The 72,089-nt window shown below is 44.7% G+C and overlaps 2 protein-coding genes across 2 annotated transcripts; one reads left to right on the forward strand and one right to left on the reverse strand.

The window, feature by feature from the left end:
- Positions 1-14,205: 14,205 nt before the first annotated feature.
- PSMA2 (proteasome 20S subunit alpha 2) lies at positions 14,206-31,410 on the reverse strand. The gene is made up of 8 exons (XM_077491689.1): positions 31,262-31,410; positions 25,409-25,485; positions 24,349-24,481; positions 23,552-23,674; positions 21,123-21,204; positions 19,721-19,794; positions 14,854-14,911; positions 14,206-14,487 (listed from the first exon to the last, which is right to left on the reverse strand). The coding sequence occupies exons 1-8, from the start codon at positions 31,300-31,302 to the stop codon at positions 14,371-14,373; spliced, it is 705 nt and encodes a 234-aa protein (XP_077347815.1). The 5' UTR covers positions 31,303-31,410; the 3' UTR covers positions 14,206-14,370.
- Positions 31,411-31,596: 186 nt separating this feature from the next.
- MRPL32 (mitochondrial ribosomal protein L32) lies at positions 31,597-58,640 on the forward strand. The gene is made up of 3 exons (XM_077491688.1): positions 31,597-31,763; positions 51,514-51,686; positions 58,242-58,640. Exons 1-3 carry the CDS (start codon positions 31,652-31,654, stop codon positions 58,503-58,505), a joined length of 549 nt encoding a protein of 182 aa, XP_077347814.1. The 5' UTR covers positions 31,597-31,651; the 3' UTR covers positions 58,506-58,640.
- Positions 58,641-72,089: the final 13,449 nt, after the last annotated feature.

The raw sequence follows: 72,089 nt of genomic DNA on the forward strand, positions 1-72,089 counted from the left end.
ATGCTGTGAGGCTGGTATGAATTTTTTTCCAGGGCTGGTTTTTGAAAGCATGGCCGTCCGCAAGGTTACTCAGGTGGCTGCATACCATGCCCATATAGCCTAGAGAATGTACATCTTTTTACATTGCAATACATCTGTTGTTGCCATATTTTTATCTTTATGAAAACAGCCTATACAGTGACAGTATAAGATCAAAATATGGCCACAACAGATGTATTGCAATGTAAGAAGATGTACATTCTCTAGGCTATATGGGCATGGAACACAGCCGCCAGAGTAACTTCCAATACAAAGTGAAGATGAATTATCTGTTATATAACAGATATGTATTTCCAGTGGAAAGATTTTCATGAGATTGTCGAAAAGGGGCGGAGCGTGAGTGGCCTTAAAATTATGCCCCCCCCCCTTGGAAAAAGTTCTGCGGATGCCCATGCCTATATGTGGATAATTTTTACACGAGCTTGCCCCTTTTCTGCAACGGCTTGTTAATGAAAGGCAACGATGGGGGGAGACAGTATCTTTGAGGAACAATGAGATATTGGCTGTCAGGGGGAGGGACCCTCCAGCTGTTGCAAAATTACAAGTCCCATCATGCTCTGCCTGTCGGAGTCATGCTTGTAACTGTCAGCCTTGCAATGCTTCATGAGACTTGTAGTTTTGCAACAGCTGGAGGTCCGCCAGTTTGAGACCCCTGGTCTACATGCTCTTGATTCAAGACGTTACCTACGTGGAAATCCCCCCAAAAAACAGCTCAATCCAGAAACGAGCTTGTGTCCACAACTATAATTTGTTCATGGGGGGAGTCGACTTCAATCAACCAATGATCGAACCCTACCTTCCCACAAGGAAAAGCCGCCATTGGTATAATAAAAGTCTCTATTTATTTTTTCACTTTGGCCATGTATAATACTTATGTTATTCACCGTAAATCTACCGAGACTCCTGTATCCTATCTTCATTACTAAGAAGAAATTGCACCCTGAAGGCCCACCAGAAAACATTCATTCTTATTCAGTGAGCAGACTCCACGAACGCCACTTTCCAGGGAGAATCCCCACCCCCCGTGAAACAGGCTAAACACATCAAAAGAAATGCTGGGTGTGCTCCAGAGGAGGAGTTAGAAGAGACACCACGTATTATTGTCCCCAATGTCCTTCCCAACCAGGCCTCTGTATAGGTGACTGTTTCCGCCGTTACCATACTTCTCTACGTTATTAGTGAAGTATGGTAAATGTTATTCTCAATTCCTGTCATTTACCTCCACATTCCTTATGCATACCTCCCAACTTTTGAACTTCCAAATGAGGGACACTTAGACAAGGGACAATCTGTGGTGCGCGCAGTGGAAAAATATGGGTGTGGCCAAATTTACCAGGGAGGGGCTTATGGGGCGTGATTAAACAAAACCCAGGCTTCCTTGCATAAAATATGCTTTTATTGCTTTGTCTGAGCCTACCTTAAAGAAGAACTTAATTTAAATATGCAGGGACTGCTTAGTAACCAGCAACTGTTGAGACAATGAATACTTTGGTGAGAAGTATATAATGTACAGTGTTGTGTATATAGTGCAGGAGTGTGTAAGGCAGAACACAGGGATCACGGATGTCCAGTGCAGAGTGCTGCAGTCAGTGTAGGGTTGCAGGATCCATGAGTACATAATGCACAGAATGAGGGGGACAGGAGCATGTAATGCACAAAATGCAGGGGTTAGAAGTGTGTAATGCACAGAATATAGAGGTCAGGAGTACATAATGCACAGAATGCAGGGATTTGCATTCTTTTACTACATAAAGTGGGGTGCACTACATAAAGAGTGCAGGGTTGCGGGATGCGCTTTGCTCTACATAGTGCATGCAGGGTTGCAGGGTGTGCTACATATTGAGTGCAGGGTTGCAGAATGTGCTACGCACTGAGTGCAGGGTTGAGGGGTGTGTTGTGTAGTGAGTGCAGGTTTGAGGGGTGTGCTGTGTAGTGAGTGCAGGGTTGAGGGGTGCGCTATGTACAGAGTGCAGGGTTGAAGTGTGGGGTGTGTTACATAAAGAGTGCAGGGTTGAGGAATGTGCTGCGTGCAGGGTTGAGGGATGCGCTATGTACTGCATGCAGGGTTGAGGGGTACGCTATGCACTGTATGCAGGGTTGAGGGGTGTGCTATGCACTGCATGCAGGGTTGAGAGGTGCGCTATGTACTGCATGAAGGGTTGAAAGGTGCACTATATACTGCGTGCAGAGTTGAAGGGCGCTCTATGTACTGAGGGGATGAGAGTAGGGAGAACAGGGGGAAAAGAGGAGAAAGAGCAGGGGGGGGAGAGGGAAGTGAGAGAGACCCCAGCCCTGTCTGCAGTCCCCCCTGTGGCCCCATGTTCCAGTTTGCAGTTGCTGTCTGTGGGAAGGTGTGTGTGAGACACACAGTACAGTACCTTCCATGCAGTGGGCAGAATCTGTTCTCATACCTGGCTGGTCACATGAGGACACGGAGCTGCTCCATCCAGATTCAGATCTGTTTGCTTCTGTCCCTGGCTGCCTGCATCTCCTGCCTGCATCTCCTGCCCACCCGTCCGATGTTCTCCGGCCCAGGTCAGCTTGTCCATCGGTCCTGGGGAAGTCTTCTGAGCTCTTCTCCCTCAAGAGCAATTGGTCCCCGCCGCTTCCGGGAGCCGTGTGCTGTCTTGCTCCAAGCACAGTGCATCTGCTGCCACCTGACTCTTCATGCTCGCACAGGGCAGCACCCAATTGGTCAGTCTGCCCCTGGGCCACAGAGTGCCGGTGAGAGGAGGTGGAGTCACAAGTGCTGACAGGGAGGCAGGGAAAAGTGTGCAGTGGTAGGTGAAAGAAAGCCCCTCTGGTGCCGCGCCAGTGCGCCCCTGCCAGGAAATTTAATGGAGCCAAGTGCTGGAATTTGTTCCGGCACTTGGCTCCACTCCAGGACTTTGCTATGTTTCGCTGGGACTTTCGCCGGGAATTTCCAGGACGGTCCCGGTGAATCAGGGGCGGTTGGGAGGTATGCCACTGCTCTAAACTGTACATACCGCTGCCTTCTCCGGAACTAACCCTGGCTTGTTATACGACCTCGCTTCTGCCTAACGCTAAATATACCTCTGCCTGCTCTGGAGCTGGCCCTGGACTTTTTGCCTGCCTCTTGGACTGATCTTTTACTCTGCTACTGGAGTAGTGGGATTCATAACACAGGGGTCTCACATGTGAGGGGATTCAGAATTGTTTTTCTGGAAGTTTTCTCATTCTCGGATTAGGGTCTGGAGACCGGATGTTTTAAAGAGAAGCCCCTACCCCGTCCCCATTCTTTCCTGGCCTGCTACCTGTACTATGGACCATGTTTCTGCCTACTACCAGGACCAATATTTTGGCACTGCTGGTAATATCTCTACCTGCACTGACCCTGGACCGTATATGGACAGTATCCCTGTGTGTACTGACTATGGACATTATTCCTGCCTGCTGCCTGGACAATTCCGTTTGCTGTCACTGACCAGGTTCCTGCCTATTGCCTGGATCAGTGTTCTCCTCCTGTGGACAACTGCACTACTAAAACCACAGGTAATCTTGTTTACCCTTTGCTATGTGTTAGAAATATGAAGGGCCTTCAAAAATGTGATAGGTTGTCAGAAAATTAGATGCGTAATTTATGTCCCTAGAACACCTGATAGTGCTCCTTGGATGTTGGGCCTTTGTATGTGGCCAGGTTGTCTAAAAGCCTCACATATAGCCATACTCAGGAGGAGTAGCAGAATGTATTTTGGGGTGTCATTTTTTCTATGTACATGCTGTGTGTTGGAAATATCTTATAAATGGACAACTTTGTGTAAAAAAATAAAAATGAAAAATGTGTTTTCATTTTTTTCCCACATTTTCCCAAAAATTTTTGAAAAAAAAATGAACCGTTCAAAACACGCAATATGACTTATGGATTATACATTGGGGTGTTTGCTGTCCAAAATGGGGTCATTTTTTGGGCATTTCACTTGTTCTGGTGCTCCAGGGCCTTCAAAAGTGTAATAGGTGGTTGAGAAATTAGATGTGTATTTTATGCTCCTAGAACGCCTGAAGGTGCTACTTCAATGTTGGGTCTCTGTGTGTGGCCAGGCTGTGCAAAAGTTTAAAACATGTGGTATCACCATACACAGGAGTATCAGAATGTATTTTGGCGTGTCATATTTGCTATGTACATGCTGTGTGTTTGAAATATCTTATAAATGGACAACTTTGTGTAAAAAAAAAAATGCATTTATTTTTCCAGGTTTTCCAAAAACTTCTAGGAAAAAAATTGACTGTTCAAAACTCATTATACTTCATAGATTTTACATTCGGGTGTTTGCTTTCCAAAATGGGGCCATTTTGTTGGCGTTTCCATTGTCCTGGTGCTCCAGGGCCTTCAAAAGTGTAATAGGCAGTTGAGAAATTAAATGTGTAATTAATGCTTGTAGGTGCTACTTCCATTCTTCGGATCAATTAATTGAGAGATTTTGGTAGTAAGTTGTCTATGCTTGATGCATCTCTCCAAGTACCTGATCGTTAAGGGGCATAAGAGTTAGCTTTGAGTATTCAAATATGTTTCTCATACTGATACAATAACACATTTCTAAGAGCTAGCCTGGTTCAATTGATTTTTGTGTGAAGTTAGGTCCCTTTAAAGTGGTTGTAAACCCTTACAAACCACTTTGACCTACAGGTAAGCCTAGATTAAGGCTTACCTGTAGGTCCAAGAAATATCTCCTAAACCTATACGGTTTAGGAGATATTTGCCCGAAGACAGGCACCGCTGTCTACGGCGCATGCGCCGTAGACAGCGGCGCGCAGGCGCACTGAGCGCGGCATTTCCAACAATGGAGCTGCCGCGCGTGTCGGCTCCCGTGCGCATGCGCGGGAGTGACGTCATCGCGGCTCCGCCGAATGACAGCGGCGGAGCTGCGAGACCCCACCGAAAAGATGGATGCGCCGGACTACAGGGGACAGCGGTGACATCGCTGGCTCCTGTGTCAGGTAAGTGACACATAATGGGCTACTATGCGATGCATAGTAGTCCATTATGCTTTGCCTTTGCAGGGAATGAAAGAGGAAGTAAACCCATCAGGGTTTACTTCCTCTTTAATGAACCGCTTCAAGTGATCTAACATCTCGAATCAGTTAAACTGTTGTGATCTACGTTTTTTAGCATGGGAGCTTAACTTTAGGAAGATACTCCTCAAAAATGCCTAATGGCATTCCACAGCATAAAGTGGTTAATGACTGCAGTATCGTTTATGGAGAATGGATCATGAGCATCTGTGATTTGTTGAGTATAGTCAGAGAGCGACAAGGTAAGTGTTTAGTTTCCACAATGGGACCGAGCCGTTATGGGATTCATAGACATCAATCGTTACCAGGATTTGGTCTGACCAGGAGATAATTTCAACACTTAAAGAGGTAATAGAAGAGACCGTTCACCTATTCATGATAAATAGGTCTATTCTGGATTAGGTGCGGTGGGCCACAGAGAAATAGGTATAATCACGCTCCGCACAGTCCTGACATCCCCAGCTATCATACAGATCCTGGTTGTGAAGGAAAGTATTTAGGGGGCAGGATCTTTTCTTGTTAAAGTATAACTAAAGGCAAAACATTTTTTTTTGTTTTGGATAGAGTGGAGAGAAATTAGACCTTGCCAGTTTTTATTGCTGTCTGTACCCCGGTTAAGGAGATTTTTCCTCTGATTTGCTCTGTTTACTATTATGATTGAAAGTAAAAGAAAACCCCAAATGTTGTGATGTCCCCACAAAAGTAATAGAGGGGAAATCTTCCAATGGGGACACTAGTTTTGAAGACCTGGGGATCCCCAAGGAACTGGTCTGAAGTGGTTTAGAAAGTTGATCTGTCTGATATTAGAGATGTAATATAATGACCAGAGTGAACAATACACCATTAGGTTTACATACCACAACAATGTATCGATCATTATCATCTTCCAAAGAAGAAATATGTTGGAAAGTGAGTGAGGCTTCCACAGCAATGATATCTCCCACTTTCTTCTTTTCAAAATTTGCAGGAAAAATATGGGAAATTTCTTAGAGTATTGATAGGGAGCCTTACATTTCATAAAATGTGTTTCTTGTAGGAAAAATAGGATTTTTTTGTACTTACCGTAAAATCCTTTTCTCTGTAGTTCACTGACTGACACAGCTCCTTTACTTAGACCATCCGGTTGTTACACCACCTTCAGGAGAGGACTAGGCAGAACATGTTCACATGTACAACAAAACCAGAACTTTCTAGTTCTGCCCAACGGGCAGTGCCTTCAGTAACAACCCCCCAGCCTGCATACTGCAGCCTCGGTACATCAACAAGCAGTATAATGTAAAAAAATAGGAGGGGAGGGTGCTGTGTCAGTCAGTGAACTACAGAGAAAAGGATTTTACAGTGAGTACAAAAAATCCTATTTTCTCTTGCATTCACTGACTGACACAGCTCCTTTACTTAGACCATCGGGATGTCCCCAAGCAATGCCAAAACGAGGAGTGGGAAACAGCATAAAAACTTCACCCAAAGGGCATGTGGGAAACAGCATAAAGCTTCACCCACGAAAACAGAATGTGGGAAACACATAAAAATTTTACCCACAAAAACAGAGTGCTCCTTAATCTGGGAGTCACTACCTTATCTAACTGCCTCGGAACATGTGGTAACAATGAAACACTTAAAGGTAACTGTGTTTCTTGTAAAAAAAAAAAAAAGAAAAAAATTAGTGCAATTGCAAATTACACGGCCGCCTGCATAACAGGCATCAGACAATGCACTGACATCTACTTTGTAGAATTTTGTAAAGATGTGAACAGACGACCAAGTCGCCGCTTTACACACTTGAGCGTCAGACGCTTGATGTCGGAAGGCCCCAGACGTTCCAATTGCCCTGGTGGAATAGGCCATGACCGGAAAGGGGGGCACTTGCCCCTTCAAGGCGTAGGCCTGTACTACAATCTGCCTGATCCACCTGGAAATGGTGGGCGACGAGACCACCATGCCTTTTTTCGTACCAGCCACCGAAACAAACAAGGAGTCGGACTTCCGAAAGGGAGCCGTAACAGACAATACACCCTCAGAGCCCAGACCACATTCAGGGAATGGAGGGCCACCTCCTTAGGATGTGTCGGTTTAGGACACAAAGATGGTAACACGTCTTCATTGATGTGGAACGCCGAAACCACCTTCGGCAGAAAAGAAGGTTGCGGATGCAACACCACTTTATCCTTGTGGATAACCAGATAGGGCGACTTGCAAGAAAAGGCCGCCAGTTCTGAAACCCTCCTGGCCAATGTAATGGCCACTAGGAAGACCACTTTCTGGGAAAGAGTCAACAGAGGAATCTCTCTGATATTCTCAAATGGCGGTTTCTGAAGTGCCGATAACACCAGGTTTAGATCCCACGGGGGTAGCGGTGGTCGCACCGGAGGAACTACATGTCGGTGTCGGACCCCCTGTACAGATGTGTTCACTAAGGAGTGAGACGCCAGGGGTCGCTGAAAAAAGACAGCCACAGCTGATATTTGTAATTTAATAGTGATTAAAACCAATTTCTGGTCTACTCCTCGCTGTAAAAACAGCAGGATCCTGGATATAGAATAGGAACGTGGACGCCATCCTTTCTCCTTACACATGGAGATGTAGGCCTTCCAGCTACGATGATATATCCTCTGAGAAGAAGATTTCTGTGCTCTCAACGTAGTTGGAATCACAGAGTCCGATAGGCCCCCGCTTCCTTAGCACCTGGCTCTCAGTGATGGTAAAGCAGGATGGAGAATTGGACCTTGAGACATAAGGTCCTCTTGTAACGGCAGTCACCAGGGGGCTAGGTCTGTGTACCAGGGACGCTGAGGCCAATATGGGGCAATCAAGATTACTGGAATCCCCTCGGTCTCCACTCTGTGAAGCAGACGTGGTAGCAGCTTTAGTGGAGGAAAGGCATAGATCAGTTGGTACTGACCTCACGGGCTACCGACACGTCTGGCGCGTCTGCCCAAAGATCTCTTGTCCTGGACACAAATCTCGGCACCTTCTGATTGAGACGGGAGGCCAGAAGATCCACGTCTGGTGTGCCCCAACGTAGGCACAGCAGCCTGAACACCTCCGGATGTAGTGCGCATTCTCCTGGGTCCAGCATCTGGTGACTTAGGTAGTCCGCCTGCCAGTTTTCCACTCCCGGGATGTAAATGGCCGATAGGGCTGGTACATGTCGCTCTGCCCACTGAATGATGTGAGCGACCTCCTGTGCGGCGGACGAGCTTCTTGTTCCTCCTTGATGATTGACATATGCCACTGCTATGGCATTGTCTGACTGGATCCTGATCTGACGCCCTTTGAAGTCTTATTGACCATGTGGAGAGACATACCCTGATCGCTCGTAGCACGAGGACATTGATTGGCAACTTGGATTCTTCCGACGACCAGAGGCCCTGGGTCGACTGTACTCCCAGTACTCCACCCCAGCCAATTAGGCTGGCATCCGTTGTGATCACTGTCCAATTCAGAGGTAGGAACGACTTCCCTCACCGAAGTGCCAGGGATCTGTCAGTCCCTGACTGACTGGCTCACCTGAATCTGCTGATCCAGTGATAACGGAGATTGGCCCACTTGGTCAAAATCTCCTTCTACAAGATTCTGGTGTGAAACCGGGCATACGGTACTGCCTCGAAGGAGGCCACCATGAGTCCTAGGACTCGCTGTAGAAGCGTAGCGACGACCACCTGCGGTTCATCAACAGTTTTACCGCGTCTCTGAGAGTATGCAGCTTGTCTAAAGGGAGAAACAGCAGTAGGCCTAGGTACTCCAAGCGCTGAGTTGGTACAATCACTGACTTTTTTAGGTTCAACAGCCACCCAAATTCCTGCAGAGTCTGCATGGTGATTGCCATATCCTCCTCTAATTCTAAGGCGGAAGATGCTCTTAGGAGGAGATCGCCTAGGTAACCTATGATTGCGATCCCGCGTTGTCTTAGCAATGCCAAAATTGGAGCCAATACCTTGGTAAAGACTCGGGGGGCTGATGCCAAGCCAAAAGGGAGAGCCATAAACTGGTAGTGGACTTCCCCAACTGCCAATCGCAGAAACTACAGCGACTACTGAGCGAACTGATTCCATTCTGAACCTCTGTACTTTTACAAAGCAATTGAGGGTTCTTTTTGTCCAAGATTGTAGTCCCCAAAAAGGAAGGGGTACGTCCAAACAGATTGGAGTAGAACCCCTGGAATCTTTCCGGCTCCGGGACAGGTACTATAACCCCGCGACTCAGCAGGTCCCTTACCGCCCCCATTTGGCGAGCCAGGAGTAAGGGTATACTGGAGAGGAAGAATCTGTTTGGTGGCCAAGAGATAAACTCTATCTTGTAGCCAGAGGAAATCAGATCGCAGACCCATTGGTCGGACAACCGAGATGCCCACCGGGCTGAAAACTCCCGAAGGCGACCCCCCCACCCGTGTTGGCAAACCTTCATGTGGTAGCACATTTGCTCGCAGGCTTGCGGTTCCAGGGGCGCTTTTGTCCTTCAGAGGTCATCCTGACGGGCTGGGGACGTTTAGCCGAAGCCCTGGGCAGACGAAAAAGCCATTTGTGAGTGGAAATTGAGTGCCTTTGCCTACGGCGTGGCTCCTTAGCCTTCCTGGCCTGTGGGAGTAAGGTACTCTTACCACCTGTGGCATTCTTAATAATGTCATCCAATGAGGCTCCAAAGAGCCGCTCACCAAGGAAGGGTCAATCCGTCAGGGCTTTCTTAGATGCCTGGTCAGCCGACCAGCATTTTAGCCAAATCAGGTGCCTCAGCACCACTGCTGACACTGAAGCCCTTGATAACAGAGGGAGGGTATCCAGGGCCACGTCACAAACGTACTTAAGGCCTTGCACTAACTGGTCTGCTAGTTCCACGCAGACAGGAGAAGCTTGTTGCTCCCCCAATTCACAGTGCAAACGTTTTGCCCACTCAGTAAGTGTCTGTGACACAAGTGCGGATGCCAGTGCTGGCCGCATTGCTGACCCCACAACCGTAAACAAGGAATGGGCCACTGCCTTGGCCTTCCTGTCCATGGGGTCCTTAGAGGGGACTCCTACCTTTATCGGTATTGTAGTTACTTTGCTTAACCTGGATACTGGGGGGTCCACGACCGGAGGAGCCAACCATATTTTGAGAAGGCTCTACTCAAAGGGGTAACGCACCGCCATGTATTTGGGGACCGAAAAGGTCAGTTGCGGTTGACCCCATTCCTTGTATATGAACTTATCAAAATAAGTCAGATACAGAAACACCATAGGTGTACGGGCTGGCTTATGGGACCCAAAATTGACAATTTCATCAGCAGAGGGATCTGCTGTATCCTGAATTTTCAGGGTATCATGCACAGCTGTGATAAGTGTTCCAACAAGCACTTTGTCACGTGCGGACCCGGAACGGGGACTCATCCTCACTGTCCAATCGGTCCTGGTCAGCATCATCTGAAATAACAGAGCAGGGGTCACCAGCCTCAGTGGGGCCAAGTCTGCGTCAGAGCTCTCCCCAGAGGACAGGGGCTGTTTTTTACCACCTTTGCGCCCACGCACAGCCTCCATCTTGGCATTGAACGCGTTAAGGAGCGCCGACAAAGCGTTCAGGGGCACTGCACTGTCTGCAGGCGAACCGATTGCAATTGCCTGGATTTCAGGGGAAGAAACACCAGTTTCTGAAGCCATGCTGACCCTACCCTGTCTGCCACCTGTTAGGGACTTAGGACAGTGATGGTCCCACCCTCCTAACTGCTGCAGGCTGAGGGGCCCCCCACCGCAGGACTCACCACCCTGACCGAGTTCTGCACTGTCCCTGTGTCAGCTCCCAGATGCCTGTGAGAGATAACCGCGCTGAGCATGAAAAACGTGTTTAGGCTTCAACAAAATGGCCTCAGAGCGTCCAGTACAAAGGACATAATCACAGGGAAAATGACCACCGGACTACAGAAAAATGGAGTCTGACCATGCTTCTCACTGGTCACACCAAAAATGGCCACTATACTAGAGCTGCACGATTCTGGCTAAAATGAGAATCACAAATTTGTTGCTTAGAAGATAGATCACGATTCTCGCGGCGTATCATCTTTCACGTTAAAACAAAAAAAAATGTGCTAACTTTACTGTTTCTTTTATTTATTTATTGAAGTGTATTTTTTCCCAAAAAATTGCATTTGAAAGACTGCTGGGCCAATACAGTGTGACATAAAATATTGCAGCAATTGCCATTTTATTCCCTAGGGTCTCTGATTATGTATATAAAATGTTTGGGGGTTCCAAGTAATTTTCTAGCAAAAAATATTGATTTTAACTTAAGAAAGAAGTGTCAGAAAAAGATTTAGACTTTAAGTGGTTAAACTTCCTGCATTTACAGTGGTTGAAAGCTTGGCAGACTGACCAGATTATTTGTTTACACAAGAAGTCCTATACCTTTGATCTAAGAATAGTTAGATATACAATGTTTCAAGTTCTACACTTGGAAGATTGCCCAGGATGCTTTCTTTTCACAGCTGAGTGAGCAGATAATCTCTCCACTTGTTTATATGAAAGAATTGCCTACTCTCAGCGGAAGAGATCCTCACGGGGGGGGTGAATCGAAATTGCGTTTTTTTTTTAACGATTAATCATGCAGCTCTACTGTATACATGAGACAGTGAAATACAGGCAGAGGAAATGGTGGCAAACAGCTCTGCAGCGATCAGCAGACACAGACCTCCAGGGGAGAGACATTACAGAAATCCAGGGCACAGCCCCCACCCAAGGTGAGAGCCCCCCTGTCTATGTGGCAAACACAGCGCTCAGCAGCATCCCCCACGGGGGGGGGGGGGGAGAGAGGAGAGGGACCCCCAAATCGACCTCCCAGGGAATGCCCAGCTGCTCAGCCCCACTGAGGCTGAACATTCTTTCATTCATAATCTTTGAACATTCGTGGAGCAGCATAACAGTTTTATTCCATCCATCGGTAATTTAGAAGCGATAATTTTGTCTGGCAGCAGGGACACAAGCGCCATCAACTTCCATTCTTTCAGTAGTTGCATACATTTGTCTAGGGAGTAAGTCGTGTAGGTCATGCCTTCTCTCAAGGATTTTATTATTCCTGAGCGCTCATGGTATAGTCAGGAACTGTTTCTTGGTTTGGATAGCAGCTACTGATGGGTCTGTGTATAAAGTGATCCCTGAGAATTTTTCATATCAGGCAGGGTTATTTTTGGCAGCTCGCATCCCTTTTTTTTATATGAAAGAAATGGATCCTTGCGAAAGCAACATAGGGTGTTTCAGATAGAAACTAAGGTTTTGGGATGTGGTATGCTCCAGCAATAAGCTCAGATAGCAGTTGACTTGAATAGTCAAGTAGAAGCGGTTGGGTGACCATTTTTTGAGATTTAATACTGTTGCGTCTTGACTTGTCTTCTAAATCTGCCAGTATAGTATTGATACCCTGTTAGTTCTGAGTCACGTGCCACATAAGAATCAATTAAATCATTGTGTGCATGGAGAATGTCACGGATCTTCTGCATGTGAAACTAATGTCGAGATCCTGCATTGCAGAGGTAATTCCAGTGAGCATAGTGGACATGTCTTTATGGAAATATTACCTCAGAGAGAGCAGCAAGTCTTTATAATCTGAGAGAAGCAGGCTGAGAGGAAGTGGAGAACTTCTCTAATAGTGGTAGTGAGGCAAAGAATGTAGGCTAGGTAGTGCAAGTATGCCTGGGTCCCCCTCCACTCACGCTATCATGGTTCAAGAAATTTTACTTGCTATACAGTCCTTTATAAAGAACAAATCATCTGGTTTGCATGGCATGAACCACACACTGAGGATTGCAACCACAGAGCTAAAATCTTTTCCAAGCTCTTGATACTTTAACCTGATACTATGTAAGAAGCACATGTGGTACTACTCCCCAAGCCTGGTAAAATACCTCATTGAATGTTCATCATATAGACCTACTGCACAAAACCATTTCTGCTTTGGTAAATATAGACAGGATTCATTCCGAAAAATCTACTAATTTGAAATAAACTTTTCTTTCATTTACAGCTTTCAGTTCTGTGGACTGGGGATATATATGGGAAAAAAATGTTATATCATACGAGTTTTGAGCCTAAACTAACACTGGATATTAATATACTTTAAAGGAATCCCAAAGCTGCCAGTAAAATAGGGTCTACCCTCTCCCTTTTTTGATATTGCCAGGGGAACCAGTCAAGGCTTTCCCTTTTCACCCTGCCTGTTTGCAATCATGATGGAACCCCTGGGGGGGGGGGGAGTGGAATAGGTTTTCTAAATTATTATTATTATAGCAGTTTATATATACGAGGTAGGCCCTGCAAAGCAATATTTGAAACTGTACACTTTTTGTACAATATTTGTACTTTTTGTAACTGGTTTTTGCCAGAACAAAAAGGCCAGTTACAAGGCTTCTCTCTTTGGATTTGTCTGCAGTAGTGCAGAAGCAACATACAGCATTCCTGAACAAATAAAAACACCAGATAGGTCCTCATGCACACTGGGCAGAAAAAAAAAAAGCAGTTTACCTTTTCTGACTGTAAATGCACCTGTATTTTAGCCTGTGTCTATGCACATACAGGCATTTAAAAAAAAAAAAAAAAAAAAAAAAAAAAAGGGGGGGGGGGGGGAGAAGAAGAAAGGAAACATCACCAGTACCTTCAAAAGTGTTTGGCGGAGAAAACGTGAATACGCGTAAAGGCTTGTTAATGCATTCTAGGAGGGGCTGAGCAAAGCCTAAAGTGTACGCAGAGGTCTGTCAGGCCCAGACAGTTTTACCAAAATTCACCCATTAAACAGACTGTTAAACCATTTACACTTGCAGGTTCTCTTGGCCAGTGGCATGTGTAAAAGTGACTGACACTAAATATTAATTATTTTAACCTATGCAACATATAACTCAGAAATTCATTTCAGGCACTCTTTAGCACCTGGTTTTAACACCCAATTTTAATAGAGACTAAATCAGCTTAGACATGATCTAACCCTGTGGACATGAAAGTTCCTACGACGGATCTAAATATTACCACTAGGGGGAGAATGTATCCACTTTTTGTCAAAGTCTCAATAGTATGACTACGTGCAGACTCCTAATATTGATTTCTTATGAAAATTACTGTGATAGTAACAATCACCCCCCAACATAAATAAATGAGAAATAGACAAATCAAGAAAAAAAAGTCCTTGTATTTGATATTATTTATTGTGATTAGAACCATGTCATTTTAAAAAGATCTGTCAGACAGGTAGAAATAAGAAAGTATGCAAAAAATCTGCAAAGAAACATTTTTTGAATCCTTTAGTGGCAGAAAAAAAACAAAAAAAACACTACACGGGACTGGAAGCCTTTTATGCTATAGCAGCTAAGTAATCTTTGACTTCAGCAGGAGTGAGTCGCTTAAATCCAGCTTCATTGCAAATACCAACTTCAATGTTGTCTTCCGTCATCTGACCCTCAAAACTTTCCTGCAGAGTAAAGAAAGCAGGACAATTAAAGGAATTGCATTATGAGAAAAATGGATAGTCTGGCATTGCTGACCTTCAGAAAATCCTAGTTGTATGGTTCTCTCATTGTGACCCAGCTGAAAAATGTTCTGCATCACAGACTGATATTACTAGGAAGATCACAGATGCCGACTTGGCATTTTACATATGTATTTAGTACCTTTGACTCAAAGTACTAAATTCAGATGTACATGGCAATTGGCAAACTTACCTTTTTAGGAAAGGATCAGTAATGAAAAATTACACTCATGATAGGTTTCCTTGAAATATCGGTTTACACTGGGGCACTTCAAACCCTGAAAAGTGTTACCTTAAGAGAGTAATTACCTTTAATGTTAAAATTGCTGTGTGTATAGCATCTTCAAGTTCAAGATCTTCATTGTATCTAGGAAACAAAGCAATATCAGATCACATTCCCATTCGCTAGATATTCCAACCAGGAAACTACAGATTTTCAGAAAAATATCCTCCCATTTCAAATGAATAATTCAGAAAGCAAGCATTTGAATGTCTGCAGACCTCTCAAAACCATGCTGTTCTGTCTTTTAAAGAGGAAGTAAACTCTCCCACTCTGATGCTTCTTTTCATTTAGTCCATTATAATAAGTAATTATCACACTATAGCCACTGTAATCCAGCCCAAATTGCATATTACTTACTGTTTAAAGAAATGTTAAAAAAAAAAAAAAAAAAAAAAAAAAAAAAAACTTGTTTCCAGGAGTTAGGCAGCACCATCTTAAGTATTGTTTTCTGAGTCCAGTGTAGTGTATTTCCGCCCTTACATTGAGCACTTCCTGTACTGTTAATCAAGCATCCTTCTCAATCCGTTTCTATGGCAACCCTGCTTCCCTGTTCATAGCCGACTTGTTTTATTTCATAGTATTTACTTGTGCCAATTGTCTAATGTTTGCCTTTGTCAGTCTTATCAGCTTCAGCTGATAAGACTGCAGTAATGGCCAGGTTTACACTGCATGCGATGTCACATGCTGTGTAGGAGGAAGCTCTGAATGATTCTGCAGTCTCCTGGGATTTCAGTGGTGTGCTGTAGGAAGTCCTGATAACAGATAGACAAGAGTGTGCCGTAAATCAAGGGAGATCTGGGCATGCTCAGTGACGTCATTCTAAAGAACAAAAAGGATAACCATACTAAGTAAGGAGATATCTACAAGCAGTTTTCATTAGGGTTTTTTTATGCTGATTTACATGGAACAAAGTTGTGGGGGGAGAGTTTACAACCACTTTAAGAGCCAATGAAAATGGAATAGTTAACCTTGGCAGCAAACAGCACAATTTCTAGCTCTTGCCCTACCAGTGTCACCAGCTGCTGTAGTGCCCAAAAAACCCTGAAAACCAGAGTTAGAGACTAATGCCCCATACACATGATCAAACAATCCGGTGGAAAAGTCCGGCGGACTCAAGTCCGGACAATCCCGCCGTGTGTGGGCTCGGCGGACTTTTTTTTACCAGAAAGTATTTTTGCACTCCAATCTGTCCACCGGACTCGCATTTCGGCAGACAATCCGGTCGTGTGTGTGCCAGTCTGCCGCACTTTTGAAATGAACGGACTTTTCCCGCCCGGAGAAAAGTCCGCTCATATTGAGCGCGTCTCCAGGTGGCCGGGGCCAATGAAGGAGGCCGTCACTGGCCCCCCTCACCTGGTTATGGACTTAAAGGGGAGGTCCATATCAGACCCTTATCCAAGCACGTTACCCGGCCGGCTAGGAAAGGGGGTGGTGAAAAGCGAGCCCCCCCCCCTGCTGAGCCGTACCAGGCTGCGTGCCCTCAACATGGGGGGGGGGGGGGTGCCTTGGGAAAGGGTACGCCCCTTTCCACAGAATCTACGCCCCTTTCCGAAGGACCCCCGCTGCCTGCTGGGAAACACACGGATCCCAGAGACACCGGGGACCATCCTTATTGCGCAGCGCGACTCGCGCAGTAGGGAACCGGGAAATGAAGCCCAAAAGGCTCCACTTCCTGATTCCCATACCCAAGATGGCGGCGGCAGCACCCGAGAGACCGGCTTCGGGTGCCGACATCGCGGGTGCGCTGGGTGGGTAAGTGTCATTATTTTAAAAGTCAGCAGCTGCAGTATTTGTAGCTGCTGGCTTTAAAAAAAAAAATAAAAAAATGGCGGACTCTCGCTTTAAGTCCAACTCTAGTGCTGACCTGGACAGACGTCTAGAGAAAAACAGAGAGGATCAACGTGAACTTAACAGTTTGGGGGGGGGGGGGGGTACGACTATTGCGTGGAGGGCTTTTCTCCCAAACGCTTGGTCTTGCTTCATGAAAGTCGAGTAGCTTGACCATGTTGCTGCTCAACAAATTTGTTCTGGTGTTGATCCGCCCAAAAAGTTGATAGCGCCTGTGTGGAGTCAGACAAGGCCGATGCCTGCACTTTTAATGTACTAATGGCCAGTCCTTGGTCCACACCGTCTTGTAAAAACTCCAAGATGGCTGCTGGAATGCTTGCAGACACCTTCTTGGTATCTATCCATCCATGAACAGAAAACTTTCCAAAATTTAACATAAATTGCTTGGGTTACCTTCTTTCTACTAGAAAGAATTGTGTTTACCACCCTGTCCGAGGGCCCCTTAGACTTCAGGAGGCTTTCCTCAGACACCAAGCTGCCAATTTCAGGGTCTGTATTTTTGGCAATAGAACTGGGCCCCAAGACAGCAGATCCTTCTTCTCAGGCAGCATGAGGGGAGGCTCCTCTGCCAGGCGCAACAGAGTGGAAAACCAAGGCCCCTTCGGCCAATACGGGACCACTAGGGATCATTGTGGTGCGCTCTTGAACAAACTTCCTCAGAACCAGGGGAATAAGTTTGGAGAGAAGGCGTAGCAGAGGCGAAAGGCCCACTTCTGGGCCAAGGCATCTATCCCCTTGGCCCCTACTCTTTCCAGCGGGAAGTACACTGGAACCTTGGCATTTGATTTGTTGGCACACAAATCCACCTCTGAAAGGCCCCCATTTCACTACCATTAGACGGGAGATTCCGCTGTTTAGTGACCATTCTGACTCGTACACTTAGTGTCGGTTTAGAAAGTCCACCAGATGATTATACACTCCCTTTAGATGGACTGGGGATATTGACTTCACGTTCCTCTCGGCCCAAGAAAAGATGGCGCTCACTAGTCCGATTAAGGATGGACACCTTGTTCCCCCTTGTTTGTTCAAATAAGACTGCTGCCAGACTGTCCGCAGATGTACGTGGTGACTTTTCAGCTCTCTGGCGAATGCAGTTAGCTCTTCCCAGATTGCTTGAAATTCCCTCAAAGTTGGCCAATCTTTGGGACTGCGTTTTTGCCTGGTGCCTGTGGTGATGTGGACGGACACCGGAAGAGACCATAGACTCCGCACAAGGTTCTCTTTGTCCCTCCACCACCGAGACCGCATGGTTTTTGGAGATAGGACGAAATTTGTGTCCAGCGATTTCTGCACTGTCCCAGCTGTTCAGGATATTGGCCTGGAGACACCTGAAATGGGCCCTTGCCCATTGTACAGCAGGGATTGTTGCTGCCAGGAGACCCAGACCCGACATGGCTGAACGGGTGGAAACTGCCAGATTGTTCTTAAAAAAGGCCAGTGTCGTCTTCACCTTTTTAAACTTTCTCCTCTATGAGACAGATGATCTTAGTCACTGAGTTCACCCCGGATTGCTTCATGGCCTCCATCGATCTGGGGGGCGCTTATTTACATGTCTCCATCCACAAAGAATCTCACATTTTTGAGAGTGGCAATCAAGTGGGGAAAGCAGGTCTGACATTTTCAATTCAGGGCCCAGCCTTCATCTACCAGTATTTTTCCAAAAATCCTGGTGGGGCCACTGGCCTCCCTAAGACTGAAAGTCATCCCATACTTAGACAACCTTTTTTGTTTTTTGCACCCTCCGTGCTTCAATTACAAGGAGATCTGCGGATGGCCATTTCCTTTCTAGAAAAGCTGGGGTGGTTGATAAACAGTGAGAAGTCGAACTTAACCCCGACACAGGCCTTACAGTACTGGATTCCATCTCACTAAAAAGGGGGGGAAATGGGTGCTAGCATTAAGTCCATCACCCCCCAGCCCTGTAGGCCAAAAGGAACCCCAGTGTCTGCCTACCTGAGCTGGCACCACTGCCACCTGGTTCAGCTGATCAGGACCTGCGGCTGGCGTCTTAAATAGGCCGCCATGAATCTGGCGTCCATACTCTCCACGCGACCCAGAAGTGGTGTGCCGGAATTCCCCGCCCTCCTTCTGCGTTCCACAGACCGGAACCCAAGGCCTACGCCCCCCCCCCTCCCCCACACTGGACTCACGCCGGGATACCATAGTAAACGGCCAGCAGACCGCCGTGAGCCCTGTGCGGGGAACGCCAGCCCTCTTCGGGCTGTCCTGGAAGGGGACACAGGTATCAGCTCTCCGCAACCTGACCGGGGGACTCAGATGCCTGTTTAGGTACTTGCAGACCTCCTTCCCCCTCTCCCTTAGGCAGCCCTACCTAGGCTCAGGGAAAGGAAAGCTCCCATCCAGCCACCTCCTCCGGTGGCAGAAACAAAGACTGGGGAAGAGGGACAGAAGCCACCCTTTGTGGATTTGAATTTTGTGTTTCCTGCCTCCGGAGGTGGAGCCCATCCAGTTCTATCCTGGATAGACTAGAGAAAATCCTATGCCTATACGGAATACGCAAGACGACAATATGCAATAGGGACTGGCCTAGGAAAAGGTGACTTGTGTACAAAGTGATGGACTTAAGTGCTGAATATTTATAGACTCTAATGTAGAGCAGCATGATTAATCGTTAAAGAATCAAAATAGTGATTCTACCCCCCTCCCGATCTTAAGGTCTATAAATGAGGTCAGTTTGACCACTTAAAGACTAAACCTTTTTCTGACATTTGTTGCTTACAAGTTAAAAATCTGTATTTTTTGCAAGAAAATTACCAAGAGCTATATTTACTTAGCACGGTGCCAATTTAAATATGGCTCTCTTCTTGTATATTCCTTTTCCTTTAATTAAGCTAGCTGCCATATCCCCGGTATCCGGGTGGTCCACTTTCAGATAAAAGTCAGCAGCTACAGTTGTAACTGCTGACTTCATTTTTTCACAGGAGACTGGAGCATCTCTAAGCGTGTTAAAAATAAAACTTGCCGCAGCAGAAATAGTCTTAAAACAAGAGGCTATGTAAATTGATTTTACAACAATTTCTGTACCTTTTTTCAAGGAAGGTTTTTCCATTCACATAATTCTTTCCCATTGCTGTTGCCTTCCATGCAAAATAGGCTCCCTAAGAAAAGGAAACGTTAAATTATAGCAGTACCACAGACCAGTTATATATTATCCCTAGTACACACAGCATTAGTGAACATTTGTGTAAAGCCTAAAAAAAATTCTTGTCATCTCAAGACAATGCAGTGCTTTGGTTAGTCTAAAGCACTACAGACTTACTATGCTAAGGTTCCACATTCCAAAGTCGGAAACAATTGCATTTTTGTTTTTCTCTGTTTGATTGAGTATTCCCTAGTTGGACGTGAGTACCCACAAGCCAACAACACACTGTTAGATTAAATGGCTTACGTGCAAACGGCTCAAGAGAGTGTACATTAAAACGCTAAGCTTAGGGCTAACAGACTAAATAAATTGAGCGTTTAAAGCTGAAGTTTAGTAAGAAAAATGTTTTTTGAGATATAGTACAATACACATCAGGTATATGTAAAGCGGTTTGTATCCCATTATCTGCAGGGCAGCTGCTTTTGCTCAAAATCCTTCATGCTGTGACCCCCTTCGCAGCCATCGGACACTGCCCATAGTGGCTGTCTTCAGCGCTGTGAAGGTTAACAGAGTTGAATGACATCTAATTTTCCCATTCACAGAACTTTCCACATGGCGTGTGTAGTAAAAATAGTTCTATGAATGGCGGAGGGGGCAGGCAAGCGACTAACTTTTCCTGATTAGAAGCCGCTCCTGTTAACCTTCACATAAACAGAAGACTCAAGGAGTTCTTTATACATGAAGGACTCTTATTGGGACCAATACAGATTATTTTATCATTTATATGAAGGTAATGTTTTTAGATCCTTTGAAAACTTATAAGTAAATGAGTAATGAGTAAATATGGTGTACCCAATACTGACTTATTATTTGCAGGTTAGACACGCTGCAGTGGCTAAGCTGGTATTTGGTTGGAGTGACCTGGTCCCCCTTCAAATTAGAGCAAATGCTCACTCAACCACCAAATTTAACACACCTGAGACCTTGTAACACTAACAAATCACATGACACCGGGGAGAGAAAATGGCTAATTGGGCCCAATTTGGACATTTTCACTTAGCGGTGTACTCACTTTTGTTGCCATCGGTTTACACATTAATGGCTGTGTGTTGAGTTATTTTGAGGGGATAGTAAATTTACACTGTTATACAAGCTGTACACTCACTACTTTATATTGTAGCAAAGTATCATTTCTTCAGTGTTGTCACATGAAAAGATATAACAATTTACAAAAATGTGGAGTGGTGTACTCATTTTTGTGAGATACTGTATGCAGGTTGCAAAACAAAGGTTTTTAGCTGTACCAGAAAGTTGACATGGTTTACCGTAATTAGTGCTACTTACTGAAGGATCTGATTGGAATAAATATGGTCGCTCCTCATCCCAGCCTGCAATTAATAATGAGACTCCAAATGGACGTACACCACTGGAGACAGAAAACAGATAGAAAATGAAAACTCAATATTTAGTTACTCAAAGATCAAAACGTGGAGACTTCTAATGTTTGTTGCAGACTATTGCTTTTGCCCTGATGTTTTGTCCTGCCAATCCATATAGTATACTGCCGTAGCACAAAACCACCAAGCTACTTTTCACTAAAGTGATACTAAAAAAAGTCTTTAATAAAAAAATAAAAAAACACCCGTTATTCTTACCTGCTCTGTGCAGTGATTTTGCACAAAGCAGCCCCGATCCGCCTCTTCTCGGGTCCCTCCCTCCCTCAAGCAAGCAGTTTGCTATGGGGGCATCTGAGCCGAGTTGAAGCTCCCCGTGTACATTCACACACGGAACCACGGCCCGGCCCCTCTCTCTCCTCATTGGCTCAGATTTTGATTGACAGCAGTAGGAGCCAATGGCGCCATGCTGCTGCCTCAATCAAATGAGGAGGGGAGTCTCGGACCGCTGTGTGTCGTGCAACATTGCTGGATTGAGATGCGGTTCAGGTAAGTATTAGGGGAGTTGAGGGGAGCTGCTGCACACAGAAGGCTTTTTATCTTAATGCATAGAATGCATTAAAATAAAAATAAAAACACATTCTGCCTTTACAACCACTTTAAAATTATTAAATGTTAGAGCAGCACATTTCATACCAGAAAGACAAAAAAAAAAAAAAACACTAAATAAGAACATGGTAGGCACATTTATAAAGGCAATTAAATCATCCTCAATATATTGCTTAACATGGCATACAATATAAAGGTATAAAGTAAAACACACACTATAATTAGATAGAGAGATATATAGATATATAGATATATATATATATATATATATATTTTTTTTTTTTTAATTAGGGCTGTGAAAATTAAAGATTAATTCCTCGATTAATCGTTAATTTTTTTGATCTAACAAAATTCTTTTGACCGGTACGCACCTCTCCGCCAACTTCCCAGGTCTTCAGGGAGTTCCGCCGGAGATCCGGTGATGTCACTGGACTCCTCTCCCTTTCCTCAAGTGCCTCTGTCTGCTAACGAAGGAAAGGGGGGGGGGGGAGGGATGGGTGGAGTCCGGCGACGTTGAAGTTTCTATATGAACGCAATGTGTATGGGGAGGAGCTACGCATAACGTTACCTGCTGCTGTCCTATGGAACTAACATGATTGTCGGCTTTACATGCTGTGTTTTTATCATCTTTATGTGAGTAGTTTGTGTTTGAACACAAAAATTAAATCTTATACTTAAGAGGTGAGCACTTTGATCTTTTCTTTCTACCCATGACCTGAGATTGTGAGAGAATTTTATGGTCCGTGTTAACCCTTTTGATGCCCGCATGCATGACCACCTGTTTGCACAGGGGTCCATGCCATAAAGTGAGAGTGATTAGTTAGACTGGAGGTGGAGGGATTGTCACACTACTGTAGAAAAAAAAAAAAAAAAATTACTTATGTCAGTGCTACAGTTTGAATTTAAAACGTTTGTGTGAACTGTGAAGTTAAGTCATAGATTGTGGAAACTAACTAATGTCAGGTGATTGTATATAGTGTATACCACAAATTTCCACTGACTTATGCAATGCAAGGAGATCAGCTAAAAATAGTTGGATCTGTATGTCCGTTATAATTAATTGAAATTAGTCGATAAAAAAAAAAAAAAAAAAACCATCGAACACTACATTTTTAATCAGTAACAGCCCTAATTATATATATATATATATATATATATATATATATATATATATATATATATATATATATATATATATATATATATATATATATATATATATATATATATATATATACACATACATACACACACACACACATACACACACACACACTTTTATTTTTATGTGTATTCCATGTCAAGTGGAAATCTAAGTTAACAGCAAATACAAATTCACAGTAAGCAGCTCCTATGTAAAATACTACAGGATAGAATTGGCGTTATCTTGCTACACTCCGTTTTCAGTGTAGCATGTGGCCTTTGGTGGGTAAACCAATTGCCAAAATTAAAACATATGACATATACATCCAATAACAATCAGCAGGCCAACTTCCAATATACAGATCTACAGTGGGGTTGGGAAGATGCAACTTTATTACATCATATCCTCCATAGTTGGGGCTACAGTGTGACACAAGTTTAAGTTTTCCACTGGGATTTAGGTGGACAAGGAGGCGACATGGGATTTGCCCCTTTCTGCAGGCCAAATCTCTGCATATTCACTTAGTGGCCAGCTGTTTACAAGATTTCTTAAAAGGATACCAAACTTAGGGGAGAAAAAAGGAGGTAAATGTATAGTTTTACCAAAGAAAAGCAATTAAACCTTACCCAGACTGTGTATATTCCTGCATAACCGATGCCACTCTTTGTACTAGCTGTGCTGTTGGAATAGGTTCCTGATATACAAGGTAATATTGTTGGGCTAGTTTCCTGGCTCTTCGAACAAGGACTCTGGGGAGGAAAACAAATTATATTGTACAAATAACAGTATAGACTACAGCTACTAGAAACTCTGATATTACAACACATTATGTCAAAAGATCACTGCATAATTATCATTAGTGTTAACCTATTCAGATTTTTAGGTTTTAACAATGCATGAAAATGCATGTACAACAGTGTGGTGTGTTGCGATTCAATGCACTGAAATAACCACAATGCATGGCAAGAATGCCTATAATGGGCATTGCAACATGTGACTGAGTGGGCTGCCAAGGTAAAGCTGATTTTAAATGGACCTGAATTTTTATTAGAAATGTTTTTAATGCAGCACATCACAACACACACGGTTCATGCCTCTCCATAGTACCATTAAAAACGAATGGAGACGCAGCTCAAGGGTTATGAAAAATCATGCATTTTACTGCAACACAAGGATCTAAAGACAGCAAAAAGCACACCTAATATTGCAAAGGCAACACTGGTGCTGTTAATCATAGTATCCAATTTGAAAAATGTATATCTGAATTTCATGCATTGGGTAAAATTAGTGGTTTCATGAGTAAAACGCCATCATTTTATCTAGTTGCAGTAATGAGAATCATTTTAAAACCAGAATTGTTTTGTATTCCAGTTTTTACATTTTCTATCAACACGATCAGACGTTTACTTCCAGTGATGCTCACCTGTAATCTGGGCCCATGCCACTGTACACCATGCCTATGTGCTTGGTAATTGGCTCCACTTTGTGTACACTTTGCTCATCGTACAATATTGATTTCTGTTTTTTCTCAGTTGCCAATACAACACCATTTGCAGCTGAAAAACAAAGTGTACAACTCTGTTTATACAGTGAATAAAATATGTCTGAAAATAACATGTGCACTTTAAATCTCAGGGAGATGCCAAAATCAACAGTAAAAAATAAAGAATTTTGTTTTAGATGCAATTTGACATTTCGCTCATAGCTGGAAAAAAAAAAATGTACCCAAGGACCCACACTGCAGAAATCTCCATTATGTGGATTTGTGTTTTCTGCACTGCCACAGTCATCAGGGGGAACAGCTCTTACATGAAGCACAGCCCTGCCTCTACCACAATGGGCACCTCCACACTGAGACAATGCAGAACCAGACACAATGGGTTTGATTTACTAAAACTTGTAGAGTGCAAAAAGCTCTGCAAAGAAACCCATCAGCTTCCAGGTTTTGTTGTCAGAGCTCAAACCTATGTTCACACTGCTGCCGGATTTAAATTTCATTCCCGCATGTCGGTCTGACTTCAGGGGCAACGTCAGAGACATCTGTGTGGGTTCCTGCACAGATGTCTATTGAAATCGCACCCGATGTTGCCAAAAGTAGTAAATAAAAACACTTTTGGGAATCGGTGCGGCGCCACAAAGTCAGCGGCACATGGATTCAGACTGTGCCATTGCCAGAAATAGCTGTCAAATTGCATGCCAAATCACATCAATGTGAACCTAGGTTAAATGAACAAGCTGAAGTTAGAAGCTGATTGGCTACCATGCACAGCTGCACCAGATTCTGAGTGCTCTAGCTTTAGTAAATTACCCCCAGTAAGTTTGTATAGGGGGGACAGATCAGCTATAGGAAATACTGGCAATTAGTTCTTATCCTTCTTGCCCCCCCCTTTTTTTTGGGGTGCAGCTTCCAAAGTTCAAACCCTCTTTAAACACTAAAGGGTATTGAAAAAGGTACTGGAAGTAACTGACGATTTATAACATACCTTTGATACCAACAGATGGTGCTCCTGCAGCTACCGCAGCTAAAGCGTATTCAATCTGTACAAGTTTTCCTGATGGACTAAAATAAACAAAAAGAACTGTTAAAAATCAAGGACCCTGGTACCCTTCCAGAAATACCTGCCAAGACTCAGAACAGAAGTTAACAAAAGTATATATTCTTTACGGCTGTAAATAGAAATCCATATTTAGAAGTATAAAATAAAGCCAAGTGCACTTTATAAGCTTCCACAAAGATGGCTAAAATAAAACTGTTGCTCCATGCAGTTTTCTCCAATTTGACAATCTTACTGGTTTGGAGAGGAGACGTTTGCTGGTCGAAAAGCAGCAAAAGCACGATCGTTGGTAAAGGACCATCAAGAAAGTAAAATCTTGTTAGTATGGAAAAAAATCTCGTGTGTGTTGGCAAAAAAGTGGAAGGATCTCCCCCACTAGTGAGGCAGTGACATCTTGATGGTTTGGGCAGGAAGTGGCAGTATGACATAAGATGAGCTACTACATACCTTTGCGTATTCTCATAATATCACTGCTTCCTGAAAGTATGTTTATACATATTATTTGGGTACAGCATTGCATGACCGCGCAATTGTCAGTTAAAGTAGCGTAGCGGCACATAGCAAAAAATGGCCTGGTCATGAAGGGGGTAAAACCTTTTGGAGCTGAAGTGGTTAAATCACTTCCCTCTTCTGTACAGGACTACATGACCCATGAGGCATTGCTCCTTACAAAATCAAATTCACAAGGTCACAGGCACTTGCTTATCAGTTTGTGTGCTGCACTGTATTTTCTGAAATGTAAACAAACAAATAATGCATTCTGTATGCATGCCAACTAATCTACTGACCAACAAATCAATGAAAATAGCTGACAACTATTTTCATAATCGATTATGTTGATTAGTTGTTTCAGCCCTACACTACAGAGTTCAGCGGGGAGAGCTCTGAGAGCCGAATGGATGGAAGGGACACACACACACACACACACACACACACACACACACACACACACACTACAGGAACAGAGCGGATGCTGTCAATAAGCTGGAGCTTTCCCTACCCCCCAATGTCATAATTTTTCTCTTGAGCGTAAGGAAAACATGTCAGAAGTGATTCATACTGATAGCAGATGGAAATTACACCAAAGCCTCAGGGTGCAGAGACGTAAATTTTTATGCACATGTTCTGAGTGGGCACACAAAATAAAATTGTTCTCTATGTGCCCTGATAACACTGGTATCACATGCAGATTTTCCAGAAATCCGCAATGTGTGTGCAGTTTTCTGTGCAAAAAAAAAAAAAAAAAAAAAAAAAAAAAAAAAATGTGACATCAACACTGGTGTGAACAGGGTATATAACTGATGTGCATGAAAACTGATGTCAACACGTCTATTTCTGCAAGTGAAATCTGTGCGATTTCCCATCAGTTTTTATGCAGGTATAGTGTGAACAAGCCCTAAAAGATTTTTTTCTTTGCAACTATACTTTGGTTTTACTTTATTAAGCCGTCTGTGGATCCAACTGAATTTTACATTTAATACTTAACTGTCACAACAGCACCAACAATCACAAACAGTATGTGGATTTTGACTTTTATTTGAAAACCTAACAAAGAACAACTGCTTCTATTCTAGACTACAGCTCATCAGTCACTCTCTCGCTCTTTCAGAATTCCCCTTCTGTAATCGGCCCCTCCCAACCGCTGATAGTGAAAGTGAAAGCTGAAAAGCTGTGTCATTCCTGCTCAGTGAAAACACATCCCTAAACTTTCAGAGAACCTCAACATGTACCCCTCAAACTAAACATCTCTCACCAAGTAATGTATTTTTTGCTCCATAAGACGTACCTGACCATAAGACACACCTAGGTTTTAGAGGAGGAAAAACAAGAAAAAAAAAATAATTCTGAACCAAAATGGTGTACTAAAATATTTACCTGTGCCCATGAAATGCAGCCTGACCTGTACCTGGCGAGGGCATCATCACATCCGCCAATCATTCAGATAGACAGAGCAGCCCAAACGGACATACTCCATTCAGCCTCTGGGGTTGCTCTGTCTTAATGCCACGCAAACACGACTGGACTTTTCAACGGACTAGGTCCGATGGAACGAATCCACTGGACAATTCGATCGTGTGTGGGCTTCATCGGACCTTTGCTGTCTAAAAATCAGATGGACTTTAGATTTAAAACATGTTTCAAATCTTTCCAACAGCCTTGAGTCCAGTCGAAAAATACGTTCGTCTGTATGCTAGTCCGACGGACGAAAACCAACGCTAGGGCAGCTATTGGCCACTGGCTATGAACTTCTTTATTCTAGTCGGGTTGTACGTCATCACATTCAAATCCATCGGACTTTGGTGTGCTCGTGTATGGCCAAGTCTGTTCGTTTGGAAAGTCCATCGGAACTCTGCCAAAAGTCCGTCAGGAAGACCGGTCATATGTACACGGCATTAAAGTGACAGGCTCAGCCAGGACGACGGCCGCCCGGTATTGTGACACAGCGATGGGTAGGCCTGGCTGGTATTCGTTCCATAAACACGCAGACGCTCCCCCCCCCCCCCCCCCCCATTTTTTTTTGGGGGGCGTGCATCTTACGGAGTGAAAAATACAGTACCGACAGCAAGAATAGCAGTGCATAGCAGTTTTTAGGGGGGCATAAAAGTTTGGCGCCTGCCAAGAATGCTAATGAAACTTTCTTCTTCAACATCACGCAAAACTCATTTTCGGTGGGCAACAGTGGATACATTTTCATAGTGAAGAAGAAAGTTTCATTAGCATTGTTGCTTGGCAGGTGGTCATTCCCCTGACAAGAACCCCCGAAAACAGCATGCACTAAGCCAAATAGCAGTACAAGACACATTATCAAAAAGGATTCCCTTATTCTGGGGGCACTTGACATGCAGCTACCCCCACCCCATCCCAGGGAGAGCATAACAACTGTGGCAGCATCCCACAAAAAAACCCTAATGCTTTTTTTCTTGACCTTAGCACATGGACTAAACTAGGCCTCAGGTCTTGGACTAAAACTGTGATGGTGAGATCTTTCACTTTTCCAGAAATATAACAATTCAGGAAATGACTCAGCTTGTCAGCCACAATGCTAGCTACATCTACTTTCAACTGTAAAATAACTGAATGGATAAAGGCAGAATACCTACCAAAACCGATATGAAATTGTAAAACAAACCAAAATATTGGTGGTAGATTGCACCAATCCTCACTATATAAGTGCACATCTTGTATTTGGAGTGTATTCCCTGATGGCTGTGGGAAAAGTCTCAGGAAACACATTATAAATCTGTTCCCCATCCGTGCAAGGTGCAAAATATTCCCATAAGGAACGGGTCACATAAATTTGGGTGCAGGAATGTGTGCAACTCATGCATTCCAACAACCGTAAGCAAAACACACTGCTTTTCGCAGATGCAAAGGAGAGCTATTAAGCCTTGGGCCCCTTCCACGCAGTACAGGCTCTGTTGGAGTCTGCCTGCTCAGCGGGTAATCTGTCCTCTGATCCCAGCTGAGCAGGTGGATGGCTGGTCCATGTCCACTCTGCTCATTTAAAGTGGAAACAGGCATAGCCCGCTCTCCTCTATGGGCAATCAGATGTAAATGGGCTGCCTGTCCCATTTACACCCAACTAACATCTGATCCAATTGACAGATTGCCATCCGTCTGTTTTTAGCGGACAGGCTTCGAATCAGATATTAGGGGGTGTCAGACACACATCTGTTGACACTAGTGGTGTACCGTAGTAAAAAACTTCTCAGGGCCCTCTTTGTTGCTTCTGGCCCTTCCTTCCTGATGAGTGCCACCAGAGACCAGCAGCTTGCTATGGGGGGACACCCGAGCTGAGTCAGAGCTCCGTGTATCCATTCAGACACAAAGCCCCTGACCCTGGACCCTTTCTCCCCTGATTGGCTAATTGACTGAGCCGGTCCTGTCCCCTCTCTTCCCTGATTGGCTAATTGACAGCCACAGGAGCCAAAGGTGTCACAGCTGTGCCCCAACCAATCAGGAGGAGGAGAGCCCTGGATGGCTGAGGGAATCATGGACATCGCTGGATAGAGAAGGGGCTCATGGGCTGAGGAGGGTCTGCTACATAGAAGGTTTATCTTAAATGTCTAGAATGCATTAGGATAAAAAAAAAAAAAACTTTTGCCTTTACAACTCCTTTAAGATCATGAACTTAAATATGATTTTGTCTGCCATTATCGGCACCCTTTGAAGCGGTGGTAAAAATCCTACTTGGACGACGCTGCCCGTCCATTAGACAAGATTACAGCGTGGCACAACACATTTCTGTGAAACACCATTTATTACCACAATGCAAAGCCTTGCGGTTTTAATACTATCTATAAGGCTGACTGCTGGTCACATGACCAGGAGCCCATCCTGCCAGATCCTGATCATGACTGTGCGGTCTATGATCGCTCAGTGTTAAAACCTCAGCCATCCATGAACACATACCGTGTTTCCCCGAAAATAAGGTCTTATATTAATTTTGGCAAAAAAAATAAAAAATAAATAAAAAGCAGCATTGTGAAATTCTGTAATCCCAAAAATAAAAACTTTGCTAAAGACCTTGTAAAATCATGTAATTCATTGTGTAAAAAGATTATATAATGTGCAGTGCGTCACCTTGTTTATTATTGTGGAAAAGAGGGAGGGGCAGAGATCCCCGCTGACATCCACCCGCTCCGACGCTGCAGAGGAAGGGGCAGAGATCCCCGCTGACGTCCACCCACTCCGACGCTGCAGAGGAAGGGGCAGAGATCCCCACCTGGTGCAGAGGGATGGGCAAAGCTCCCCGCTGACATCAGGTAGGAGGAGAAGAGCTCCAGTGGGCCACAAGAGTGCCCAGCAGCGCTGTAAATAAGGTATTTTCCACAATGCACATATCTTTTTACCAAACAGATTACATGATTTTACAAGGCCTTGAACTGGGGCTTATATTGCAGCCATTCCAGAAACTCACACTAGGTCTTATTTTCAGGGAAACAGGGTATGCACGGCAAATATGCATTAAAGCCCGTCCTCTTTACCTGGCTTTTAGGAAAAAACTCAAGACCTTCCTCTTTTAGAAGATGATCAAAGCTTGTCACAGCGCCGAGAGGCGATTCAGTTCGCATTGTGCGCTATACAAGTATTTCATTCATTCATTCTTTGCGGCTGCACATGTGAGTAACGCAGGCTGCAAGAAGATAAGCTTTGCGTTACCAGCAATGTCATGCGGTGTCTAAGGCTGACGCCCAGGAAAATACTAGAACAGGCCAGAACAGAAAGTGACACAAGGCCACCAAATACAAAGCCTGACAGCTAAATTTGTGAATGTGAAAGTAAAAAAAAAAAAGGCCACAACCTCCCAGCCATATAATAGGGGATACACAGGAGCCTGATGAAACCTACGGAAGAAAGCTTTGATGTTCCCACCAATCAGAATCTCCTTTCTTGCTTCTTGTCCAGATTCTAAATGAAAGGGAGAATGTGATAGGTCGGCCTACACAGACCGTGTCATAGGCCACCAATGCAGTGAGGGCTCCATATGACAGAAGCTCCAGGCCCTGAAGTCCGCTGCCGGTGTGGAAGGCTCATCATGGGCCGGGTAGGTGGTACAGAGGATCTGGAGCAGGATGTAATGATGACAGACTCCATGTGTACAGAGCGCCTCGCACGCTGCGATTGGACGGCCAGGCGGCGGAGTGACTGTGCAAAGTGCCGGTTGGCGGTACACAGAGCGGGGTCAGGCCGGGAGAAAATAGAGAACGTGCTGGGAATGGACAGCGGACACTATACGGATCATAGAACAGTAGGTCCCCGCCTAAACATCTCACTCACCTGAAAGTAGTCAGAGAGAAACTGTATCCACGTTCCGCCATCTTCTCTCCGCTCCGCCTCTTTGTGAGTCGCGCAGCGAGCGCCCTACTCCTCACTACGTCAGGGTTCGCGCTGTGCCTGCCGGGACATGTAGTACAAGGAAGTACAGTACGTGCCGCTGCTGTTCAGAAAGGATAATATAAACGTTTATTATTCTGTTAGAGACAATTATTTATTAGGTCTATTTTATTTTTCAGTGGTCTACACGTAATACGTGATCTTTTATGTGCCGAAGCCGGTGACGCATGCGCCGTGGTGTGTAAAGGCTGGTTGGCAGAGTCCATGTTATGGTTGGAGAGTGCTACGCCGCATGCGCGCTTGTTCTGAGACAGGAGGGAGGTCAAGGGAAAGATGGCGTTACCCTTAGGACCATCTGGAGGTGTCTTCAGCGTGTTACTGAGGTGTTGGATAAGGACAGAGGAGACTCTGCTCCGGTCTCTCGGCTTGCAGCCCTTCCATCCAGGTGATGTTTCTTTTCCACGTGCTTGTAGTAGGCAGACATCAGCTTCATGGCACCTTCACTACAATGCAGAACCCTGTGTATAGGTCAGTTCTGGAGGTATGTGTGCCTTCAGATATACATTTCTAGGGGCTGCCATAATGGTGAGTACATCTAGGTGGTGGTTGATGGGATTAGGGCATGACATGCTTCATGTGATAGCCCATCTCCAGCACTAGTCCAAAAAAAAACACACAAACCTTTCACCTTAACCACTACAGATCCGCGCTATAGCCGAATGATGGCTGCTTTGCCGGAATGACATCGTCCCATGCCCGAGCGGCCTGCACGCTCCATGCAGGACGTGCGGCACACTCTGTGATCAGCGAGTCTATGAGACTCGCTGGATCACAAATCGGAGTGACCCCTTATCCCGACCCCCCTTATCACGTATTCAGCTGTCAGCAAATGACAGCTGATCACGTGATGTAATCGGCTATTTTTTCTCCTTGCGCTGACAGCATGAGGAGTAAAAAAAAAACAAAAAAAAAAAAAAGGGGCGATCGCTGGTGGCTGTGATCGAGACATAAGTCCCAATCACGGCGAGCTGCTGCAGATCTTTAGTGCCCACCTAGCAGTAGGCAACAGTGCCACCCATCAGTGCCCACAGTACCACCTATCAGTGCCTCAACAAAGGTGGCACTGATGTGCAACACTGATCAGTGGTACCTATCAGTGCCCCCTTATCTGTGCCTACCAGTAAAGCCTCATCAGCGCATATGAATGAAGGAGAAAAATTAGCTGTTTTGCAAAATTTTATAACAAACTATGAAACATGATTTTTTATTTTAATTTTTTTTGTCCAAATTTTCCATCTTTTTTTGTTTAGCAAAAAATAAAAATCCCAGCTGTGATTAAATACCACCAAAAGAAAGCTCTATTTGTGGGGGGGGGGGGGGGGGGAATCATAAAAATTACATTTTGGGTACAGTGTTGTATGACCGCACAATTGTCATTCAAAGTGTGACGGCGCTGAAAATTGGTCTGGGCAGGAGGGGGGTTTAAGTGCCCAGTAAGCAAGTGGTTAAAGAGGAAATGCAGTCTGCTCACATAATTTGTAATAAAAACATCTTTGCCATTCTGAAGCTTCCCTCCAACCACTTTGATATATATATATATATATATATATATATATATATATATATATATATATATATATATATATATATATATATATATATATATATATACATACATACATACACACACACACACACACACACACACACACACACACACACACACACACACACACAGCGATTCTGTACTTGTCAAATATTCTGCAAAAATCTCCCTCCACTGAGTCTGGCTGCAGCCATTTTAACTGTGGGCAGCTGAAGCTGCTGCCTGTTCACTTCCTGGATTTACAGACGCACACCTCCAGCCGTGCAGCTTTCATTGGCCCTCTTATGACTCGTCCCCCCTCCCTTCCTGGCAAACTCTCATAAGCCTAGGCTAATGACCAGACAAGAAACGGAAAGTGGGTAAGGTATTTACTGGCAGAAAAAAATGTTTTACTATCCAAAGATAAAACAACAAGGGCAGAAGATTTAATAGATGGGAAGATGAAAAAAAAATGACGGAAGGTCCGCTTTAATGCATAGAATGCATTAAGGGGAAAAACCTTGAGACTTTACAACTCCTTTAACTGCTTCACCACTGGGCACTTTTACCCCCTTCATGCCCAGCCAGCTTTTAGCACTGTCGCAATTTGAATGACAGTTGCGCGGTCATGCAACACTGTGCCCAAATTACATTTTTATTTGAAATTGTATGTATGTGGAGGGGCGCTCTATGGCAAGAAGAATAATTTTGGAAAGGAAGTAGAAAGTATGTTCTAATCGGAGCAGCAGACACTTTTTTTGAGTGAACTCTCAATGAAAAATAGAAAAAGGGGAGAAGGGGGTGTGTTGCGCTTCCTTAGATACCAAGAAAGAAATAAACTCATGTGATAAATAGAGACTATCAATTCTCCACAAAATGTGAGTGAACAAAGTGCAATAGTGCTTAGTATGTAATACTTAAAACTTATAAAATTGCATTCAAATTAACATCTAATATATAATGTGCTTGTGCATCATTCCGGTGTCTAAAAATAGGCAAAGATGTGTCTACGGCTATAAAGTGCATATAATTGATTATTATTGCAATGTGTATATAGAAAAAAGGTGAAACATCTAAGATAAAACTACAAACGAATATGTACCAATAAATCAATGTGATAAATGATCTAAAAAAGATTCTATGGATACTTTAAACGTGCAAAAAACAGAGAGAAGCAATAATATATTCCTTGATGAAAAAGGAAACAGAGTAGCAGCAAAAAAATGTGAATCTCGATAAAGTGTCCCATCATACACAGTCCAATCGTGCAACTCTAAAGTGTGATTTCACAACCAAACATCAAGTGCAATGTGCCAAGGTAGTTTTCCTCCAAACGGTATCCCGTGTCAGTGCTGGTATTCCTAAATAATTACCTCACAGCTGTAAGGTATACAGCAAGACAACAGATTTGCAGGGGCAATTCCGGGGGGTCAAAAAGGCTGTGACTGGGACTTCTGACAGTGCCGCTCTTCCTTGCAGTTTTGGCCGACAAGCAATGCTCAAAATAACAAGTGAGAGATATCCTCCATGGTGTAGTAATAAACGAACGATCTATTTGTAAAAAATAAAACTACTCACAAACAGGAGCGAATAGGCAGGCACACAAAGCTAAACAGATCGGTGGATGGTACGAACGTCACTTCCGATTTCCTACGCGTTACGTCACGAATGGACTTCAACTGGGATAGTTCTAAAGGGATCGGAAGTGCTTTATGAGAGTATTGGGCGGATCACGTCCGCCCACTATTTCCATAACTAGAGTGTGTAATCGCACAAACAGGCAGTCGCATCGCCCAGCATTAGCATAGCTAGGGCGTGCGTTAGTAGAGCGGGCCATTCGAATTCCGGGGGTGTGTCCCGCTCTGTATCTTGCTTCCCACCACACTCAAAATATATTCGTTAAAATAACGAGCGGGTGCGGGCAATGTGAGAAGGGGAAAACGACCGGACAATAGGGTATACTTAAAATTACGAATCTATCGTGAAACTCAATATTACTACGTGTCTAGGACAAAAGACAAGGTGCTCTAAATTACTGCCTGTTTTTAAGTAATAAGATTTTTTTAAGTTTTGAGATGTGTAATTTTGTCTCAAAATAGTAAAAACTACTGGTTTTTGTAATTTTGTACCATCAAATTAATGGCTGCCTCTGTGTTAATCCTAACCAGGTTTTGCCATTAGAATAAAGCCCGTTTTTTTGTCGATGATAATTAAGGTCTTCGAAAAAATGGCCGACAGCATAATCGTATATTAGAACATGTAGTACTTGTCTCTACTTTCGTTAGAGTGACATATATGCAAGTACGCTATACTAAGTGAGCCTTTTCTCCTTGTCTTTTGTCCTAGACACGTAGTAATATTGAGTTTCACGATAGATTCGTAATTTTAAGTATACCCTATTGTCCGGTCGTTTTCCCCTTCTCACATTGCCCGCACCCGCTCGTTATTTTAACGAATATATTTTGAGTGTGGTGGGAAGCGAGATACAGAGCGGGACACACCCCCGGAATTCGAATGGCCCGCTCTACTAACGCACGCCCTAGCTATGCTAATGCTGGGCGATCCGACTGCCTGTTTGTGTGATTACACACTCTAGTTATGGAAATAATAGTGGGCGGACGTGATCCGCCCAATAATCTCTTAAAGCACTTCCGATCCCTTTAGAACTATCCCAGTTGAAGTCCATTCCTGACGTAACGTGTAGGAAATCGGAAGTGACGTTCGTACCATCCACCGATCTGTTTAGCTTTGTGTGCCTGCCTATTTGCTACTGTTTTGTGAGTAGTTTTATTTTTTACAAATAAATCGTTCGTTTTAAATTACTACACCATGGAGGATATCTCTCACTTGTTATTTTGAGCATTGCTTGTCGGCCAAAACTGCAAGGAAGAGCGGCACTGTCAGAAGTCCCAGTCACAGCCTATTTAACCCCCCGGAATTCCCCCTGCAAATCTGTTGTCTTGCTGTATACCTTACAGCTGTGAGGTAATTATTTAGGAATACCAGCACTGACACGGGATACCGTTTGGAGGAAAACTACCTTGGCACATTGCACTTGATGTTTGGTTGTGAAATCACACTTTAGAGTTGCACGATTGGACTGTGTATGATGGGACACTTTATCGAGATTCACATTTTTTTGCTGCTACTCTGTTTCCTTTTTCATCAAGGAATATATTATTGCTTCTCTCTGTTTTTTGCACGTTTAAAGTATCCATAGAATCTTTTTTAGATCATTTATCACATTGATTTATTGGTACATATTCGTTTGTAGTTTTATCTTAGATGTTTCACCTTTTTTCTATATACACATTGCAATAATAATCAATTATATGCACTTTATAGCCGTAGACACATCTTTGCCTATTTTTAGACACCGGAATGATGCACAAGCACATTATATATTAAATGTTAATTTGAATGCAATTTTATAAGTTTTAAGTATTACATACTAAGCACTATTGCACTTTGTTCACTCACATTTTGTGGAGAATTGATAGTCTCTATTTATCACATGAGTTTATTTCTTTCTTGGTATCTAAGGAAGCGCAACACACCCCCTTCTCCCCTTTTACATTTTTATTATTTAATTTTTTTTCACGCAAATAGCGCTCTCTTTTGGTGATATTTATCACCACTGGGTTTTTTATTTGTTGCTAAAAAAAAGTTTGTGTCAGAAAATATTGAAAATAAGTAATGTTCTCCTTCACTGATGAGGCACTGAAATGCAGCAATGATTGGGGCTACATGATGATGATCAGTGCCCTGATTACCTGTACAGTCTTCCCTGTGAGGAGATGCCACTGATTGGCTCTCCTTGCCTCACACTGTCATTGTGAGGAGAGCTGATGAATGGCACTTCTGCATTTACATATGATTGGACACAGCCGAGATCTGCATCATCGGCTCTTTACCGAGATCAGGGTCATGCCGTGGCCTAGGGATACGGCACAGCCACCGTGCTCTGGGCTCCATGGGTGACACTGGGATGACATTAGGGTTGTCCCAATACTAGTATTGGTATCGGCACCGATACCGAGCATTTGCCCAAGTACCTGTACTCAGACAAATGCACCCAATACCTGGACAGTCAGCAGTGATTGGTGCGTGGGGGGAGTTACAAGCTTCTCCCCCCCCGTGGCTTTCAGCTGCTTTAGTGAAATCTATACTGTCATCGCATCCTCCGTGTCCCCCCTCTGTTTTTCCTCCGTGTCCTTGTAACTTCCTGTGATCACGATTTCTCAGTTTATGAATGGAGAGGAGCCGCTGTCTTCTCTCCATTCATTTTCAGTGTAGCTGAGGCTGCAGGGAAAGGGACTGGGAAATCTCTATCCTCGGTCTCTTTCTCTGTCTCAAGGGGGAAATATCAAGGGTCTGTTAAGACCCCTGATATCTCACCAAAGCCCCCAACAGGGCTGATTTAAAAAAAAAAAAAAAAAAGTATTGCAATAAATAATAATAAAAAAATAAATTAAATTTAAATAAAAACACACAGACACCATGCACCCCCTCCCTCCTAAAAAACAAAAACAAAACACTGTTACGTGACATTATAAAAAAAAAGTATCGGCGAGTACTTGGAAAAAGTATCGGTAATTGTACTCGGTCTTAAAGTGGTATCGGGACAACCCTAGGTGAAATATGACAAAAGGAGATCCTGCCGCCGTGATTTCTCTATACGGTAGACAGGAGAAGGTTAAAGAACCTTCTCACCCTCCACTTTTTTTTTTTTTTTTTTTTTTTTTTTTTTTTCTTCCCCCCTCTACCCCGGCTTACATTGTGGCAGGTTCTCAGCAACCGTCAATCAGGCTCCTTGCCACTATGTTTGTGTTTGATGTCATCAGACAACCTGCCAGGTATTCCGGGTACAGCCGGCAAGCGTCCTGATGTCCTGCTAGGTTACTCCTCGCAGCCCCATGCACTGCAAAATGCAGCACTATTTCCCTGAACTGGGAACCCCCCTGCTCTTGCAGTTTAAAAATTGAGCAAGGGACCTTTTTGTGTTTTCAGGAGCAATTTGGCTAGAAGAGCCCCACATGTGTGAACTTGACCTAAGGCCTTCTGGGATATGTGTAGTACATATCCCGGGAGGCACAGTTCATGTCATTCACCTAGGTGAATGATGTATATTGGAGGTGGGACTGAACCTTTTTTCAGAAAATAAGTAGTAAACAAACAAATCAGATATTCAGGAAGCGAGGTGGACAGGAGGGACTTTTCATTTGAGAGTGAAGATTTGCTTTAAGTGACACCAGTCTTCTCTTCTAGAGGTGACCTTCTGTGGGTGTCGCATCACTACCTATGAGATGTGGATCCTTCCTATTAGATGGCTGTCAGGGGGTTCTCTCAAGAGGGTGAGGAGTATGATGTCATTGCAGAGGGACAGCAGGGGCCGGTTGTCTTGTGGCGCAATTGCAACACTGAATCGGCGGCCTCGCACAACAGAAGCAGTGGCAGTGAGGGACCTGGATGGATGGGGGACTTAAGCCTGGTACACACTATGAGGTTTGAGCTCTGGTCTGAGCCACTGTACTAACTATGCAAAGTTAGTGCAGCGATCTCCTCTGAGCTGTTGTGTTCTGACAGGGGGACGTCCCCCCACCACAACACTCCGATCAGCGTTCTCTGCCGTTGGCTGAGTGCGCTGATCGGGAGTTGGTCAGCTGCTGGTTTTCCAGCATGCACGTCCGATAGAAGCTAGCCAAACCAACGTACACACGGGCCGAATGTCAGCCTATCTCTCCAGACATGTACTAGGCTTTAGGTGAGTATGTCTGCCTTCACTAGATAAGGGGAATAGACTATTGGCAGGAGATGAGGTGAAACTGTAGTTTTTTGCCCAGTGTGATGCTTTGAAGCCGAAGTACCAGTATACAAAGTGTATACAGCACCAGAGTCATATCTTATGTCTAATGGAATATATCCCACATCCTGCTGGTGTAAAAATCCTCTATTCAGTAACTCTGAATCCTCCTCACGACAGTGAGTTTCCAGCACTGCATAAGTAACTGCTTTAGCTGTAATGGGGGGAACAATCGCACTACTTGCCCTACCCTTCCACCCCCTGCTCCATTCGGACCTCTGTTTGTTTGGTTTTTTTTTTTTTTTTTTTTTTTTTTTTGTACCAGAGGACAGGGAGGACTGGCCCACAGCATGGGACAGTGGCGGAGAGGACCAGCTCCCTTGCCAAATGAGCATTTAATCCATGCAGTGAGGAGGGGACCCTTACTGTACGGATACGAATAAAGCCCATCTATAGTCAAAATCTAGGGCTGCAACTAACTATTATTTTCATTATCGATTAGTTGGCCAATTGTTTGCGATTAATCGGTTAATAACCTTAAAAAAAAAAAAGTGGGTCAAATGTACGTTCATTTTCAACCACAGTGACAGGAAAATTTGGAAATAGAAAACTTCTTAGTCAAAGGAATTTTCAGACAGTGTATGTGGTTTTTGTTCAGAAATTACATTCATTTTTAAAAACCGAATATTCAAGTGAAAATTTCAAACAAAAATTCTTTCAGCGAATGTACAAAGATTTTTCGTCTGAATATTCTCATCTGAAAATTGATCCTCGGTACACACCTATGCAGTTTGCTTTTGATCGGTTTCTGCAGTGCTTTTTGGTGTGCGTTTTGATTTTTGCGCACATGTGATTTTACTGCAATTTGCATTTTTGCATTTTTTTTGGGCAGATTAAAAAAAACACAAATTGCTTCAAAAACGCATTACATGCTTTTCTGCAGCGTCTCCATTGAAGTATATTGGTTCAATAAAGCACCATTTTGCGTTAAAAGTCCCTGACCCTTTCAGATGTGAACATGTCCAATAGGAAACCATGTATATGAACTGTAGTGCATTTCTGAAAAAAGCACCAATAAACGCATAGATGTGAACCAGGTCTAAGCCCTTGTACACACGGTCGGGCAGTCCGACGGAAAATGTCCGATCAGACCGTGTTGTCGGATAATCCGACCGTGTGTGGGCTCCATCTGACTTTTTCCGTCGGAGTGTTCGACCAACAAAGTTTGAGAGCTGGATATAAAAAAAAATTCCGACAACATGATCCGATCGGACTTTGTCCGATCGGTTGTACAGAATCGGACAACGTGCCACGCATGCTCAGATCAAATTCCTAGACCAAAGCTATTGGTTACTAGCCTGAACGTAGTCCCGTAGTAACTAAATAACGCCATTGCGTTATGAATGATCGGATTTTCCGACAACTTTGTCCGACCGTGTGTATGCAACACCAGTTTCGGAAAAAACCTGACGGATTTTGTTGTCGGAATGTCCAACCGTTAAGACGTTTAGTAACATAATGGGGTTAAAAAAAATAAAATGAGCCCTTTATAGTAGGGAAAAAAAGCAGATAATCACTACTGTAAGAGGTTAATTTTTTTTACTGTAACAGTGAAAGTAATATTTACAGTAGCGATTATTTGCACTTTTTGTACTATAAAGGGCTCATTTTTTTTTTTTATGTTACTGGCCAATTAATCGATTATGAAAATGGTAATCAATTCATTTCATAATCGATTAGTTGTCGATTAATCGATTAGTTGTTTCAGCCCTACTAAAATCCTATTTCTAGCCTACTTCTATTAATCTGAACCATCTTGAAGTTTGTAAACGTATGTTGTGAAGACCCCCACACATTTACTTCCTTGAATTCTGTGACATTCACAATGCCCTATGAGTAAGCACTGCTGTGTTCGCACATTTCACAGAGTCTGACCTACAAAGTGCAGAGAGGAGGAGCTTCAGGATGCTGAGTCATTGTAGAACTTGCTGCTTGCAGGCAGCAAGGTACCATGGGATATGTAGTCCTTAGAAATTGAAAGTAAATCGCAATGAAGTTGCAATGCATGCCAGGAAGTTGTGGAAAGAGATGACCAACAGACAGGCAGCAAGCACAACATGAAGGAGATTTCTCTTTGGATTGTCAAATCTAAAATATATATATATATACAGTGCCTTGCGAAAGTATTCGGCCCCCTTGAACTTTTCAACCTTTTGCCACATTTCAGGCTTCAAACATAAAGATATAAAATTTAAATTTTTTGTGAAGAATCGCCAACAAGTGGGACACAATTGGAAGTGGAACTAAATCTATTGGATATTTTAAACTTTTTTAGCAAATAAAAAACTGAAAAGTGGTGCGTGCAAAATTATTCGGCCTCTTTACTTTCAGTGCAGCAAATTCACTCCAGAAGTTCAGCGAGGATCTCTGAATGATCCAATGTTGTCCTAAATGACTGATGGTGATAAATAGAATCCACCTGTGTGTAATCAAGTCTTTGTATAAATGCACCTGCTCTGTGATAGTCTCAGGGTTCTGTTGAAAGCGCAGAGAGCATCATGAAGACCAAGGAACACACCAGGCAGGTCCATAATACTGTTGTGGAGAAGTTTTTTTTTTTTTAAACTTTATATCTTTATTAATTTCTTTTTCATTACAAACATCGCAAACAACCTTTCCATAAAAAAAAAGGGTAGGGACACAATACTATTTTTACATATCCCCATCCCACTCTTCCCTTTCCTACATTCATCACCTCCCCACTCATACTCACTCCTCATACTTCCATCTTATTAAAAAGTACCATCATTCATTTTCTTCCACCATACCTTCCATATCCTATCAAATTTTTTAATACCTCCTTGTCTTATATATGCTACTCTTTCTTTAAAGATAACTCTGTTCATATTTTGCACCCACTCCCCACTCGTTGGAGGTGTAGAGGATTGCCATTTCTGGGCTATAAGTTTTCTAGCTTGAAAAAAACACCTTTAATTTTGCTAGGTTGCCATCTTTAGGTTCACTACTCCCCTTGATCCATCCCAGTACACATCCCACCGGTTCTATTTCTACTACCGTCTCAAAGACATGACTAACTATCCTCACCACCTCCCTCCGGTACTGATGTAGCTTAGGACATCTCCAGAACATGTGGATCATGTCTCCTTCTATCCTTCCACATCTAGGACAAGCTGCATCACTCCTTCTGCCAAACTGGGCCATCCTCTTAGGGGTATAATATGCTCTATACAATAGGAGTAAATGTGAGAACTTTTGAGATGGGGAAATGGACACCCAAGGTGCCACCTCAAGAATCCTCTCCCATTGTTCTTCCGAAATGTTACCCACATCCATCTCCCATTTTTTCCTATTTATTTGAGCCTGTTTTTTTCCCCTGGGATTCCTTACACAACTCTACATACACTTTGGATATTAAGCCTTTCCCCGATTCTGCTCGGAGTAGGTCCTTAATTACTGGCATCTCGCTCCATACTATTGCTGCCCCCTCAAACTGCTTTTCCATAGCGTGCCTAATCTGCAAGTATCTAAAAAAGGACTTTTTCGGAATTAGATACTGATTCCTTAATTCTTGGAATTGCTTCATTTTGCCATTCTGATAAATTTGGTGAACAAAATTTATACCCCTTCTTTCCCATTCCCTTACTTGTCCTATTTTTAGAACCTCATCTAACTTATCATTTGCCCATAGGGGGGAGTATTCTGTATATCCCAATATTCTTTTTGTTATCTCCCACACCTTTGTCATTAACCCTAGCGTAGGGACCTCCCGTACAACCATCCCTGCCTCTAACGCCACTACCAGTGGTCTTCCGAGCAGTTGTTCAAGGGGAGTTCCCTTTTTCCAACCCCCTCCCTCTACCTCCTCTCCTGCCAAATGCTGTAACTGAGCTGCTAGGAAGTAGTTGAACGGGTGTGGGAGTGCGACTCCCCCCTCTTTACTTGGAAGTTGCAGAGTCTTTAACCCAATGCGTGCTTGTCCCCCCTTCCACATCAATTCCCTAAATATGGAGTCTATCTTATAGAACCAGTCCTTGTGTATCCATACTGGCGAATTGTGTAAAACATACAAAAGTTGCGGCACGAGTATCATTTTAATAAGGTTACATCGACCTGCTGCTGATAGAGGTAGTTTCTTCCAAATATTAATTTTTTGTTTAAATTTAGATAACAGTGGGACCAAGTTGTTTACCACATATTGTTTAAGATCTTTGGTAATGCAGATACCCAGATACTTCATCTCACTCACTATCTGGATATGTGCAGCTTCACACGGTATGGGACTATCCAATGGGTCTATAGGCAATAAGCAGGATTTATCCCAGTTTATTTTTAGGCCTGCAAGATGTCCAAAGTTAGTTATTCTGTACATCACTTCCCCTATTGAATGTTGGACATCACCGAGAAGCAAAAGGAGGTCATCTGCAAATAATACTACTTTCTATTCTTCCTCCCCTCTCTTAAAACCTTGTATCCTCATATTTGATCTCAGGGATATAGCCAGGGGTTCAATCGCCATAGCAAACAAGAGGGGGGACAGGGGACACCCCTGTCTCGTGCCTCTCTTCAATCGGATCCCGGCTGAACTCTCATTATTTATTCTAATCCTTGCTTCCGGGGATCTATATAGCATTTTAACCCATTTTATAAATACCGGACCCACCTTATATTCCCTCAAGACTCTCCACAGATATCTCCACTCTAGTGAGTCAAACGCCTTAGCCGCGTCTAAGGATAAGACAGCTCTCTGGCCGTCACCGTCCACTGGTATCTGGAGATTCAGAAAAACCCGTCTTAAATTTATACTCGTGGATCTCCCAGGAATAAATCCTGATTGATCAGGATGAATAATTTTTCCTATCACTCCGTTCAGTCTCTTTGCCAAAACCTTGGCTAGGATCTTTACATCTAGATTCAACAGAGAGATAGGTCTATATGATGAGGGAGTCAGAGGGTCCTTGTTTTCCTTTGGTAACACTATTATATTTGATTCTCTCATTGAGGCCGGGAGATCCCCTACTTCTATCGCCCAGTTAAGAGTTTTTAGGAGCTCCGGGATTAGCACCTCGCCAAAATGGCGATACACCTCTACCGGGAGGCCATCTGGGCCTGGAGCCTTCTGACCTGCCATTTCCCGCACTATACACTGAATCTCTTCCACCGTTATAGGGCCATCTAGCATTTCCCCGTCTTCTTTAGAGAGATGAGGTATTGCCAGTGGACTAAAAAATGTGTCCATTTCCTCCCTCATCTCGGCCTAGCTGGATTGACATAAATACTCATAATAAGCTCTAAATCTCTCTAAAATATCTGTTTTGTTTGTGGATATCCTACCATCTGCCATCCTAATCCTTGATACCATGGACGGGGTTGAATTTGTTTTCACCAAGCATGCTAACATCCGACCTACCCTTTCTCCTCCCCCAAATGCTAGTTGTTTCTGAAATATAAATTTATTTTCAGCCTTCTCTAGCATTATATGACGATATTCCTGCTGCGCTTTTAGCCATTGTCCTTGGTTCTCTGGTGTTGGGTTTTTTATATACTGGATTTCTGAGTTTACCACTCTCTCTGAAGCAGAATCTTCCCTTTCCCCAAACTGTTTTTAGTTTTAGACATCTGTTGTATCAAAAGACCTCGAAGGTAGGCTTTTAATGCATCCCATACTATCCCCAGCGAAGTCGAACCTGTATTCAAATTTACATATTCTTTAAGTAAGCTTAACACTTCCTTTGGATCTCCCATAAGCTCCAACCATACGGGGCTAAATCTCCATCCTCTTTGCTGGTTTCTCTCCCCTATATCTAAGAGGGCCTTCATTGCTGAGTGATCTGATAAACTTCTTGGCATATAGTTTATTTTGTTTACTAGTGCCGCCGCCTCATCATTCCCCATAATCATGTCTATCCTTGACAAGGTTGAATACGTGGCGGAAAAGCATGAGAAAGAGCGAGATTTTAGGTTCTGAATTCTGCAAAGGTCCTTCAGACCCATTTCTCCCATGAACTGCAATAAGCAGCTCTCCTTTATGCCTCCTTGCTGAATCCTCCCACTGGGGAATCTATCCATTGTTTTATCAATAACCATATTAAAATCCCCCATTAATATCAATGGGACTTCCGGCTTGTCCAGCACAAACTCAACCAAGTCATACAGAATATCCATAGTAGAAGGCGGTGGTATGTAAACATTGGCCAAGATCAAAGACTTTCCCTCTAATTTACCGTATAAAAAAAAATATACCTCCCTTGCTCATCAAATCTTCACCTGCATACAGTTAAATGAAACCCCCCTTTTAATAAGAATACTAACCCCCCTGGAAAAGGAGGTATAACACGAGTGATATTGAATATGATATTCCTCCCACCCCAGCTGTGTAATAATAGCTTTTGTAAAATGTGTCTCCTGGAGAAAAAGAAACATTGCTCCATGAGACCTAGCCGTCAGCTTAACTGCAGTCCTCTTCTTCGGGTCACCCATCCCTCTAACATTCCAGGAATATAGGGTAAGACTTCTTCCCCTTAACACTGTGCGTTCACTCATTAATAATTATATTACCCATACCTGAAAACTGATTTGTGTAACTCATCTTTATCATTCCATTTTATGTGATAGACTTTTACCCTTTGTTTCCTCATAAATATAAGTGCTTGCAACCCATCCTTATTATTCCCTTTTATGTGATATACTTTTACCCATTGTTTTATTATACATAAATGTGCTCTATATAGTGCTCTTCTCACTCGAATATGCTTCTTGCACACTTCTCTCACCTGCCAACCATACCTTAAACACCCTAGTCCCCTTTCTCTCCCACCATACCCCTCCTCCTTCTCACACATTTCTCCCATCGCCTCTTTAGGCTTCTCCTGGGGCCTCCTTCTGTGACCTTCCCATACACACCTTGCCTGTAAAACACTCCACGTCTTTTCCTTATACTCTACTCCCTTCCCACACCCGCTCCCCGCTACTCCCCTCCCCCCCAAACACCTCCAAACAGAAAAATTACTCCATGCACTTAATGTAGGAGGGGAGCACCCCTCCAACCCAAGGGGTAGCATGCGTGGAGCTCTCCTCCCTCAGCTCGCCCTCCCCTCCCCCCTCCCCTCCAAATAGCATCTCACCAATTATCCCCCTCTTCCCGCCTCCACCACAACAAAAGCTCTAAAAAAGACTTATAAACAAACAAAGAAAAAAATACTTGTGAACCCACATTCCTCCCCCCCCCCCTCCCTCCAAAACAAGGAGGAAGGGGGGGGGAGCAGAAGACCAATCAGACCCGGGAGTCCATCACTACTAAAGTCTCCGGGGGTGGGCCTCCAACCACTCCTCCACACCCCCAGGGTTGTCAAATATTATAGTCCCTTCAGGAGTATTTATCCGTAATCTTGCAGGATATAGTAACGCATAAGTCATGTTTATTTGGCGGAGTTTCCTTTTAACTTCCCCAAATTTGGCTCTTCTTCTTTGAAGGTCTGGAGAAAAATCGATACTCGAGAACCATTGTATACAATCTTTCCCCTCTCCCTCGCTTTACAGGTGATAGTCTCTTTATCTTTAGAAAACAGTAACTTGGCCAAAAATGGTCTTGGGGGGCGCCCATCTGTGGGGGTCTTGAGGGAACCCTGTGTGCCCTTTCAATAGTAAACGGTGATGAAAAAATATCCTGGCCAAACATATCCCTAAGCCATTTCTCCAGGAAAGCTATAGGGTCTGAACCCTCACACAGTTCTGGCAAACCTATGATCCGGATGTTCTTCCTCCTCATCCTATTTTCCATTTCATCTAACTTGTTTTCCTGTTTAGTTAACTGATCTTGCATTAACCTGAGTTCCCGTATCAAAGGGGTCAAGTCATCTTCAACCCGGCCCACCCGATCCTCTAGGGCTGTGGTCCTTTCCTGGATCCCTTGGATATTCTGTCTGACGTACGATAATTCCTCCTGGATGGAGATAAGTTGAGTACTCATTCCTCCCAGGGACTCTCTACAAAGGTTGACTGCCACCAGAACCTCTTTCAATGTTGGCTCGGGCTCTGAATCTGGTTCAAGACTTTCCTGTAGTCCCTCCTCTAGTGGCCCAGTTGCCCCTTCTAGACTCATATCTTTAACCTGGCCCTGGGAGTTTACCCTTTCGTCGTTTTCCTCCACAGCCGTTGGGGGGAGGCTTGACCCATGACTTTTCCTGGTGCCTTTAACGCCTGATAGCCTATTGGTTTGGGCTTGCTGACCTTGTTGCGGACCATTTGGGGAGGTCTGACTAGGCCCCTGACCTGGATTATGAGCATACTTTTCTAGTTTTGCACCTGCGGCTGCTTGACTTGCTTTAGTCGCACGATGTGATGGCATGATAGCTTTGCTTTGCTCCAAGATAATATTTCCAAACTCTATATGTGTACTTGGTTTCTCTCTCACCAGGAGATGAAAAAAAAGAAAAAAGCAAGGGCCAAAAATTAAAGGGACACACACACCACTTAATTTAGACTTTATAAGGCACGTTCTGGGCTATACCAAGACCTCTCTAGTTCCAAATGGATCCAAATAGCTCCGCCTCCAATCAGTATGTTTAGATATATCAACAAGCACTTTAAAACAGGTTACAGTCCCCTTTTAAAGAAACGATTTACAGTTCTCAATACTCTTATGTGCAGAGAATTCTTAGGTTTCAAGCTTAAGGCAGTGGAAGAGCCTTGCCCAGGCTTTCACGCCAGGGGGCCGGGAGAAGAAAAAAAAAAAACCCCAGACCAAGGGGTATGAAAGCACACACAAAGTAGTTTGCATTCTATACGATGGACTCTAAGCTATACCAGGACCTCTATAGTTCCAAATAGATCCAGATAGCTCCTGCTCCATCCGATATGTTTGAGAATATAAACAGGCACTTTAAATCAAATTGAAATCCCTCCAAAGAATGAATTTACAGTTCTCAATACTTTTATAAGCGGAGAGTTCTTACGTTACAGGATTAAAACAGTGGAAAAGCGTCCAGCAGGTAAGTATATACTGTGGAGATTAATAGATCTCATCCATCTTCCTTCTCCTGTATGTAATCATAAACACAGTTCACATAGATGATTCACACTCACCACCCTGCTTGGCAGTTCACTCTCGCCAGTTCCTTAGGATTGCCTGTATCTTTCTCCCCTTGTACCTCTCCACTGCATATCTCAGAAGTTGCTCTCCACTTCCCTTTGCTAGTCTCATTCCTCCAGGACCCAATCCAGCCTTTCCATGGCTATCAGAGAGGAAGCCATCCCCTCCACAATATCACCCACCGCCGTCAGCGCCTTTACGAGTCTCAATCACTGCAACACGGCGTGGTGGTAGACAGGGGGGGACGTCCGGTCGGCTAAACGCCGTTTTTCCTGGCCGTCCTCCGTCCGGATCGAGGCATGTGGACCGGCAGGTCAGCGGGGTGAGACGCCGCACGTTGCGGTATACTACGAGCATGGAGGGGAGAGCGAGACGGCCACTCACTCACACACTCGCAGCCTCCTCCTTCTCCATCCGGTCACGCCCCTCTTACTTCCGAAGTCATTGTTGTGGAGAAGTTTAAACCTGGATTTGGATACAAAAAGATTTCCCAAGCTTTAAACATCTCAAGGAGCACTGTGCAAGCGATCATTTTGAAATCGAAGGAGTATCGGACCACTGCAAATCTACCAAGACCTGGCCGTCCCTCTAAACTTTTTCAGCTCAGATAAGGAGAAGACTGATCAGAGATGCAGCCAAGAGGCCCATGATCACTCTGGATGAACTGCAGAGCACTACAGCTGAGGTGGGAGAGTCTGTCCATAGGACAACAATCAGTCGTACACTGCACAAATCTGGCCTTTATGGAAGAGTGGCAAGAAGAAAGCCATTTCTCAAAGATATCCATAAAAAGTCTTGTCTAAAGTTTGCCACAAGCCACCTGGGAGACGCACCAAACATGTGGAAGAAGGTGCTCTGGTCAGATGAAACCAAAATCGAACTTTTTGACCACAATGCAAAACGATATGTTTGGCGTAAAAGCAACACAGCTCATCGCCCTCAACACACCATCCCCACTGTCAAACATGGTGATGGCAGCATCATTGTTTGGGCCTGCTTTTCTTCAGCAGGGACAGGGAAGATGGTTAAAATTGAGGGGAAGATGGATGGAGCCAAATACAGGACCATTCTGGATGAAAACCTGTTGGAGTCTGCAAAAAACCTGAAATTGGGATGGAGATTTATCTTCCAACAAGACAATGATCCCAAACATACAGCAAAATCTACAAAGGAATGGTTCACAAATAAACGTATCCAGGTGTTAGAATTAGAGGTCGACCTATATGGGTTTTTCTCTGGCCGATACCGATATTTAGAAATCGCCACGGCCGATGGCCGATCTATGATGCCGATTTATTTTTTATTTTTTTGGGCCGATATGTTAGGCCGATTTATTTATTTATTTATTTTTTTCCCCCTTCATCTCATAAAATCTAACAGACACTGGGGTGTTTTTCAGGCACTTTAAAATAGTGCCTGCAAAACGGCTCCCCTGCAGTCTGTGTGGAAGCCCCGAGTGCTTTCACACTGAGGAGATGCGCTGGCAGGACGTTAAAAAAAAATGTCCTGCAAGCGGCATCTTTCGAGTGGTGTATACCGCTCCTCCGCCACTCCTGCCCATTGAAATAAATGGACACCGCTGCCGAAGCACCTGCAATGCGATTTGATAGCGGCGCTTCACGGGCACATTTAACCCCTTCCTGGGCTGCTAGCTGGATTATAAGTGCCCCGCTAAAATGACGGTAAAGCGCCGCTAAAACTGGCAGCATTTTACCGTCAACGTCTGCTCGCTCCAGTGTGAAAGCAGCCTTAAAGCTGGAGTCTGACTTTTTTTTTTTTTTTTTAAAAGCCAGCAGCTACAAATACTGCAGCTGCTGACTTTTAAAATAATGACACTTACCCGCCCAGCGCGCCCGCGATGTCGGCACCCGAAGCCGATCTCTCGATCGTCTCTCGGGTATGGGAATCAGGAAGTGGAGCCTTTTAGGTTCATTTCCTGGTTCCCTACTGCGCATGCACGAGTCGTGCTGCGCAATAAGGATGGTCCCCGCTGTCTCTGGGATCCGTGTGTTTCCCAGCAGGCAGCGGGGGATCTTCGGAAAGAGACGTAGATTCTGCGGAAAGGGGCGTACCTTCTGCAGAATCTACGCCGGAAGTGGGTGCAGATACCTGTACTGTACAGGTACCTGCACCCCCCAAAGCCCCCCCCCCCCCTGAAAGGTGCCAATTGTGGCGCCGGAGGGGGGAGGGTTCCAATGAGCGGAAGGTCCACTTTAGGGTGGACCTCCGCTTTAAAAGATACAGAAAATTTATTAAACAAAACAAACATCCAAACAGTTCACTTGTATGTATAATTTAGAATGAAATATATATATATATATATATATATATATATATATATATATATATATATATATATATATATATATATATATATATATATATATATATATATATATATATATATATATATATATATATATAAAAAATTTGTATATTACACAAAAACAGGTAATCAAAACTTTTGGATGAAAAAAAAAATGGACTAACTTTACTGTTTTTTTTTTTTTTATCTGTGTATTTTTTTCCAAAAAAATGGATTTTGAAAGACCGCTGCGCAAATACCGTGTGACATAAAATATTGCAACAACCGCTATTTTATTCCCTAGGATCTCTGCTAAAAAAATATAAATAAGTTTTGGGGGTTCTAAGTGAATTTCTAGCAGAAAATACAGGATTTTTATTTGTAAGCATCAAGTGTCAAAAAAGATTTAGTCTTTAAATGGTTAAAATGAGAACTCTACCCACTGAGATGAGTTCATTCATTCAAGTGTAAACATTGTATCTTTTTGATCTTTTCTTGGCAGACTACCCAGAGAGGAGACAAGTCGCTTCACTCAAGTTTGACTCCTATTACTGAAGTCATTTGCAAGTCACGCTGAATATATCATCGGCCTTTTTTAACAGCACAATCGGGCGATGCAGATTAATTAAAAAAACGCCAAATATCGGCCAATATATCGGTCGACCTCTAGTTAGAATGGCCAAGTCAAAGTCCCGACCTGAATCCAATCGAGAATCTGTGGAAAGAGCTGAAAACTGCTGTTCACAAGCGCTCTCCATCCAACCTCACTGAGCTTGAGCTGTTTTGCAAGGAAGAATGGGCAAGAATTTCAGTCTCTCGATGTGCAAAACTGATAGAGACATACCCCAAGCGACTTGCAGCTGTAATCGTAGCAAAAGGTGGCTCTACAAAGTATTAGCGCAAGGGGGCCGAATAATTTTGCACGCCCCACTTTTCATTTTTTTATTAGTTAAAAAAGTTTCAAAAATCCAATAGATTTCGTTCCACTTCACAATTGTGTCCCACTTGTTGGTGATTCTTCACAAAAAATAAAAATGTTATATCTTTATGTTTGAAGCCTGAAATGTGGCAAAAGGTTGAAAAGTTCAAGGGGGCTGAATACTTTCGCAAGGCACTGTGTGTATGTGTGTGTGTGTATATATATATATATATATATATATATATATATATATATATATATATATATATATATATATATATATATATATATATATATATATATATATATATATATATATATATATAAAAATATATATATATATATTATTCTTACAGTGCTGGTGTAATAAATTGAAAGTGTATGCCGTGACCTTAGAACTTTTTAAAGCAGCCCGGAGTTAGGCTCGAAAACTAAAGGGTTCTCTTCAATTAACAGTTTTTTGTTCTCTTCCAGCTTTAGCTATTCAGTCTCCAGTAACAAGTCCCATTGAGACAGAGGAGGACAGGTCTGACAATGCTCCCAGTTTTCTGGATAGCATCTTTTGGATGGCTGCACCTAAGTCCAGGAGAACAATTGAAGTAAATCGCTGTCGACGAAGAAATCCTAATAAACTTGTAAAAGAAAAGGTAATATTTGTTTAAAGCCTAACTTCAACATTCTCTATGCATTGAGTCTCTTAACAGTGTTGATGCATAATGCTGTATTGAAATAGCATGGCCTGGCATTCTGATATTTGCTAAACGTGATGCTATATATATATTGTGTGATCTGGCACACAATTGCCACCCTGTAGCAATAAAACTGCTATAGGGCAGACCTGAACTGGTTAAAAAGGTTCTAGGATTAAACCTAAATAAGGTGACAATTGCGCGGTCGTGCAACCTTGCACCCAAACAAAACTGACGTCGCTTTTTCTCTTGTATTCACTGACCAACACAGCTCCTCTCTGTAACAAAATGGGTTGTTAGCCCTATCACTGGAGATACTAGGCAAGTTGTAATACAATACTTGAGAACTTTTAGTTCTGCCCATGGGGCGGTCCCTATGCTACAACCCCACAGCCTGCTCAGGCAGAACTCAAGTTTTTTCTTGCCTGGTGAGGAGATAAGACCTAGGAACCATGCGGGCTCATAGGTCCGTGTTTTTTTTTTTTTTGATGCAGAAGTTTGGCTTTTTGCGCAAGATGAATGATCCTGTGATCTATCAACAGCCGGCTGGGTGACAGGCTGGTTCACTTATCCTTGTAGTCTCCCCAGTCCGGCCAGCGAGCGTGTGCAGGTCGCAGCTAAGGCTCGGCAGGCCACGACATACCTCAGCTCCAGTGGTGCTTGGTGAGCTTTATGCTCCGGGGCGTACATATGACCAGGCTACTGATGTCTGCGTCACAGTGTGCCGAGGCCAGTAGTCTTCCATGTACTGATCAGGAGCTGACTACCGTGGAATGTCTCCCAGCTTCAGGACTGCCTGGCAGGGTGGAGCAGCTGGGCATACCCTGGGAGGTCGATTCAGGGGGCCCCCCCTCACCCCCCTCTTTTCTCTCCCCTCTCCTTAACTCCCTGTACATGTGGGGCTGTACATGTGCTGAAGGGTGTGTGTGTCTGGGCTCTCACCTGGGGGTTTTAGCTGTGCTGGGTGCCTGGGTCCTGAAGCTTAGTCCCGCCGGATGCCTGTGTAGTCATGCCCCTGTGTTGGTGCAGTGCTGTGCCTGCCACATGTTCTCTCTAGACCCTCCATGGCGCTGTTTGGGCGGCCATTTTAAGTATGGGCAAGGGTCAGACTGGCTTCAGTCAGCCATTTTCCTGGTGATTCCCTATTGAAAACACCGGCGGCCATTTTCTTGTAGCCAGACCACGTTTTTGTGCTCTAGCAGCTGCCCCTGTGCCATCTGCTTCCTGTTTGGTCATCACAGAGTGCTGGGAAGGTTATCCTGTGTTCTGAACATCTGTTGGTTCGCCCACCGATCGTTCACCGATCGTGCGACTGGCCGGCCACCGACAGAGTTTTCTGCTATCTCTGCATCTGGGAGCGCTGGGGATCATCAGGCATTGCGGTAATACAGCGCGGAACGGCCCAGGGTGGTGAGTCCAGTGGGTTAAAGCCCCTCAGCCAGCTGCAGCAGGAAGGTGGAACTGTCACGGTCCTAAGTCCCCTTTGGGTGGCAGAGAGGGCAGGGTCAGCATGGCTTCAGTAACTGGTGTTTCTTCCCAAGAAATCCAGGCAATTGCAATCGGGTCACCTGCAGACTGCACGGTCCTTATGGACACCCTTACGGCGGTCCTCAATTCGTTCGTTGCCAAGATAGAGGCGGTACGTGGGAAGAAAGGTGCTAAAAAGCGCCCCCCCCCCCCCCCGTCCTCTGGGGAGAGCTCTGACGCAGACTCGGGTCCTGAGGCAGGTGACCCCCGTCTTGTCAGATGACGCTGACCGGGACTGTTTGGACAGTGAGGATGAGTCCCCGTCTGGGTCCGGGCACGACAAAGGGCTAGTTGGAGCACTTATCACAGCTGTGCATGATACCCTGCAGATTCAGGAGCCAGCGGATCCCTCTGCTGATGTACCTGTCCCTTTTGGGTCCCGCAAGCCAGCACATTCACCTAAGGTGTTCCCGTATCTGACTTATTTTGATAAGTTCATTCACAAGGAATGGGGTCGCCCGCAATGGACCTTTTCGGTCCCCAAATACATGGCGTTACCCCTTTTGAGGAAAGCCTTCTCAAAAAATACTACACCACAGGCCAGGAAGGATAAGGAGCCACGCCATAGGCAAGGGCCCTCTTTTTTCCACCCTGTGCTTCGACAAAACGTCCCCAGCCAGGCAGGACACACACGGACAGCCAAAAGCGTCCCTGGAACCGCAAGCCTAATAAGCCTGCGAACCAAAGTGCTACCGCATGAAGGTTTGCCCCCCACCCATGTCTCGGGTGGGGGGTCGCCTCGGGAGTTTGCAGCCTGGTGGTCCTCCCGGTTATCGACAAAAATGGGTCTGCAATCTGATTTCCATACGCTACAAGATAGTTTCCCTCTTGGCCGCCAAACAGATTCTTCCCCTCCAGCATACCCATATCCCCGGTTCGCCGGGAGGCCCTGTTGGGGGCAGTAAGGGACTTGCTGAATCAGGGGGCGATTGTACCAGTTCCGGATTCGGAACGCTTCCAGGGATTCTACTCAAATCTGTTTGTGGTTCCCAAGAAGGAAGGGGTACGTCCGATCTTGGACTTGAAAGCCCTCAATCACTTTGTAAAAGTGCAGAGGTTCAGCATGGAATCAGTTCGCTCAGTAGTCGCTGCACTCCATCAAGGGCACTTCCTGGTGTCCTTGGACATCCAGGATGCATACCTGCACATACCCATATGCCTTCGGCATCAAAAATTTCTCAGTTTGGCAGTCGGGGAAGCCGATTTGGGGCCCTTCCCTTTGGCCTGGCATCAGCCCCCTGAGTCTTTACCAAGTTACTGGCTCCAGTATTGGCATTGCTGCAACAACGTGGGATTGCGATCGTGGGCTACCTGGACGATCTCCTCCTGAGAGCATCTTCCGCCTCAGAATTAGAGGAGGATTTGGCGATCGCCATGCAGACCCTGCAAGAATTTGGGTGGCTGTTGAACCTAAAGAAGTCAGAGATTGTGCTGACCCAGCGTCTGGAGTACCTAGGTTTGCTATTGGACTCCAGGGAAGCGAGAGTTTTTCTCCCTTCAGACAAATTGCAGACTCTCAGATCTGCGGTCAAACTACTGTTGTACCGCAAGTGGTCGTCACTCCGCTTTTCCAAGCGAGTACTGGTACTCATGGTAGCCTCCTTCGTGGCAGTACCTTATGCCCAGTTCCACACCAGAGTACTGCAGAAGGAGATCTTGTTGAAATGGGACAAATCTCAGTTGTCCCTGGATCAACAGATCATGCATGGATCAACAGATCCAGGTGAGCCAACCAGTCAGGGACTCTCTGATCAGGTGGTTGAGGTCCCCGGTGATTCAGTCCGGAAAATCGCTCCTTCTTCTGAAATGGACGGTGATCACTACGGACGCCAGCCTATCCGGCTAGGGTGGAGTGATGGTGATTCAGTCGGTTCAGGGCACCTGGACGACGGAAGAATCCAAGTTGCCAATCAATCTGCTCGAATTGAGAGCGATCAGGCTGTGACTCCACACATGGTCGTCGAGTCTTCAAGGGCGTCCAATCAGGATACAGTCGGACCACGCCACGGCTGTGGCATACATAAATCACCAAGGGGGAACAAGAAGCTCAGCCGCTGCTCGGGAGGTAGCTCACATACTTTGGTGGGCAGAGCGACACGTGCCGGCTCTGTCGGCCATTACATCCCGGGGGGTGGAAAATTGGCAAGCGGACTATCTGAGTCGACAGATGCTGGACCCAGAAGAATGGGCGTTGCATCCAGAGATATTCAGGCTGCTGTGCCTGAAGTGGGGCACATCAGATGTGGATCTATTGGCCTCCCGTCTCAATCGGAAGGTGCCAAGATTTGTGTCCAGGACAAGAGATCCGTGGGCAGACGCGCTTTTCCTCCGCTAAAACTGTTGACACGTCTGCTTCACAGAGTGGAAGCCGAGGGGATTCCATTAATCCTGGTTGCCTCAGATTGGCCTCAGCGGCCCTGGTACGCAGATCTGGTGCGTCTGGTGGCAGACGCTCCCTGGCGACTGCCGTTGCGAGAGGACCTCCTGTCTCAAGGTCCGATCTTTCATCCTGCTTTACCATCGCTGACTTTAACGGCATGACTATTGAGAGCCAGGTGTTGAGGAACCGGGGTCTGTCGGACTTGGTGATTCCAACTATGTTGAGGGCATGGAAATCTTCTCGGAAGATATAGCATCATACCTGGAAGGCCTACATCTCCATGTGTGAGGAGAAAGGATGTCATCCGCGCTACTTTTGCATATCCAGGATCCTGCTGTTTCTCCAGCATGGAGTTAACCAGAGATTGGCATTAAGCACCATCAAAGGGCAAATTTCAGCTTTGGATGTCCTTTTTTTCAATGACCCCTGGCATTGCACTCCTTAGTGAGTACCTTCATTCAGGGGGTATGACACGTAGTCCATCCGGTGCGTCCACCGTTACCCCCATGGGATTTGAACCTGGTGTTGTCGGCGCTTCAAAAACCGCCATTTGAAAACATCAGGGAGATTCCCCTGTTGACTCTTTACCAGAAACTGGTCTTTCTAGTGGCCATCACATCGGCCAGGAGGGTTTCGAAATTGGCAGCCTTGTCCTGCAAGTCGCCTTATCTGATCATCCACAGGGATAAGGTGGTGTTGCGTCCACAACCGTCCTTTTCTACCGAAGGTGGTCTCGGCTTTTCATATAAATGATGACATTGTATTACCATCGTGTCCTAAGCCGACGCACCCCAAAGAGGTGGCCCTTCACGCTCTCGACGTGGTTAGGGCTCTGAAGGTGTATTTTGTCTGCCCGGTTGCCTTTTGGAAGTCAGACTCACTGTTTGTTTCGGTGGCTGGTCCAAAGAAGGGTATGGCGGTCTCGTCGGCCACCATTTCCAGGTAGATCAGACAGATTGTAGTCCAAGCCTACGCCTTGAAGGGGCAGGTGCCCCCCTTTCCGGTCACTGCCCACTCTACAAGGGCAATCGGAACGTCTTGGGCCTTCCGACACCAAGCGTCGCTCGCTCAGGTGTGTAAGGCGGCGACCTGGTCATCTGTCCATACGTTTACCAAGTTCTACAAGGTAGACGTTAGTGCATCGGCTGATGCTTGTTTTGGCCGCAAAGTTTTGCAGGCGGCTGTGTAGTTGCAATTCTACATGCAATTTATATATTTTTTTCCTGTTTTTTTTCGATAAAAACAGTACGGTTATGTTAATGCACTGTTGCATTACTTCTGCAAATGGTTGTGGTCTTGGGGATCACTCCTGTTGAGGAAACCCAGTTATGTGGTGGTGTTTTTTCCACACACTGTTGTGTGTTTTTTATTTTGTATTTTTTATTTTTTGTGGGTTTAGTTTCACTAGTTCTCACTTGCCATGGTGGTTTAAGTGGGTTGTGTTTTTTTTTTTTTTTTTTTATGCAGTTTTTTTCCCACCCCTCGTTTGGCACTGCTTGGGGACGTCCCATTAATGTTAGAGAGGAGCTGTGTCAGTCGGTGAATATAAGAGAAAATAGGATTTTTGTACTTACCATAAAAATTCTTTTCTCTGTAATTCACCGACCGACACAGCATCCGCCCCTCCTTTTTCTCTTTACGTTATACTGCTTGTTGACGTACTGAGTGGGGTTGTAGCATAGGGACCGCCCCATGGGCAGAGCTAAAAGTTCTGAAGTGTTGTATTAAAACTTGCCTAGTATCTCCAGTGATAGAGCTAACAACCCATTTTGTTACAGAGAGGAGCTGTGTCGGTCGGTGAATTTTTTTTTTTTTGCACTAAATACAATAAAAGATTGACAATTTTGAAAAAAAAAAACATTCTTTTTTACTTTTTGCTATAATATCCCCCAAAAATATATATAAAACATTTTTTTTCCTCCGTTTTTAGGCCGATGTGGTTAATAAAGAGTTATGCAAATATCAAAATGCATCGATTGTTGGCTGTTAGTCTTGGAGGAGTGAGTGTTCATAAGCAGGCTGTATTAATGTGCAGACTGTAATGCCCATATGTGAGGATACATCTCAAATGATTGAAATCTAGTGAATAAAAGGGTTGGGTCAGAGACACTAGAGCTGGGGAGGAAAAGCGTTAGATGATGCTGGTTCCCCAGCCAGGAAATGAGGAGGGCTCTATCTAACTTGCTACAGCGCATAAGGGACACATAGAAGCTCAGTGTACTGTTTTTTTATTGCTGTCCTTGTTCTGTCAGAAAATGTGCTCACTTCCTGTCCCAGTGGCTAGTGTTCACTACAATAGAAAGTGAGGAGAAAAATCTCCTCAATACGGATGCAGATAGAAATAAAACATGACCAAGGTTCTAACCCTTTCTTACTCAAAAATAATTTGAAAAAATTATAAAAATACACCAATTAAAGGAACCAGGGTGGTCTAGTCTATAGAGATATGCATAGATAATTTTTCCCTGAAACTGAAATGTACTTTTTTAATCATGCTCTAAGTAAATGATATGTTTAGCAATGTATGAGTACATACCAGAGTCCATTCACATACCTTGTTACCTTTATGTCATTACCCCAATAACCATCTTTTGTTCTTTTTGCAGAACAACATTGAACAATGTTTCGAATGTGGTCATTTGAAACTGAAACATGTGCTATGTGGATTTTGCTATGAGAAGGTTCGACATGAAACACATCTCATTAGGCAAGAAATAAAAGCTAAAGAAGGTGGTCCGTTCAATTCTCCTACCGTGGAGTCAGTTGTCCTGTATGATGGCGAAACGGCTCATTCAGGAGATGAAGGGAAAAGGATTATTGAGAGAAAACGGAAACGGCCATCATGGTTTACCAATGAATTTTATGCGTAAATTGCACTTGAAAATGTAAAGGCTCTGTGTTCGATAAGACTCTTGTCATTGCAATTAGAAAGGAACTGGCAAAAAAGTGTTCTCTGTTCTGTTTTGTGAATGGATGAAAGTTCATATTAAAAATTCAGTTTTGCAGATGCCTGGTTTTAGTCATTTCATTTCTAATAAGTCTGAGTTTAATCAGGATGTTCCAGGCTTACACCTCCCCTCTTCTTTTTATTTATTTTTTAAATACAAGATTTATATAGTGCCAACAGAAGCTAGTGGAGAGATTGACAAATGAGTATTAGACACTGAATAGTTCCTTATTCACACTTGTATATGGTGCAGACCAGTCTCCTGTAGGAGACTCGGGGTTTCCTGTAGTTGCATGCAAAGCCATGAATGGCTGCAGGTGAGGTCAGCCTCCCATTAGTGGCATTTGTGAAAATGCAGCTATTACCAGGTGATCGACCTAGACACAAATAATCTGCTTGTTCCATTAACTGCAAATGGCTGTTAACAGAGCACGCTTGATCTGCACCCCCTGGGGGTGCGTGGTTTCGGGAGGACTTCTTCACAAAACTGGATGACTAGGCTGTAGCCATCTCTTGGTTATAGCAGTCGGGAAGTGAATATACACATAGAATTCCCTTTTTAAATGTTGCCTTTGTTTCTGCAGACACTCATGGGAACATAGAGATAACATTCATTCATTTAGGAGCACAGCCAGTACTGATCTTGTTCCGTGTTCTTGGGCTTAGAAGTTGTATTTTGTCTCGGCCAATTCAAACCTGGGCTAACCTTTTTTTTCTCTTAACAATACAAAAGCCTATGTAAAGAACAAGAACATTTCTAACAGCCGTATAGTGCATACGTTCTCCTGTGTACAAATTACGGTAGGGATATGCAATTAGCAGACCTCCAGCTGTTGCAGAACTACAAGTCCCATGAGGCATAGCAAGACTCTGACAGCCACAAGCATGACACCCAGAGGCAGAGGCATGTTGGGACTTTAGTCGGTAGTTTTGCAACTGCTGGAGGTCCACTAATTGCATATCCCTGCATTACGGGTACGTTTGCAGGTGTGGATGTGCCCTAAAGGCACCTCTTTTTATACATCAGTCAGTTTCTACCTTAACACCAGCTACCTATGGCCTTTTCAGTATATTGTCAGCCTAGTTGGCTTATTGTCACTTATACATCAGCGACATTAAGGCTGGATTCACACCTATGCAGTTTTAGTGTTTTTGGCAATTTGCAGATTCGCAATACAGTGCATTTAACATTGTTTCCTATGGAACACGTTCTGTAGTGCAAATCGGCAAAAAGCACAAAAAATGCATAGGTGTGGATCCAGCCAAACTGGTCACAGATTAAGGGCTCTTTCACACTGGGCGGATCCACGCTGATCCGCCCCGTGGACATCCGCTTGCTCAGCGGGGATCGCTCCGTTGATCCCTGCTGAGCAGGAAGATGACAGGTCCGTCTCTGCACACTGCACAGGGACGGACCTGTCAAAGCGCCGCTCTCCCCTAGGGAGATCGGATGGTGACGGACTGCAGAGTCCGTCATCACCCGATCCGATGACAGATGGAAGAGTCGTTTTTTCCTCCGTCACACTTTTTTGGATCGGAGTGGGTCGGGTGTCAGCGGACATGTCACCCCTGACATCCGATGCTCCATAGACCTCTATGGAGCATCCGTTCAGGTCCGCCTAAAAAAACTGATAGGCGGACCTGAACAGATCATCCATGTGAAAGAGGCCTAACTTTGCTTCTTCAGGTAGTGTGGAAATGTTATTTAAAAACAAACAGACATGTTACAGATTTTAAAGCGGGAGTCCGCCGTTTTTTTTTTTTTGTTTTTTTTTTTTTTAAAAGCCAGCAGCTACAAATACTGCAGCTGCTGACTTTTAAAATAATGACACTTACCCGCCCATCTCTCGATCGTCTCTCGGGTGCTGCCGCCACCATCTTGGGTATGGGAATCGGGAAGTGGAGCCTTTCGGCTTAATTTCCCGGTTCCCTACTGCGCATGCGCGAGTCCCCGCTGTCTCTGGGATCCATGCGTTTCCCAGCAGGCAGCGGGGGACCTTCGGAAAGGGGCGTACCTTCTGCAGAATCTACGCCGGAAGTGGGTGGAGATACCTGTACTGTACAGGTACCTGCACCCCCCTCCCCCCTGAAAGGTGCCAATTGTGGCGCCGGAGGGGGGGAGGGTTCCAATGAGCGGAAGGTCCACTTTAGGGTGGACCTCCGCTTTAAGTATAACTAAAGGCAAAATGTTTTTATTTTATTTTTTTTCCTTTTTGCTCAGTGTGGAGAGGGATTAGAACAGCTGTCAAATTTTTACTACCACCTCTGTCCTTGTTAGGGGGATTCACCCTCTTTATTTGTCATGTTTACTGTGATCGTGGGAAATGAAAGAAAATCCCAAATTTTGGGTTGTCCCCAGAACAGTTCTAGTCAGTACTCAAATTGTCCAGGGGGATGCTAGTTCTGGTGACAACCAGGGATCCCTTCACTTTGGATTTGGATTTCCTCTCCCTTCCTGTTTTGGCTATGGGACAGGGAATGAAGGAAAATCCCCAATGGGACACAGATGGCAAGAACCAAAAACAAAATCTGCCATGCATTTATATTCCTGCCTTACTCTATCCGGGGGGGGGGGGGGGGGGGTGCATTTAACTCTACTTTAAAGTGATTGTAAGCCTCTACATATACCCAATGAAGTGACTTTCCTCAGGTGAGATGATAAAATTTGACCTGTTTATCTTCTCTACATATGTTTTAAAGTACAGTATTTATACAGCTTGTCTGAGCTTTCAAAAAGCAGAGGGTGGGGAGCTGAAATTACACTCTGCAGAGCTCAGTGAGGTGAGTTGAAAGCTGATTAGAAGGAACACACCCCTCTTCACACAGGAACAGAGCTAAGGCTGTCAATCACAGGCTGTGTGCCGACGATCCCTCTCCGTTGCCTTTTTACATCTTGGGGTCAGGTAAACTTGTAAGAAGTGAGTCATGCCGATAGCAGAGAGAAATGACGCTCTGGATCTAAACAAGTTCACAAGGTAGAGGGATATGATATGTGTTGCTCCTTTCTTTCATGTCAGAGGTTTTCAACCACTTTATTATAAATTGTCTTAAGGTGTGTATTTATTCAGGTGTACACAAGTACAGGTTCACATACAATAAGGCACAGCACTGCAACTCGTAGGTAGTGGGAGCTCTGTAAGAAAAAAAACAAGAACATTAAGCCTAGATTCACACTGATGAGGTGCGGGGAACGGCATGTGATTCAGACAGGAATCGCACCACATTTTTTGCAGTGCGATTTGAGACCATTCATTTCATATGGCTCCAATCACACCACACCCGCATTAAAAAAGGTGCATGCACCTTTTCATTTTTTGCCTCACTGGAATAGGATCTCATGGGTGTTCACACCCATGCGATCCAATTCAGCCCTTTTGCAAACTGTTTTTGGTGTGACATTGACACCTGCAAGAATAAGGACAGCATGCATGTTCCCCTTTCTGAAAAAAATCTACTTACAGACCATAAACCTAAGTTACGGGGAATGTTTGTGTGTAATGACTTAATAACTAGTGATACTACGGACCCCTGAACTCTGCATTACTTACTGCTTGCTGAACCCTGCCCTACCACTTGCTACTATGCCCTAAACTCTACCTCATTTGCTGCTAGGCCCTGAGCTCCACATTACTACTGACCTCTCAACTCTTTCACCTACTACTGAACTCATATTCACTATGACATAAATGAACACAAGGCAGTGTAGTGCAGCCAAAATCGACTATACTACAAAAAAAAAAGTGAACATTCCAATATACTCAAATTATACAATGCACAACAAAAAATGCAATCACATTAAAAAATTGTGTAGAATCAAACTGCAAAGTCCAATTAATAAATCATGTGATTGCCACTTTTATTTATATGGATAATAGTGGCACAGTGGTGATTGTGCTATTCTTGTGCATGTTCCTGGCAGTATACACTGGATTGTGACAATGCCCTCACCATGATAAAACTGGTTAGCTATAATTTTTCTTGAGGAACCCATCGCAGCATTTTCCCATATCTATCACATTAAGGGGTCGGAATCTGTATGCTGCCATGAAGATGCTCCAGAAAAGGAAAATTACGAAAGGGCGATCATACAATCTTCAGTTTTCCTGGTGCATCGTGGCAGCATACACTGGAAAATAACTTGCCAGTCGGGTGGGTGCTAGAAAGTATTATTTTATTAACAAGAAACTGAAGAATTGGCTTGAATAATTGTTTTTCCAAATTCCACAGTTGACAACTGAGCAGGGTCCACTTTATAATGTGATATAAACGTGTTTCTGGAAGACCAAGTTGCTGCGTCGCATATCATCTCTGGAGATACTCTGCCATATGCTGCCCAGAAGGTTGCCACACCCTAGTAGAGTGAGCTTTTAACCACTTGCCGACAGCAGCATGCCGGCGAACTTCCCTCCCTACATTGGGGGGCAGGTATCGTTGTTATGGCAGCAGCTAGCTGCCATAACCCCGGCATCCTTGTGTTCGGCCGGCGGTCGGCTACAAGATAAAAGTGGTCTCTGCGGCGAATTCACCATGAGATCACTGTTATCGGTGGTGAGAGAGGGCCCCCCCCCTCCAGTTGTGATCCAGTGCCCTCCGCTGCTTACCAGAGCCGATCACATCTGTTCTCCTGTCAGGTATGGAGACGAGTGAGGGAATATGGCCCCCACCCGTCTCCATACCATACCAAGGCGGAAGCAACATGAAAACGTCATACTTCTTAAAGGCACACTTATTTTATGTCATGTGTAAATATAAAAGGTAAAATAAATAAGAAAAAAACCTCTTTTAAAAGCGCCCCATCCCGAGTTTGCACGCACACATACGTGAGTAGTGCAAAAGTATGAAAGCGGTGTTCAATAGTAGTTTCAGTTGTATGAAAACTTTGTTCAAGCCACACGTGAGGTATTGCCGCGATCGGTAGAGCAAGAGCAATAATTATAGTCCTAGAACTCCTCTGTAACGCAAAACATGCAACCGGTAGAATTTTTTAAATGTCGCCTATGGAGATTTTTAAGGATAAAAGTTTGTCGCCGTTCCACGAGCGGACGCAATTTTGAAGCATGACATATTGGGTATCAATTTACTCAGCATAACATTATCTTTCACAATATAAAAAAAAAATGGGCTAACTTTACTGCTGTCTTATTTTTTAATTAAAAAAAGTGCATTTCTTTCTCGTACATCATGGGACACAGAGACTCAGTAATTACTGATGGGTTATATAGGATATCACTAGGTGATTGGACACTAGCACACCCTAGACAGGAAGTTCAACCCCTTATATAACCCCTCCCCTTACTGGGAGTACCTCAGTTTTTTCACCAGTGTCATAGATGTTGGTCACGAGTAAAGATGTGCTGTGCTCCACTGGAATATCCTACATTGGGGCAAGCCATGCAACCCGATCCATTCAAAGTGTCTTTTCCGTGTCCGAAGAAACAAGGTTTTACCTGTAATGCTTCTCTTTTTAGAAAGCTGGACCCCGGGATCCAGTATTTGTTTTTTTCAGCCATATCCCTGGCAGGGTGCTCTACAGGCCCAGAACTGCGGATCCCCCTATACAAAAGGGGGCCCCAGTCTCTGAAGGTTTTTTTCTAAACGGAGCCCACAGTAAGAGATGAAGTTTGGGCCTGTTACACAGAAACCTGCAGCTGGATAAGGTAGGGGAGACTCCCTTAAGAATTTTTCTAGTTTTAATAGGTTTCTCCTTTAAGTAAATGTATGCTACGCCTAAAGTCGCCACCGGGGGCTGTCAAGAGCACATACCTTTCATGCCTGGTCTGTCTGTCTCAGTGTCCATGCTGTACGCTCCTCCAAGCCATGCTCCAGGTAGGATGTGGGAACGGGGTTTTCTCCTGCAGGGATTCTCCCCCCATGGCTTAGGTTAGGCACAGAGAAGCGGTAGTATAACACACTGCTGCCATTACAGCGGTTTCCCATCCATCGGCCCTGCTCTCTCTTCCGCCCCAGCCTCCTCTCCATGCAGGTTCTGAGGATCAGAGCCTCCGCTTGCGCGGGAAAGTGGTCTTTTTTGAAAAGACGGGGGGGGGGGCGCTGATGCAACGTCGATGTGGTTAGATGCCCACATCGCTGGCTACATAGGCTATAAAGTGCACTCTTTTGTAGGTGCACACAGCCTATGGAGGGACACAGAGCTGACAGGTGCATGTGAGTGTGGGACACAGGTATTCCCTGGCAGCATTTACTTAAGCACCAGACTGGGTCTTGGTAGCAGCAGCAGTTTTTGAACTACATTGCCCAGCAGTCTGTGCTTTTTTTGTGGTACCTCTACCTTTGTTGCTTGGCACTATGGGCAGAAGAGGTACAAATACCCCGAAAAACAGGGGCTCAAAGGGTTCTCCCTCAGGCTCTGAGGACCCCCCCCCTCTGCAGCACCTTCCCCCCCCGAAGGACCTGGGGAAGCTGGCCAGGGTGAGCCGTCAGGGTCAGGGGCTGCATCTGCTTCTGGCACTTCAGCCCCTGTATACATTATGCAGGAGGTTTTTTCATCAACCATAAATGGGCTAGAGGAAAGATTAGTTGCCTTAATCGCATCTTTACACAGTGGAAGAAAATGCACTAGGTCCCCCTCTACCACCCGGGACCCTCAAACAGAGGAACTCTGGGATAAAGGAGAGGAATCCCCCTCAGAGGATCGGGATGAGACTGATGATTCCTCTTTTGAGGAATCAAGTGGAGAAGGGCCCTCTTCAACTTCTCAGGATGAGAAATTCTTGCTGGATTGGTCCGCTCCACATTTAAGTTGTCCGTATCTGAGTCAGTTAAAGAACCCTCCTCTTGTTTGGGTTCACTTAGGGATGAGCTTCGTGTTCGAGTCGAACGTACGTTCGACTCGAACATTGGCTGTTCGTCCGTTCGGCGAAATCCGAACTCTTGGTCCGTTCGCGTCAAAATTTGTGTGGCGCGCACGGCCCACAATGCACTGCGATGGCGCAGTGCATTGCTGGCTCGTGATTGGCCAAGCTTGCACTGTGACCCCGCATGCTTGGCCAATCGCAGCGCCAGCAGCGAGGAGAGCCATGATTGGCCACAGGCAGGATGCCTGTGGCCAATCATAGCTCAGGCTGTGTAGTGCACGCCCCACACTATATAAGGCCGCCATTGAGGCGGCCTCGTGTAGTGTGTTGGCATCTGAAGCAGTGGGTGTTCTGTGTACCTTCAACACAGTTACACACCAATCGTTTTTGGCTGATTTCCTATCTTGCTCTTGTGTAGTGGTTATTGTCTGTGCCCTGACCGCAGTATACACCACTATATTCACCTCACCTATATAGCTAGTGATCTAGCTTTAATAATAGAGCTTGCAGTCAGTAGTGTTAGGAGATAGTGCGTGCTGTCTGCGTGCTCTGTACCCAGTACATACCGCTATAATCCACCTACATAGCTGTTCTCTATTTGAGCCCAATTGCCATCTGCAGGAGTTATTGGAAGTTGTGTGTGCTTCCAGCACAGCACAGTATACATCTGTATATACCCCTTTATCTCTGCTGTTTTCTGGTTATTGTCTGCGTGCCCTGACCGCAGTATACACCGTGATATTCACCTCACCTATATAGCTAGTGGTCCATCTTTAATAATAGAGCTTGCAGTCAGTAGTGTCAGGAGATAGTGCGTGCTCTCTGCGTGCTCTGTACCCAGTACATACCGCTATAATCCACCTACATAGCTGTTCTCTATTTGAGCCCAATTGTCATCTGCAGGAGTTATTGGAAGTTGTGTGTGCTTCCAGCACAGCACAGTATACATCTGTATATACCCTTTTATCTCTGCTGTTTTCTGGTTATTGTCTGCGTGCCCTGACCGCAGTATACACCGTGATATTCACCTCACCTATATAGCTAGTGGTCCATCTTTAATAATAGAGCTTGCAGTCAGTAGTGTCAGGAGATAGTGCGTGCTGTCTGCGTGCTCTGTACCCAGTACATACCGCTATAATCCACCTACATAGCTGTTCTCTATTTGAGCCCAATTGCCATCTGCAGGAGTTATTGGAAGTTGTGTGTGCTTCCAGCACAGCACAGTATACATCTGTATATACCCCTTTATCTCTGCTGTTTTCTGGTTATTGTCTGCGTGCCCTGACCGCAGTATACACCGTGATATTCACCTCACCTATATAGCTAGTGGTCCATCTTTAATAATAGAGCTTGCAGTCAGTAGTGTCAGGAGATAGTGCGTGCTGTCTGCGTGCTCTGTACCCAGTACATACCGCTATAATCCACCTACATAGCTGTTCTCTATTTGAGCCCAATTGCCATCTGCAGGAGTTATTGGAAGTTGTGTGTGCCTTCAGCACAGCACAGTATACATCTGTATATACCCCTTTATCTCTGCTGTTCTATAAAAAAGGCATCTGCAGGAGTTAGTGGGTGTTGTGTGCCTCCAGCACAATATAAACTACCCAACTACTGTTTTACAACTCCCTTCAGGCCATTACCATGTCTGGAAGGCCAGCAAGGAGAGGCAGACAGGCGCGAGCCGATAAAAGAGGGCAAGCAGGCTCTGTGTCTAGAGACAACAGTGCTGGTCGTGGACGCGGTGCATTGTCATCAGCACGTGGCCATGGGACATGCTTGTCCTTCTTTTCTGCAGCTGGACATGTTGAACCGCAACATGCCAACGACTTGGTAGAGTGGATGACCAAGCCCTCTTCATCCTCCTCATCCTCTCTCACCCAGTCTCAGGGTAGTAGCAAAGCAGCTGCCAACGCATCGTCTTCCCTCCTCTCAATGTCATCATCAGTGACTCCTTCCCTAGACCCACCACGTCCTCCTGAGGAGTCTCCTGAACTCTTTGAGCACAGTGTTGGGTACATGCTCCAGGAGGATGCCCAGTGTTTGGTGGGCTCTGATGATGACACTCAGCTAGAGGAAGGCAGTAGCGTGAGCGCAGAGAGAGGGGATGCTCAAGAAGGACAGCAATCTGGCAGTCATGTTCCACAAGCTGCAGCATACTGCCAGGTTTGCTACAGCGATGAAGAGGGAGGGGATGATGAGGGCACTGACTCCACGTGGGTGCCTGGAAGGAGGGAGGAGGAGTAGGAGGAGGAGGCACATGTCCAACGAGTCAGGATGCCCTCCGGGGGCCAGCTTAGGGGCAGCACACCGACTGAATCACACCGCAGAGCTCCGCCTGTGCAGAGCGCTTCCTCTGCGCGTTATTCTAAAAGTTCTTTGGTGTGGGCTTTTTTGAGACGAGTGCATCAGATCACACCGCTGCTATTTGCAACATATGGTGATTAAGAAATGGTGTTGCGCTCCAGCTAAATAAATCTAATTAAACTAAAATCAACTAGCATGTACCTAGGTAACAGCCAAAAAATAAATGAAGAATAAATGTGGGACTATGTGTTTAAATAAGCTCAGACAATGTGCATAAATTCTAAAGTGCAATACACCAAATCAAGTTGTGCACTTAGCATAAAAACTGGGTATGGCGGGTCCTCTATATATAATACAGAATGGCTGTGAAGCAGTGTTCAGTGCAAGCAAATTCATAAATAATAAAGTGCAAGAAACAAGAAACGAACAATATGAATAATCTACATTGATAAAAAAAAAAAAAAAATTATATATATATATATATATATAATTGAATACTGGGTGTCGTTATACGAGTGCAATAAAAATCAATAAATGCACATAATGCTAATGGTCCATGCACAGTGAAACATGTGTTTAAACAGAGGCTCCGAAACAGAAATAAAGTAAACTATAATAATGCAAAAAACATGTCCATTCAGTGATCAAAAAAAAAAAAAAAAACAGTATCCTGCGTGCCCAAAAAAGAAAAAACGGGAGGTGAATTCCACCAGTGTTCCTGTGCGTATTGTATCCTCACACTAGGTGCAGTAATTACCTTACCTTACTGCTGTAAGGTAAACAGCACTTCCAAAGTGGCACTTGTTGTCCAATGTTGTAAGTTCAATAGGTGATGTAGTCCTAGGCACTCGTTCACCATAGGCACGTTGTAACATGCAGAGAAAGCAAGGGGATATTCCCTGATGAAGTCACATGACGATACGCGTAGGAACACAATTGGCCAGTGAGGACACCGGAAGTGACGTCCGGAAGCACGAACGTGGCGCGCGTTCGTTTAGTTGTGCTTATTTTTATCTGTTTTAAATGTGAGTACCTATACCTTCGTTTTATATCCAATAAACTGTGAATACGTACTTCACCATTGGAGTGTTCCCCTTGCTTTCTCTGCATGTTACAACGTGCCTATGGTGAACGAGTGCCTAGGACTACATCACCTATTGAGCTTACAACATTGGACAACAAGTGCCACTTTGGAAGTGCTGTTTACCTTACAGCAGTAAGGTAAGGTAATTACTGCACCTAGTGTGAGGATACAATACGCACAGGAACACTGGTGGAATCCACCTCCCGTTTTTTCTTTTTTGGGCACGCAGGATACTGTTTTTTTTTTTTTTTTTTTTTTTTTGATCACTGAATGGACATGTTTTTTGCATTATTATAGTTTACTTTATTTCTGTTTCGGAGCCTCTGTTTAAACACATGTTTCACTGTGCATGGACCATTAGCATTATGTGCATTTATTGATTTTTATTGCACTCGTATAACGACACCCAGTATTCAATTATATATATATATAATTTTATTTTATTTTTTTATCAATGTAGATTATTCATATTGTTCGTTTCTTGTTTCTTGCACTTTATTATTTATGAATTTGCGTGCACTGAACACTGCTTCACAGCCATTCTGTATTATATATAGAGGACCCGCCATACCCAGTTTTTATGCTAAGTGCACAACTTGATTTGGTGTATTGCACTTTAGAATTTATGCACATTGTCTGAGCTTATTTAAACACATAGTCCCACATTTATTCTTCATTTATTTTTTGGCTGTTACCTAGGTACATGCTAGTTGATTTTAGTTTAATTAGATTTATTTAGCTGGAGCGCAACACCATTTCTTAATCACCATCACTTATTTTGGGGAGGGTTTACACCCCTGCCGGTGTTTTGCTGCAACCACACTAGTTTTAGGACACATAGGTAGGCGCGAGAATACCTTTACTCCCATATTTGCAACATATGTCTCAAGCCTATCTCACATGGCCAAAACATCAGCCACTTGGGCACCACATGCTTGACCAGACATATGTTGACCTGCCATGCAGCTCATTGGCAAGCGTACCTCAAAGACCCACACCAAAGAACAAAGCGGACCTCTCCTTGCTCCTCATCAGCTGGCATCTCCAACCCCACTAGACCTTCAGTCCTCTCTGAAACCTGCTCTGAGAGGAATGAAGGTGTAGAATTAGGTGTGTCACAGCCAAGTGCTTCCGGGAACTCTGCTAGTGGTACATCCACGTCCGATTATAGCAGGCAAATGTCCCTGCCCCAGCTGCTGGACCGGCGGAAGAAGTTTACTCCCAGCCATCCACATGCCCAGCGGTTGAATGCTAGCTTGGCTAAATTGCTAGCACTTCAACTGCTGCCTTTTCAGTTGGTAGACTCGGCCCCCTTCCATGAGTTTGTACAATGTGCGGTTCCTCAGTGGCAGGTCCCCAAACGCCACTTTTTCTCACGGAAGGCGATTCCGGCTCTCTACCGGCATGTGGAAGGCAATGTCCTTGCCTCGCTGGACAGGGCGGTCAGCGGTAAGGTGCATATTACTGCTGACTCATGGTCCAGCAGGCATGGACAGGGACGTTACCTGTCTTTCACGGCCCATTGGGTCACTCTTCTGGCTGCTGGGAAGGATGCAGGACAAGGTGCAGTAGTGTTGGAGGTTGTTCCGCCACCACGCCTCCAAAATGCTACTATTGGTTGTGACACACCTCTCTCCTCCACCCCCTCCTTTTCTTCTTCCTCCATGGCCTCTTCCAGTGCTCTGTCCTCAGAACCAGCGGTGCTCCGTAGGCGTTGCAGGGGCTACGCAAGTACGCAGGCAAAACGATGCCATGCCGTGCTTGCGCTGGTTTGTTTGGGGGACAGGAGCCACACTGGGGCGGATGTTTTGTCAGCTCTGCAGGGGCAGGCCGAGAGGTGGTTGACGCCACGCCAGCTTAAGCCAGGAATGGTGGTTTGCGACAATGGCACCAACCTCCTCTCCGCCCTCCGACAGGGACAACTGACCCATGTGCCCTGTGTAGCTCACGTCCTTAACCTGGTGGTGCAGCGGTTCTTGGGCAGGTACCCCGGCTTACATGATGTCCTGAAGCAGGCCAGGAAAGTCTGTGTGCATTTCCGCTGATCATTTAATGCCTGTGCTCGTCTGGCTGAGCTCCAAAAGGAGTTGAACCTGCCCAAGAACCGCCTTATATGTGACATGCCCACCAGATGGAACTCAACACTGGCCATGCTGCAGCGGCTGCACACGCAGCAGAGGGCCATCAATGAGTACCTGTGCAACTACGGCACCAGGACAGGGTCAGGGGAGCTTGGTTTTTTCTCACCACGCCAGTGGGGCATGATCAGGGATGCATGCACTGTCCTGTCACCGTTTGAGGAGGCCACAAGGATGGTGAGCAGTGACAGTGCATGCATCAGTGACACTGTACCTCTTGTCCACCTCTTGGAGCATACGCTGCGTGGAATAATGGACAGGGCACTTGAGGCAGAACAGAGGCAGGAAGAGGAGGACTTCCTTGTCTCTCAAGGCCCCCTTTATCCAGACAGTGTTCCTGCTGTGCCACCCATCACACAGTAAGAGGGTGAGGAGGAGGAAGAGGAGGAGGAGGATGATTGTGTCAGCATGGAGGTGGAGGCTGGCACTCAGCATCAGCAGCAGCAGTCTTATAGGGATGATTTACAGTCCCAAGAAACACGTGGACTTGTACGTGGCTGGGAGGAGGTAGCTGCGGATCATGTTGTCCTTAGTGACCCAGAGGACTCCGGACCGAATGCCTCGGCTAACCTACGCTGCATGGCCTCCCTGATCCTGCAAAGCCTGCGGAAGGATCCTCGTATTCTTCGGATCAAGGAGAGGGACCATTACTGGCTGGCCACTCTCCTTGATCCACGGTACAAGGGTAAGGTTGCCGACCTTATCTTGCCATTGCAGAGGGAGCAGAGGATGAGACATCTCCGGGAGGCCTTGCAGAAAGCTCTGTGCAACGCGTTCCCAGAGACTGGGAGGTTACAAACTCCTGGTCCTGGACAACGTGTTGCTGAGGCATCGGTCAGAAGGAGCGGTGGAGAAGGTGGCCGTCTGACTGATGCTTTCAGACAATTTTTTAGTCCGCAGCCCCAAGGTATGATTGGTTCCAGCACCCATCGCCAGCGTCTAATTTACATGGTGCAGGAATACCTAGGGGCAAGGTCAGACTTGGACACCTTTCCCACCGAAAATCCTCTGGCTTACTGGGTCTTGAGGATGGATCACTGGCCAGAGCTTGCACAGTATGCAATTGAGCTACTGGCCTGTCCTGCATCCAGCGTTCTTTCGGAACGCACCTTCAGTGCTGCTGGTGGCTTTGTTACCGATCACAGGGTGCGCCTGTCCACCGAATC

The sequence above is a fragment of the Lithobates pipiens genome, unplaced genomic scaffold (assembly GCF_037356315.1).
Source record: "Lithobates pipiens isolate NorthernLeopardFrog02 unplaced genomic scaffold, aLitPip1_a1.2 Scaffold_19, whole genome shotgun sequence".
NCBI classification, from domain to species: domain Eukaryota; kingdom Metazoa; phylum Chordata; class Amphibia; order Anura; family Ranidae; genus Lithobates; species Lithobates pipiens.

What these genes read in the sequence shown, in the direction of transcription:
- PSMA2 (XM_077491689.1), bottom strand. Translation starts at nt 31,302, where the DNA reads ATGGCGGAACGTGGATACAGTTTCTCTCTGACTACTTTCAG. An exon ending in CAGGAATATACACAGTCTGG is followed by an intron (nt 21,205 to 23,551) that starts GTAAGGTTTAAT and finishes TTCTGTCTCCAG; the next exon opens with TGGTGTACGTCCATTTGGAG. An exon ending in AAAACCTTCCTTGAAAAAAG is followed by an intron (nt 14,912 to 19,720) that starts GTACAGAAATTG and finishes TTTGTTTCCTAG; the next exon opens with ATACAATGAAGATCTTGAAC.
- MRPL32 (XM_077491688.1), top strand. Translation starts at nt 31,652, where the DNA reads ATGGCGTTACCCTTAGGACCATCTGGAGGTGTCTTCAGCGTGTTACTG. An exon ending in CTTGCAGCCCTTCCATCCAG is followed by an intron (nt 31,764 to 51,513) that starts GTGATGTTTCTT and finishes GTTCTCTTCCAG; the next exon opens with CTTTAGCTATTCAGTCTCCA. An exon ending in ATAAACTTGTAAAAGAAAAG is followed by an intron (nt 51,687 to 58,241) that starts GTAATATTTGTT and finishes TTCTTTTTGCAG; the next exon opens with AACAACATTGAACAATGTTT.